The sequence below is a fragment of the Acomys russatus genome, chromosome 4 (assembly GCF_903995435.1).
Source record: "Acomys russatus chromosome 4, mAcoRus1.1, whole genome shotgun sequence".
Taxonomy (NCBI): Eukaryota; Metazoa; Chordata; class Mammalia; order Rodentia; family Muridae; genus Acomys; species Acomys russatus.
In genome coordinates, this window is record NC_067140.1 from 48,130,897 (window position 1) to 48,202,985 (window position 72,089).

General features: G+C 36.0%; 5 protein-coding genes across 5 annotated transcripts in view; 4 read left to right on the plus strand and 1 right to left on the minus strand.

Moving 5' to 3' along the window:
* Positions 1 to 8,566: 8,566 nt before the first annotated feature.
* Positions 8,567 to 9,502, plus strand: LOC127188415 (olfactory receptor 4F21-like). Its single transcript, XM_051144881.1, has one exon. The coding sequence runs from the start codon at positions 8,567 to 8,569 to the stop codon at positions 9,500 to 9,502; it is 936 nt and encodes a 311-aa protein (XP_051000838.1).
* A 31,052-nt stretch (positions 9,503 to 40,554) lies between these two features.
* On the plus strand, positions 40,555 to 41,493 carry LOC127188586 (olfactory receptor 4F17-like). The gene has a single exon (XM_051145015.1). It carries the CDS (start codon positions 40,555 to 40,557, stop codon positions 41,491 to 41,493), a length of 939 nt encoding a protein of 312 aa, XP_051000972.1.
* Positions 41,494 to 42,649: 1,156 nt separating this feature from the next.
* LOC127188416 (olfactory receptor 4F4-like) lies at positions 42,650 to 53,631 on the plus strand. The gene is made up of 4 exons (XM_051144882.1): positions 42,650 to 42,728; positions 43,360 to 43,400; positions 45,327 to 46,261; positions 53,565 to 53,631. The coding sequence occupies exons 1-4, from the start codon at positions 42,650 to 42,652 to the stop codon at positions 53,629 to 53,631; spliced, it is 1,122 nt and encodes a 373-aa protein (XP_051000839.1).
* Positions 53,632 to 55,601: 1,970 nt separating this feature from the next.
* LOC127188587 (olfactory receptor 4K3-like) lies at positions 55,602 to 56,639 on the minus strand. The gene has a single exon (XM_051145016.1). It carries the CDS (start codon positions 56,634 to 56,636, stop codon positions 55,698 to 55,700), a length of 939 nt encoding a protein of 312 aa, XP_051000973.1. The 5' UTR covers positions 56,637 to 56,639; the 3' UTR covers positions 55,602 to 55,697.
* A 14,577-nt stretch (positions 56,640 to 71,216) lies between these two features.
* The window catches only part of LOC127188417 (olfactory receptor 4F4-like), a 4,357-nt gene continuing 3,484 nt past the window's right edge, over positions 71,217 to 72,089 (plus strand). The window contains exon 1 of the mRNA XM_051144883.1: positions 71,217 to 72,089. This exon is cut by the window's right edge and continues 125 nt beyond it. Coding sequence (XP_051000840.1) covers positions 71,217 to 72,089 — 873 coding nt within the window.

Sequence of the window (72,089 nt, forward strand, 5' to 3'; positions counted from 1 at the left end):
CATGTGTTTAGAATTAGCTTGAAGTAATACATTATGACCACACTTACACACACACACACACACACACACACACACACACACAAACACACACACACAGGAAACATGTGCTACTTGTTTACCTTTTCGAGACTTTCTCTTGAAGTTTTACTCTTCTATACAAGCCAACTGCATACACGAAGATTGTTATTCTCAAATCCTTATATTTCTCTTATTGTGCATTCCACTTAATTTCAGCTTTATAACAAGATAGCCATCAATATATTTCTTAGTTAAAAAAAGTTTTGCTCTTTGAGCCAAAGGGATATGATACACCAAATATCACTGGTTTTAGTTTTAAATTTAGAATTTCCATTGTTTCCTCATACAAGAATAGACTACCTCTTCACATAAGGATCACAATCAATAATTTCTCCTGTGGTGGCAGTCAAACCATCAAAGAAGCCAAGATAAAAATTTGGAGGACTGTGAAAACACACATAGATATGCATTAAATGAACTGATAAGGGTACATTACATGAGGACTTTCAAGATGTCAGCAACCATGGTGTACTCTGGCAGAAGACCAGAGACTGAGGTTATGATAAGTAACCTAACAGCTGACACCAAAACACTGACGTTGGTTTTTCTCAAACAGGAGGGGACATCCAAGAAGCTGGGCACCACAGTTCCACAGCTGTTTCTGGGGTCCAGGAGTGCCACAAGATCCCCTGGCACCCTATGCGACCTGCCTATATGAGTGATGGGTTCTCAATCCCATAAATACTCTGCTCTAACAACCAAACCTCAGATTCCTCTGGGCTCCGGGAGGGCAGCAAATGAATACTGGTCTGGGTGTCACACAGAATTCTGTTCTCATAGAAAGTCCTGGATCCATAGCTCCAGTGACACTCTGCCTTTACAAACACAGGTCCTTGTTCCAGTGATTAGATCTCAGATTCCTCATGCTTCCTTGACTGGAACCCCTTAGATGCCTGCAGTCAACATCCAATACCAACCCAGGGCTTTACTGGTACCTGGCAAGATCAGCAATAGAAACATACAGGGGGTGGGGCCATGGTAGTGGAATTCAACCTGGAGAATATCACCTGCCTGGCCTCCAAACTACTGCTGCTAAATCCACTTTCCATAAAACCAGGCATTGTTCCATGCCCCTGGTGACTTAGCCTCAAAGGCCACTTGCTATCTCCCTGAGCTACCCTTCCTTCCTGGCACATAGCCAGAAGAGAGGTGAGCTTTGGGAAAACCCAACCCCCATTTTCCACCATTCCAAGGAGGCTAGTGGAGGGCCCAACCAACATTCAGCTTAGAGCACTTTCCCGGCTGACTCTTGACTCCATACCTGCCTGTATTACCTGCGTCAAGGCCAGCAGAAGTGAAGTACTCTGGATTTGTCCCACATCTGCCAACACAAGGAGCCCTGTGGTGGCCCAAGAAACATTCAGCTTAGTATTCTCTTTGCCCCCTCCCAAACTGCCTGCATATCAGAGCCCACTAGGCCTGCTATCACCAGAGACAACCAGATGACTAGAAGTCAGCATAAGCACACAAGGAACAAATCCCTTGATCAAATGTCAACACTCAAGAACAGCTATCCTACCACAGCAAGCCCTGGAGATGCTAACACACCTGAAGCTCAGGAAAATGTTCTTAAATCTGAGGTTATGAAAATAATAGAGTAGGTAAAGGAGGAAAATGAAGTCCTCAAATCTATGTGTATATAATCAAACGAATGAGGGAATTGAATAATGCTTTAAAAATTACAGGAAAATAAATCAAATGAGAGAAGGAAGTGAATAAAATTGTTAAGGATCTAAAAATGGAATTAGAAGCAGTAAAGGAACACACTGTAAGGTGATCCTGGAGATGAAAAACCAAGGGAAGGGAACAGGAACTGCAGACACAAATATCACCAACAGAATAGAAGAGATGAAATATAGATCTCAAGTGTAAAAGATACAGTTGATGTAATTGATACATCAAAGAAAATGTTAAAATCAAAAAGTCCCTGATACTATGAAAATACCAAACCAAAGAATAGTAGGAATAGAAAAAAAAAAAAAAAAAAAAAAAAAGACTTCCAGCTCCAATGCCCAGGAAAATATTTTCAACAAAATCATAGAAGAAAACTTCCCCAATCTAAATAAAGAGATACCTATAAATATACAAGAAGATTACAAAGGACAAATAGATTGGACCAGAAAAGAAAATCATCCATACACACAATAATCAAAACAACAAATGTACAGGACAAAGAAATAAATGATGCTGGCCTAAGTGGATGTGAACATGTATAAAAATGAAAATTGGTCAGTATTTCTCAACCTGCCCAAAACTAAAGTTGAAGTGGATTAAAGATCTCAACATAAACCAGACACACTAATTCTGTTAAAAGATAAATTGTGGAAGAGCCTTGAACTCATTGGCACATTAGACAACTTCCTGAACAGAACACCTACAGCTCAGGTTCTAAGATAAAAATTTAAATGGGACCTCATGAAACTGAAAGGCTTCTCTGTAAAGCACAGGACACTGTTAATGGAAAGAATGCAGCCAATGGGCTGGGAAAATACCTTGAATAATGCTACATCCAACAGAAAGCTAATATCCAAAAGACATAAGGAACTCAAGAAACTAAATATCAACAAACCAAATCATCTAATTAAAAAATGGGTTACAGAGCTAAACAAAGAATTCTAAACATATGAATATCAAATGACCAGTAAATACATAAAGAAATGCTCAATGTCCTTAGTCATTGAGGAAATGTAAATCCAAGACTCTGAGATTCTTTCCAACACCTGTCAGAATGGTTAAGATAAAAAATTCAAGTGACAGCATATGCTAGTAAGGATGTCGAAAAGGGGGAACATTCTTCCATTGTTCGTAGGAGTGCAAAATTGTACAAACACTTTGCAAATCAATCTAGCATTTTCTCAAAAAATAGAAATGACTTTACATCAGTATCTAGCTATACCTTCCAGGGCATATACAGAAAAATGCTGCACTGTACAAGAACATTTGCTCAAGTATGTTGATAGCAGCTTTATTTGAAATAGCCAGAATCCGGAAACAACCAAGATGTCCCTCAACCAAAGAATGGACAGAGAAATTGTGGTATATTTATGCAGTGGAATACTACTCAGCTATTGAAAAAAAGGAAATCATGAACTTTGTAGGAAAATGGATGGAACTAGAAATGATCATGCTGAGTGAGGTAACCCAGACCCACAAAGACACACATGGGATGCATTCACTTATGGGTGGATTTTAGCCATATAGTACAGGATATGGATAGTACACTGCACAGACTCAAAGAAGACAAGTAACAAGGAAGATGCAAGGGATGATGCACAAATCTCACTCAGAATGGGAAATAACTAGACAGAGGTAGTGGTTGAAGAGAGGGAACAAAGTAAGAGAGCAAACACTGAGAGATAGGAAGGTGGAGATCAGACCTGAGCACATTCAGGGGCAGGACAAAGGGCCTGGATAGAAACAAAAACTGGGTGGGGACAGCTCTGTGACAAACTTAAGACCTATATCAGGATATGCTCCTAGTGGGATATGATTGGCACTCTTGCAGAGACTCCTAGTAGCAGGGGCCATAGAGACAAGTCTTCTTGGAGGGATGGGAACACCAAGCCACCCACAAAAATGACTACTCAAAGTTCGCCCTGCCTAAAAGATGTGCAAGGATAAATATTACAATTGAGCTGTAATGTAAATAAATTATAATTAAAATATGTGTTAAACGATATAACAGATAGAGCAGAGAGTGAGGAAAATTTCATTGCCTGGCCCTACCCAAGACCCATCCCATGGGAGAAAACCAACCCTTGACTCTATTAATGACATTCTTCTATGTTTGCAGACAGGAGTCAAGCAGAGTTGTCTTCTGAGAGGTTCCACTCAGCCTCTAAACAGATGCTGAGACTCAGAGCCAAACATTTGGCGAGGTATAGGGAGCCTTGTGGAACAGTGCAGGAAAGGAGAAAGGGATGCAGATGTTACAGGATCTTCACAAGAAAAGCAAATGAGCCAACTAACCATGGCCTAGAGGAGCCTTCTGAGACTGAAGCACTAACCAAGGACCTTGCGTGGACTGGACCTAGGCTCCCTACAAAGATGTAGCTGATGGACAGCTCTGGATTCATGTTGGTCCCCTGGTAAAGGGGATTGAGGGCCCTTTCTCTGTCATGGACTCCCTTGCCAGCCTTTTCATTACTTTTCCCTGTTGGGACTGCCTTACCAGGCCACAGGGGAACAGGGCAAGCTCAACCCTGTCAGGACTTGATGAGCTGGAGTGGATGAGAAGTGGGGCACACCTTTTCTGAGGAATAGGGTAGGGTATGAAGGGAGGGAGGGAGGGTGGCACTGGGAGGTGAGGTGGGATAGGGTTATGATTAGGAGGTAAAGTGAATGAATGAATGAATGAATGATGAGTGAATGATGGAATAAGAGTACACTGTATTACTTGTTTTTTTGTTTATTTCTAAATGTTTTTCTTAACATTGGTTATGAACATAATTTATAGAATCCAGACAGGCATTTCCAATGATTTTAATAAGTCAATAATTCAATGTACATCAAACCTCAAGGTTAAGAAATTATCATAGCCACATAGTGACTCCTCATCAAATAGAACAGTCGATTTGCCAATAACCAGTTCTGCCTCTATTAATAGTTTACTCTTGAGATTACAATATTTATGAAAGGCATTGTTCCTATAGAAAGCCAAAAGTGATATTGGTATTGAACTTTATTCCTAGTCATTTTAATTGGTTGTATTCTTGCTGTTAAATACCTGTGTACCTTTAGCTGTAATGGGGAGTGATTAATTAGAAAAAATAAATCTCTCTGTGTTTCTCATCCCTAGAAGACCCAGAGTCTTTGCCTGCAGAGGTAGGTAGAGCACCATTCTCTAACCTTCTAGTTTCAGGTTGTACAACCCTTCCCTTGTTGGGCGTTTTTGTCTTTCATGATTGACATAGTTTTCATCTTTATGTTTCATCTTTATGTTTCCACCTCAGCTCAGCTCATCCAAATTCATTTGTTACCTTTGATTTCTTTCTCTATAGTGGAAACTGAGTTGAAAGGAACCCAAATATTCCTCAAAGCATAATATTTTAAGGTAGTATGTGTGATATTTAGACTCTTCTTTCTATTTTCTAAAGAATAAAATAGTAAAAAGGCAAATCTGTATATTGACTATCTAATTGCAATCCAACTATTCTTTCCAATCTGAAAAGCTATTGGATAGTTTCCTATATTGTCAAATTTTTATAATTAATAAAATGTATTTAGTACTTAAATCATAATATTATATTGTGATAGATATTGGTAATCTCCTATCCTCTTGCTCTCTCACACATACACACACACACACACACACACACACACACACACACACACACACACACACCATATATTCCTCTTTTCTATTTATTAACTTGGTTACATTTTTATGTTTTTTTTCCCTTGAGATATGTTTTCTCTGTTTTAGGTTAAGAGTCCAAAGTCTTATCTACTGAGCTATCCAGGCCTTCCAGCTACTTTGTGTAGCACTGGCTGTCCTACGCTCACTTTCTAGACCAGGCTGGCCTTGAACCTACAGTGATCCACCTGCCTCTGCCTCTAGGGTGTGGGGATTACAGGCATATTCTACAGTGCCTGGTACATTTTTTATTTAAAAAGTTCTATATTTAAGATAGAACAACTGATATTGGTAAGAATAAATTGAAATATATATTTAATCCTAATCACCAGAAGCTAGTAAGATTTTTCAGTGGATAATGGGGTTCCCATAAATTAGGCTTCTGGGTTTGTATATGATTTAAAATATGTTTGGAAAAACAGCCAATTTGTACTTCTTTGCATTTTGATAGAATCTTCATTGCTGAAATATAACAGGTTTGTGGCATATTTTAAACCATTACAAAATAGTATTCTATTTTCTGCCCTAGCAATCATTATTTATTTCTCCAAATTTCATGTTTTCCATTTTGTGTTAATCCATCATATATCACTACATTTCAGGAATTATGAGGTTAATCCATAGATTAATCCTCTCGGAATTGATAGTTTCAAAATTCTGAACTTGTTTTATTATATTCTTATAATATTATTTCTAATTTTAACAGATTTTCAAATGTATCAAAAACTATTTTAATAGAATTTATATGCTGCTATGCTCTCTTTTATGTCTTTTTCTGTATAAACAACATATTACTGACTTACATTTGTTTAAATTCTTTTTTGCACCTAATATTCCTTCTTTATATTAATTTTAGAGGCAGTTGCACAATTTGGCAATTGATTACTGCAATTTTGCTTCTTTCTTTCAAATAGCATTCCCTGAATTATATTCTTGTCTGCTTCACAGCATACTGTTAATATAGAGCTGTAACAGGGTTTTCTTCACTCTTTTAGCTTTAATATTTCATTTACAATCAGAAGTTGACAATTTAAAATTTCTGTTCAAATCTTGAATAAATTATATCTAAATGATTAATTTTATTATTTTATAAACCTATAAATCAGTTTAAAATTAGTAATTCATGTTCTATATTCATTTACTATAATAAATGTGTTAAGATTCTGTGAAATATCCTGCTGTTTCATCAAATTTTTATACAATATGCTACAGAACCTCAAAAGATATGTAAACAAACTATACAAGAATTAAGTTGAAAAATAACATTGACAGCTTAATTTTCAGATAGACAGTTCCACAAACATCCTGTAGATTGATTTAAACAGAAAAAAAGAAAACAGTATTATTCATTGTGGACAAGATAAAGAAACAAAAATTGACAATGGTAATCAAGAGGAAGGAATTCATTTAAGAATTATTTGAAAATAAATATATGAAATGCACAGCAACAGTTTAGGAAAATTCTGGTTCTAATATAAAATAAAGGTTGTTTTGCTTAAAATTAACACCCTTGTGCTCACATTCAGAGAAAACAGAATTTTTATTCATGCAAAATGAAAAGGCACATAGGTGACAGATGTCAGAAAGTCAATGGTAGCAATGTATAGAAATAAGACCATGATTGAGAACAGAACCTTCTGCAATAATGGCAAGAAAACTAAGATTAATATGATTGTTGCAAAGCATATTAAGTTATAATTATTTTCTCTAAAACAATCTAAAGAAAATAAAGTATACCCAAAGAATGAACAAAATCAGTAAATCCTTCAAAAAGAGACGATGGGGAGAATGGACAACTTAGTGCACAGCACTTGAGAGGCTGTGTGTTCACGTGTTTGTTTACTTGCTTTGCGTTTTGACATTATGACCACCATAGCCAACGCTGGCCTCAAACTCAACTATCTATCCCTGCATTACCTTGAACTTATGATTTTCTGATGTTGCCCACTCCCAGGTGCAACCACACTCAGTAAATATATGTATGTATATATATATATATATATATATATATATATATATATATATATATATATATATATATATCACTATGTCAGTAGTTTAAGAAAAATTAAAACTGAATAAAATTTAGTCAATTGATTATGTGCCTGAGGAAGACCCACAGCATATAATTAAAGGATCCACCCTTGAAGAACACAGCTTGATAATTAAGAGCATGGCTTATTATGTCCTTTAGTTATGGGTACAAGTCCTAACTGACACTTCGTCCCTCTAAAATTAATTTATCCATCCATAAAATGGATCTAATAAAACAGCACTGAAAATTGTGTGAAATTTAGTGAAATAACGTTCTGAAGATGGAGCCTTTTGCAGAGTAATTGTTTAATAAAATGTATATATAAATGTTACCACTGATTATCATATTTTATTTCAATATGTATAGTCAATCTTTGCAGGGAATAAATCACTCCATGCCTATATTATTCTGATTAAATATCTAAATATTGTGAATGACCTTAATCTGTGTATGTGACCTCCACAGTAACTTATTCATGCAAAAACAAAACACATGCCAGGTACACCAGGCTAAAGGTTCAGTTTGTCAAGAAAATAATGATGTCCATATAGAAGTAAGAAATACAGCCAAGAATACTCTACAAGTTCCTGCCAAAGCATTAATGTGAAAACAACAAAGTTATTGTCACCTGAGTGAGGACTCACAGCGAAGGAGGCATTGGCAGCAGATGATGACTTTGAGAGTCAAAGCAAAGCAAAACAAAACACAACATACCTGGCTCTGAAGAAGACAAGAAAAACAGCCCGTTTGTATCCATTTATTATGCTAGAAAAATCTTTTCTTTGCATATTTAATAATTACTATAATTATATGAAGCATGTTGTAGCCCAGGAGCCTTGTACCTTTGATTCTCCTGCCTCAACAAAATACACACTGCAACTAAAGAAATAAGCTGCCTAGTTCCCATCTCCTCCTGTGGGATCTCCTCATCACAGCACTCCCCTTTCCTCCTGTTATTCATTTATCTCTGACTCTAATAACTAAAGTCAGCAGAACAAAAACTTATAATCAGTGGAGATACTCTCTACTACCAATGATGACAACTTTATCATTTTCTATCAACAGGTGCACTCAGAACCTCTCTTCTACTTCAGTGAATGGATCAAATAAATGACACTGTAGTTTTTGAGTTTGTGTTGTTGGGACTCTCCAGTTCTTGGAAAACTACAATTTTTCTTATGTCCACCTTCTCTTTGCTCTACTTAGGCATCATCCTAGGAAATCTTTTCATCGTCTTTTTGGTAATTACTAACTCCCATTTGCAGTCCCCTATGTACTTTCTTCTGGCCAACCTATCCCTCATTGATGTTGGACTTTCCTCTACCACGGTGCCTAAGATGATCTCAGACCTTCTGAGAGAACACAAAGTCATTTCTTTCCACAGCTGCATGACTCAGATATGCTCCATCCACATCATGGGAGGAGTGGAGATGGTGCTGCTCATAGCCATGGCATTTGACAGGTACACGGCCATCTGTAAGCCTCTGCGCTACTTGAGCATCTTGAGCCCTAGAATATGCATTTCATTTGTAGCTGCTGGCTGGGTCACTGGGGTTATCCACTCCCTGTCCCAGCTCTCTTTTGTCGTAAACTTGCCTTTCTGTGGTCCTAACAAAGTGGACAGCTTTTACTGTGACTTCCCTCGAATCATACAACTCGCATGCACAGATGGAGATAAGTTTGAGTTTGTCATTGCTGCCAACAGTGGCTTCATGAGCATGGGGACCTTCTTCCTGCTTCTCCTCTCCTATGTCTTCATTTTGGTCACAGTCTGGAAACGGTCTTCAGGGGACTTGTCCAAGGCGCTTGTCACTCTGTCAGCTCATATCACTGTGGTCCTTCTCTTTTTTACTCCATGCATGTTTCTCTATGTTTGGCCATTCCCCACTTCATCAATTGACAAATACCTTTTCATCATTGACTTTGCTGTCACCCCAGCCCTTAATCCTGTCATCTATACATTAAGAAACAGAGATATGAAGGAAGCCATAAAAAAGCTGAACAAGCAGAGATGTTACTTCAGAATTTGCTGACCATATCTGTCATTAGAGTTTATGACTACAAAAAAAATCTGTATTTTCCTAATTATTGGACATCTTCACTTAATGTGTTGTCCAGGCCAGACTCAATATTAAATTTACCTCACTGAACAAATATGTTTCTTTTCCAGACTGCTTACTAATAGATTTACTACTGTGGGAAACAGGAAACTTATCACAGTCTTAGATGTTATAAAACATAGTATCACTATTGAAGAATAATATTTTATACTTTAGATCATAATCATTTCGACATAAGAAATAAGAAAATGGCATTCCTCATGTTTCCTATGTAATTTACAAAATAAGAACCTGTTCCTCTATTTTGGCAAATGAAACATCAAACTGTTAGATACGCGTGAAGCGGTAGCTTAGTTATTTCTTTCAAAGGCCCCTAAACGAAAACCTAAGACAAAATCTGGTTACACATAATTTGTTTGAAAACTGAACTTTAGAAGTATTAATTAAAAAACAGAGATAAGAACAGAGAAGTGAAAGATTCTGCTAAGACATACACATAACTGCATATCAAACATAAGGCAGTAAAGAAAACAGAACACTACTATTAGTAGGAAAACATTATGGAGATTGCTCAATGATTTTTAAACAATTGTCCAAATGATGATTCAGAAACTCCATTATTTGGAGTATGTTGGGTGTGTGGTGATTGTGTGTGTGTGTGTGTGTGTGTGTGTGTGTGTGTGTGTGTGTGTGTATAATCAATATATCAAATAGGTATCTATACACATGTTTATTGCATTATTATTCACAATAGCTAAGAAACTGATACAACCTAAGTATCCATGAAGTAATGAGCAGATATAGAAAATGTGATCACATGCAAAATGGAATTTTACCAACTTAAAAAATAATGAAAATCTCCTAATTGTGTAAAAGCAAATAAAACTGAAGATTGCATGTAGAATAAACAAATGGGAAAACATGTTTTCCATGATCTTATGCATATGTGATATCAGAGAAATTGAAGGCAAAATGGTAGTTACTAGAGGCTGAGGTGAGTGGTGGTGGAAGGAGATACCAAAGTTACATGTGAACAGAATAATAAGTTCCATTTTGCTTTTTCACATTGGACCTTACAGAAAAAGGGTCTGTACTTTATATTTCAAAAATCCATTAGCAAAGATTGTAAACAATTTACCAAAAATAATCATAAATATTTGAAGAGATAAACATGTTTGATACAAATATACAGTTACTAAATTTGTATGTTATCCCATAAATATTTATAATTTCTTGGTCTTTGCGTGTTGCATAAAATATCCAAGAAAACGTCAAAGAAACTATTGCCTCTAAATTAGAATGGTGTTAAATTCCAAATCTGGCTTGAAGAAATCTAATGTGGTGGATAAATGACTTTATAAAGTTGACTTAAGTAGGACTGAATATGCGTCATCTGAATAACTATGCAGCGCCAAGGAGATTCCAGAAACAAATGCAGAGCAACCATAGGTTGGGTGCACACAATTCTTACTTTTATTAGAAAATCTGAAATCTTAGTGGAAGTCCAGAATACTGTGGTAAGGAAGGCTTTGCTTCACTGTAGTCTGGTGCATAGAATAAATGCACAGAACTGGAAAAAATGTAATAGCCTATTGGAAAATATTGTCACCACTGATGAGACATGTATTATGTACATCCATTAAAATTTAATGGAAAACAATGATTGAAAATCCTATAAATAAAATAAAGGCAAACTGTTGATGAACATATTAAAGTTGTGTATTCCCACCAGTAATCAAAAATGTAAAGTTTAGAAGAGGTAATCACCATCTTCTTTATGTAAGACTGTGAAAGGCTAAAATAATATGCCATAGGTGAGGATTTGAGAAACAAATCACTTTATATTCAGCAGGATAATAATTATGTGATGCCTGTGTAAGGATAGTATAAGACATATAGCTATGAAATGATTACATATATAAGGTATAGTATAAATGAGCTGTGTAGTTATATGTATATCATATATATATATTATATTAGATACATATAATCTCACTGGTCAGAAAAATTTTAAAATATTACCTTGTGTTCATAACTCAGGCAGTTCAAACTATTCAATATACTGTTTTACTCATGTGTGAAGATAAAATGCATTTCATAAAAAGTTCTTTGACAATTTTAATGTTTTATTATTTTCCCTTTTATTACACAGATTATATTTTCATATATAATATATAAATAAAGTTTCTTCTCCTTCTACTCCTCTATGTTCCGCCCTAACTCCTCTTTTCCCATCTAGATCCACTCTCCTTCTGTCTCTATTACAAAAACACAAGGATCTAAAAAATAACAAAAAAAAAAAATAAGAAAATAAAATATGAAACAAAAACCATAGTATTGCAGTTGGAAAACAGAAACCAAAAGAAAAATAAAAAAGCCTCAATAATAGGCACAATCAGAGAGAAACTCGTTCCCACATTTAAGAGTCCCATAAATACTGAAAGCTATCCTGAAAGCTATAATATATACGCAGGGGTCCTGGTGTAGATCCTTGTCCGCCCTGTGATTACTGCATCAGTCTCTGTGAGTTCATATGAGTTTTGCTCAATAGATTTAGAGGGCTGGGATCCTCCATACCCTCCATCTACCTAACTCCTCTCTCTTCTTTCTGGGGTTCCCTGAGAGGTGAGGGGAGGGATTTGATGGAGACATCTCAATTATGGCTGTGTGTTCCAAGGTTTCTCTGTGGATGTAATGTCTGGAAGTTGTTCTCTGTAATTTTCCCCATCTGTGAAAACAGAAACCTTCTCTGATGACAGCTTGATAAAACCATTGATCTATGAATGTAGCAGAATATCTTTAAGAGTCATTTTATACTTACTTTGCCCAGCACTATGTTTCTTCAAATGCCATTAAGATTCAGCTGTCTCATTCCAATACCTCAATTCCCTTCCTCAATCCCAGCTCCTCTACACTGCCCACCTGATCCTCTTGATCTCATCCCTTTCCACACCCTGGATGCATTCCACCCAAAAATTCTGCTCTATTACTTTTCAAAAGGAAATCTATACACCCACAGTCCCATACTCTGTCCTTATTTTCTTTGCATCTACAGATCATAGCTTGGTTATTATTTACTTAATGACTAATATCCAGATATAAACAAATACCTACTGTATTATCTTTCTGGATCTGTATCAGTACTATATTTATCTTTCAGCATCTGGACTACCTCACTCTGAAAGATTTTTCTAGTACCATCTATTTGCCTGCAATTTATATGATCTCTTTTTTTTTTTTTTAACAAATGAGTAATACTCCACTGTGTAAAATAACACCTTTTCTTTCTCCATTCTTCTGTTGAGGGACATTTAGCTTGTTTCCAATTTTTGGTAATTATGAGGAAAGCAGAAATGAAAATGGTTAATCGAGTGTCCTTGTGGCATGGTGAAGATATATCCTTTGTGAATACACCCAGGAGTAGCACAGCTGCATCTTGAGCTAGATCAACTATCATACTTCTGAAGAACCTCATATAGATTTCCATATCGGCCATACAATCTCGCTCACTTACCATCAATGGACGAGGGTTTCTCTTGCTCCGATTTGTTGCCAATATGAGCTGTCACTTGTATTATTGATCTTAAACATCCTTGTGTATAGAGAATGAAATCTCAAAGTAGTTTTGATTTTTATTTCCTTGATGGATAAGGATGTGGAACCTTTTTTTTTTTTAAATTCATTCTGAGGGTAAACTTATATTATTTCCTATTTTTATTATACTTCTTATTTTACATATACATTTATATTATTACACATAAATAAAATAAACTACATACAGCAAGATGAACCAGGAAACAACCAGGAATTATATAAATGTTACATTCATATTGTTTTACCTATGTGAATTTGGCAACCTTAAAGAAAACATCTTTCCTATCTTGGTGAGTCTAAAATTCTGAATTCAATGACTTGCTGTTCAATGGCTCCCCTCTCTCACAGGGTGCCCTTACCATGCCACAGAGCAAGAGGAGTAGGCAGTCCTGCTGAAACTTGATGTGCTGGGGTCAGTTGGTAGAGGAGGAGGGTTCCTAATTTCTGAGGACTAAGGCAATGGGATACGGGAAAAGGGAAAGAGGGTGAGACCAGAAGGACACAAGGCAGGGTGCTACTATTGGGATGTAAAATGAATAAATTTTAAAAATAAATTTAATTTTAAAAAGAGGTTATTCTGGGCTTTTTGTTTCTCCATATTAAGTTGAGAATTGATCTTTTAATGTCTTCAAAATATTTTGTAGGTATTTTGATAGCGATTGTATTGCATCTGTAAATCGCTTTTACTATGTTAATTCTCCCGATCCACGAGCAAGGGAGATCCCTCCATCTTCTGATGTCATCTTCGATCTCTTTCTTCAGAGATTTAAATTTTTTTCCAAACAAGTCCTCCACTTGCTTAGTTAGAGTTAATCCTGGATATTTTATATTGCTTGTGGCTATCATGAAGGGTATAGTTTTCCTAATTTCTTCTCCGGATGTTTGTCATTTATATATAGGAAAGCTATTGACTTTTTTGAGTTAATTTTGTATCCAGCCAATTTGCTGAAGGTGTTTATCAGCTGTAGGAGTTCCCTGTTGGAATTTTGTGGGTCACTTATGTACACTATCATATCATCTGTAAATAAGGATAATTTGACTTCTTTTCCCATTTGGATCCCCTTGATCTCTTTTTGATATCTTATTGTTCTGGCTAGAACTTCAAGAACTATTTTGAAGAGATATGGAGAAAGTGAGGTTATGAATTTTAAGTTGCCTTGGAGACCCAAAGGTGTTAGAGATGCCAGACCTGTGGGAGCCATGCAAAGGAATGCTGCTAACAGGGAATGGAACCAGCCCAAGAGAAATAATAGTGTTGTAGTCAACAAAGCTGAAAGGAATTGGACATCAGACATGAGAATGCAGAGTTTGGAGCTTGCCCAGTTATTTTATTTTATTTAGTTTGTTTGTTTTGTTTTGTTTTGCTTTTTGATTTTGATTTTGTTTTTGTTGTTGTTGTTTTTTGGTTCGGTTTTTTTTTTTTTGTTTTGTTTTGTTTTGTTTTGGTCAAGTACTTCCCCACTATGACATTTTGGAATGGTAATGTATATACTGTGGTGCTGGAAGTATGTTATCTGCTTTTTGATTTTTTTGATTACAGTTATGAAATTGCATGATTCTCAGAAGAGACTTTGAACTTTTGACATTTAAATATTCTTGAGCCTATGATAGACTATAAAGACCTTTTTTTGCTTTGTTTGCTTGTTTGTGTTTTTTGTTTTGTTTTTTATTTGTTTTTGTTTTTGAAACAGGGTTTCTCTGTGTAGTGTTGACTGCACTGGCCTTGTGTTGTAGACCCGGTTGACCCCAAACTCACATAGATCAGCCTGTCACTGCCTTCCTGCTGGGATTGAAGGCATGCTTTACTGTGCACACTTGACTATACAGTCTTTTGAATAGGACTAAAAGCATTTTGCACTATGTTATGGCTTCAAGCCTTTGAGGGCCAGGGAGTGGAAGTGGCAGATGGAGTAGGTTTGCCCTCCATAGACTCATGTGTTTGAATGGCTCACAGTTAGGCACTATCAGGAGTTGTGTTCTAGTTGGAGTAGATGTGGCCTTGTTGGAGGAAGTATGTTATGGTGGGGAGGGTGTGCTTTGAGGTTTCCTATTATTAAGCTCCTGTGGAATTCTAGTCCCCTCCTGGCTTCCTCCTGATCAAGATGTAGAACTCTAGACTCCTCCAGCACCATGTCTGCCTGCAAGCTGCCAATCTTCACACAGTGATGATAATGGACTAATCCCCTGAAACTCTACGCCACCTGCAATTAAATGCTGACCTTTATAAGAGTTTCTTAGGTCAGGGTGTCTACTCACAACAATGGGAAGCCTAAGACTATGGAGTCAGAGAGGAAAGGGAGACCAAAAAAAGGTTTTCTGCTACACAGCTAGGGATGACATTGGGGTTGAGGGTTGGAGCTAGAACAGCAGGAGTGGTGTAATTCCTCCAATTCCTGCTGGGTTTGGAGGCTGGGACAAAGCAATATGTGGGAGGTTATAAGGGGGAACGTCTGTGGGCTATGCAGGACAGAAATGGGGACAGAGGAGGCAGGGAAGATGCCCTCAAGTGTTCTGCTGCAGAGCTGGGGTTGAGACTGTAGGGTGGATCTATGTGAACAGAGGGAGAGAAGAAAATCTGCAGTCAGTCTACCTGATTTCCTGGCACTGTGTACTGTGTACTATGTGATATCATGTGATGTCTATTAGAGTTGGGGGCTATGATGATGCTGTTACTGGGGGGAGGTTACGAGAGTATGGTCTGTGTGAAAACGCACAGGAGATTTAGGCAGAGGGAGGAGTGGAGACTACTGCGGGTATTCCATTGCAAAGCTAAGGATGACATGAGAGTTGCCTTTTGAGGGGAGAAGAGAGTGTTCAAAGCCTTCTGTTGATTTACCTGTTTCCCTGAGTGCTCAGTACGTATATATCCAGTGAATACCTGCTGGTGTTGGAATCTGGGAAAATGAAATTAGTTGGAGGAAGGAAGATTGGAAGAGAAGATCGTGTGATTTATTTGGGGGATGGTGTCAGAGAGGAAAGGGAGGTCACAGCCTTCCTTGGTTTCTAATGCCATAGAGGAGATGTAATGTTTCAAAGAAATGAAAATCGGTTTCTGTAGGTCAGCAAATGGGTCTTCTGCCTCCAGGTAGTTTCACCATAATGGTCCCATAGGGGATCTTCTGGTTTTTTTTTTCTTCTTCTTCTTCTATTCTGGTTTTTAAAAGGTTGGGTGAATGACTGGACAATTGTAAAACTTGCAAGTGGATATGGAGGGATCTGAGAAACTAAAATTGAATTAAATAGGAAAATTGGAAAAGTCACTCAATTCTTTTTTTTTTTAATTTTTTATTTTTTTATTAATTTATTCTTGTTACATCTCAATGGTTATCTCATCCCTTGTATCCTCCATTCTTCCCTCCCTCCCCCCATTTTCCCTTTATTCCCCTCCCCTATGACTGTTCCTGAGGGGTATTACTTCCCCCTGTATATGCTTACAGGGTATCAAGTCTCTTCTTGGTAACCTGCTGTCCTTCCTCTGAGTGCCACCAGGTCGCCCCCTCAAGGGGACATGGTCAAATGTGAGGCACCAGAGCACGTGAGAAAGTCATATCACACTCTCCACTCAACTGTGGAGAATGTTCTGACCATTGGCTAGATCTGGGTAGGGGCTTAAAGTTTACCGCCTGTATTGTCCTTGGCTGGTGCCTTAGTTTGAGTGGGACCCCTGGGCCCAAATCTGCCTATCATAATGTTCTACTTGTAGGTTTCTAGGACCCTCTGGATCCTTCTACTTTGCTATTCTCCCATGCTTCTCTCATTTAGAGTCCCAATAGGATGTTCTCCCCTCTGTCCCAGTTTCTTGGTAAGTGAAGGCTTTCGTGGGACATGCCCCTTGGGCTAGTATGCAGATATAAGTGAGTATATACCATTTGAGTCTTTCTGCTTCTGGGTTAACTCACTCATTATGATCATTTCTAGCTCAATCCATTTATCCACAAATTTCGGGAATTCCTTGTTTTTAATAGCTGAGCAGTATTCCATAGTGTAAATGTACCACAGTTTCTTTATCCACTCTTCTACTGATGGACACTTAGGCCGTTTCCATGTTCTGGCTATTATGAATAAGGCTGCTATGAACATGGTTGAGCAAATTTTCTTGTTGTGTGCTGGAGCATCCTCTGGGTATATTCCAAGGAGTGGAATAGCTGGGTCTTGAGGAAGCCCTATTCCCATTTTTCTGAGATAGCACCAGATAGATTTCCAAAGTGGCTGTACTAGTTTGCATTCCTACCAGCAATGAAGGAGTGTTGCTCTCTCCCGACCTCCTCGCCAGCATGTGGTGTCACTTGAATTTTTGATCTTAGCCATTCTGATGGGTGTAAGATGGAATCTCAGAGTTGTTTTGATTTGCATTTCCCTAATGACTAAGGAGATTGAACATTTCTTTAAGTGTTTCTCAGCCATTTGATATTCCTCTGTTGAGAATTCTCTGTTTAGTTCCAAGCCCCATTTCTTAATTGGGTCATTTGGTGTGGTGGTGTTTAATTTCTTGAGTTCTTTATGTATTTTGGATATTAGATCTTTGTCAGATATAGGGTTGGTGAAGATCTTTTCCCAGTCTGTAGGCTGTCACTTTGTTCTCTTGACAGTGTCTCCTGCCTTACAGAAGCTTCTCAATTCTTTTGTTTTGGAAAGGGTTGAGGAATTGGCTGTGCCACAGGAAGAGTTCGCAGGGTAGGGTTGAAGCTCTTGGAAAGCAAATAGTGCTGCTGGTGAAGGCAAAGGGTTCACACCTGGTAAGTAAGAGACAGTTTCCTTCTCTTGTCACCATGTGGGGTTTTTTTGGGGCAATGCCAACATCAGTCCTCCGAGAAATGCCGTACTTTGTCTCACACAAACAAGCAGTTTCTAACTGCAATGGAATGTCCAGGCTTCACAAATTTTGTAGATGCTGTAGCTAAAGAGATCATGTGACTAGTGACATCAGGTCTAAGAGGTAAAACAACAAGGTAGGTTCTTACCAATGGGAAACTAACTGAGGGGCCTGTCAGCTCAAATCCCTGTAGGAGAAAAAAGTCTTTTTCTTTGATCAATCAAGAGGTCACAAGTGACAGGAAAATTACAACTAAGTGTTGTTGATCTCATGCACACTGCTGAAGGTACTGCTGTTTTGGATCTGGCCACAGATAAACCTCTTACTCTATCCACAAAGTTTAATGTAACAAAATAACCACTGCTATTTATGGTCTTTTGATTTCAGGGACAGTAGGAATGATTATGGGGAAAAGGTAGATTAACTTCTCAAGGATTTATTGTGCATCCATGAATTATAGATGAGGATTTCAAAGAAGAAATTAAAACCATGGCATATATAAAAGGGGAGACGCAAATTAATCCTGAGGATAGAATTGCTCAGCTATTACTGTATAGCATACTGTATAGTAATGCTATTACTATTTCTTTATGGGCAAAGCCACTACAGTAGAAAGAACAGATGTATTTGGGAGTACTGGAAAACATATGTTCTGGCAAACAATGGTAAATGATCAGAGACTCAATAAATATTACAAGTGAATGGTGTTAAAATAGAAGTTTTGGTAGATACAGGAGCTAATGTCATTATCCTTTCCCAAAAGTCTTGGAATCCACAATGGCCACTTCAGAAGATTTATGCACAGTTTATAGGCATTAGTAAGTTGGCTTAAATAAACAAAGTGTACTATGGACTAAATATGTGTGACCAGAAAGGCAAACAGCAAAGTTGAGACCCTCTGTGGCTGACATACCCATAAATTTATGATGAAGGGAACTTTTGCAACAATGTTATATTCAAATTATTATTTCTGCAATCCCACAGACTGCCAATGATGAAAATACTGGTGAAATAGTAGATGATCTTGAGGAATGTATTTAGATATGTAATCAAGGCCAGTCACAAGCTGTGCCCATTGCCAAACATTGGATATCACAGGGGTTAAGTTTCCAAATTTATAATAGGGGCCACTGCTGAAATACCAAGAGCCATACTCCTAAAATGAACATCAGACAGACATGTGTGGCAAGAGCAGTGGCCCATAAAAAAGGGGAAAATGCAGGTACTTGAACAACTGGTACATAACAGGTACTTGAACAACTGGTACATAAAAGATTCTATCAGCACATGTGGTTATTGGGAAAAAACAGGAAATTTGAGGATGACAAAAGACATAAGAACAGTGAATACAGTAAAGTCTGTATTTAAAGTCTGGAATTTCTTTATCTTCTTTGTTACCTGGATGATGGCCTATAATAACATCTGATTTTTAAAACATTGCTTTTTTACAATCCCCTTGCATTAGCAGGATAGGGAAAGGTTTGTTTTCTCAATACCTACTTTTAATAGTCTAATAAAGAGATACCATTGGAAAGATTTTACCACATGGAATGTTAAATATCTAACTTTAGATCAATGTTTTGTGGTACAATGCTAGAAATAACTTGTAGCAATTTCCTCAATATAATATTTATCATTACGTGGATGATATTTTGTTGCCTGATTCTGTCGAAGATACTTTAAAGAAAGTGTTCTAGGAAACACAAAGAATTCTGCTTTGCTGGGAGTTACAGATTGCTCCAGAAAAAAAAATACATAAAGGAGATTCAATTAGTTATTTGGGTTATAAAACAAGTCAACAAAAATTCTACCACAAAAGACACAGATCCATAGTGATTATCCAATATTAACAGGAGTTATTAACTGGCTGAGTCCTGCAATTGGATAAAGTACTTATGAGTTAAGTAATTTGTTTCAAACATTACAAGGTGCGTCAGATTTAACTAGTCCAAGATGTTTAACAGCTGAAGCAGAAAAAGAGTTAACCCAAGTAAAACAACCCTGCAAGATGCCTATTGATCGAATTGATCCTTATCGTAATTATATTTTGATTATTTTGCCTTCAATTCATTCTCCTACTAGGATCATTATGCAAAGGGAAGATAGTATTATGGAATGGTTTTCCTCACACATAAACAAAATAAAAATTTGAAGACATACATATAAAATGTTTCTGAAGTAATTATAAAAGGTACAATAAGGCCATGTCAATTGTCACTAACAGACCCAGACAAAATTGTAGTGCCTGTTACTAATGCTGAAATTATATAATTGTGGGTTTCAACGAAGATTGGCAAAGAGCTTCTCGTTACTACTTGGGAGAAATTAATAACAAATATCCTAGAAGTAAAATTTTACATTATAAAAAGAACTAATTGGATTCTTCCATGTATTGTAAAGGGAATACCAATTCCTGAAGGACCCACATTCTATACTGATGCAAACAAGATTGGAATAGTAGGTTATAAATCAGACAAAATTAGCAAAATGATCCAAAGTCTATATTCTTCAGTTCAAAAATCAGAAATGTATGTAACCCCTATGGTATTTTTATATTTCTTGAATCTCTTACTATAATTACTGACTCTTAATATGCTGAAAGTTGTTTTACATATAGAAACTTCTGAATTTATTCCAGATAACTCAGAATTAACTTTCTTATTTGTTCAATTGTAGCAGGCCATCAGAAGTAGAAACCATATATATTATATTATTCATATTTGGTCTCATACAGTTTTGTCAAGTCCATTGGCAAATGCAAACAAGGAAATTGACTAATTACTAGTAGGAAATGTGTGATGAACCTTAAAATTTAATGAAAAAAACCACTATGTTAACAGCCAAGGTTTATAAAAATGTTCTATCACTTGAAAATAAGCCATAGGAAAAAAATTTTAAATGTCCTACATATTCTTTTTATAACCAAATTCCATTACCTGCTTGGTAGTAATACTAGGAATATCAAGAAGAATGAAATATGGCAGATGGATGTGTTTCATTTTGCAGAATTTGGAAAACAAAGGTATAATATATATATATATATATATATATATATATATATATATATATATATATATATATATCATACCATTGATACATTTTCAAGGTTTCTATGGGCAACTGATTTAAATTCTTAAAAGGCTAATTATATAATTACAATTTGTTGAAAGTAGTGGCAATTACAGAGATAGTTGCACAAATTAAGATGAATAATGCCCCCACATATGAATCCAATGAGATAAAGCAATTATTTGTATATTTATAAAATTAAGCAAATTGCTAGTATACTGCACAATCCCACAATGCTATCAGTTGTGGAAAGAGCTATTCATATTTTAAAAGAGATTATAATTAAACAAAAAGGAAGAGTAAACACCCTGAGGTAAAGTTTTTTGTTTTTTGTTTTTTTTTAACTCTAAATTTTCTTAATGTTAGTGAAAAAGGAACAACAGCATCTGAGATACACTGGGTTATAGAAAAAAATTGTGGAACTAGGTCAACCCATGTACTATAAGGATGTGTAGACATTAGATTAGAACCCTGCAATGGTTTTGAGATGGGGGCATTTTTTTTAATGTATCTACAGGGAATTAAAAAATAAAGTTAAAAAAAACTTTGAAAGATTATATTTGACCAGGGAAGACTTCTTACTAGTTAAGACATGAATTTCTTCACATGGTAATTGAATCTTATTGGCTGTCTGGTCCTCATGGCATTGCATCCTTTCAGATAGCATGGATGGAGATTTATATTGCAGTCCAAGTAGACTTATAAAGTTGACAGATGTCTTTCACCTGCTCAAACATAGAGCAGAAAAATATCTTTGGCTCATTTGCACACCTTGCATATTCCATATGTATTAATACAAAAAGTACCTATCTTATTACATTTAAAAGTTTGTTTATATTCATAGCAAAAGATGAAATAACAATGAAGACAAAACAAGTAGCTTAGGTGATTGAACCTCATAGACTGCCTTAGTTATTCTTTCCTCAAGAATTTGCATCCAAGTAAATTCAAAAAAAACAAAAAACACCAACAACAACAACAAAAAAAAAAAACTCCACTAGCCCAGATTATTGATCCCACAGAGATTGAACAGAAAAAGATACATCTATCTCTTTCAACACTTGGCCAATATCACAATTTTCTTAGGATAGCCCAAAAATGTTTTATATCTTGTCAGCAAGAAGTAATTTTAAGAACACAGCACCCCCATTCCCAAAAGGCAGGGTGAGTGTTTTTGGTTTTTTTGTTTGTTGTTTGTTTGTTTGTTTTTTTGGTTTTTTGGGTTTTTTTTTTTTTTTTTTTTTTTTTTTTTTTTTTTTTTTTTTTTTTTGGTGAGTTATGGACATCTGTTGTCCTCTAGGGTGGTTGGTTACATGTTGTTAGTGGTCATGGTGAGGGAGGAAACAAAGTCGAGATTAAAATCAGTGATCTCTTTCTTTCTCCACTATATCCCTTTTCTCTTTTCTCTCATTTCTAGTGTTAAGGAAAAGAAAATAAAAGGGGAATGATTTTTTACCAGTGGCAGGGGGGATATAGGATGAAAGTTAGATTATGAATCTATTAGTCTTAGATATTAGTTCAGTTAATTACAGAAATAGGCTTTATTTAGTCTCTTGTATGTATTTTCAGGGGTAGGCAGAGAGTACATAACTAGAAACAAGTAATGTTTGTCTATTTAGATATACTGGATAGGTAATCTTCAAACACTTCAGAGATCTACTGAATATGGCAATTAAAGATGTTTTAATTACAAAAGGCTTTTCTGACAGAGAGACACATTTGTTCCTGGAAGTACCCTAATATACTTCAAAAAAGATGATGGCCATCAAAGAAACAAATGTGACAAAAGAGCCACTAGACAAAAATAAAAAATAAAAAAATAAAAATACTGTTCTTACTTCAACTGTGGACAGCAGGCTGTCTAAACTATTGACAAGCCGGACACTAGGAAATTGACTACACAGCTTTGTAGAGTCAAAGTAGGCCAGTCATTCAAAATTCCTGCTTCACAGAAACATCTGTCAGATATTCTGGGTCAGTAGGTTGACGACTGGATTCCTCAATGACACAAAAAAATTTCTGGTGTCTGTCCAGGCAATCAGATATCTCTGTCACTTCTATAGTTCTGGAAGTTGCTTGCTGTAGACTTGCTACATATTTATGTATATTATTTCCTTCTCAAGTTTCTGATGATGTTAAAGACTGGATAGTTATATTATTGCTACGATTAACTTTAGTTGTTAAAGGAACTAAGACAATGTTTTAGGTCTAAAATGATGATTCTAGGTTAATAAATGTAAGTTACCTGAAATTGATTTAGGTACAGAACTTTGGACTCACAAGGATAAGATAGATAGTGGAGTGCTTTTCCAAAGTTGCCAAATAAAAATAGACTGAACATTGTAAATGCAATTCTTACCTGATAATTCTAATAATTATTCTTATTGTAGATATCTTATCCATGTTAGAGAAAAGGCCATTTAAAAAACAAAGGACGTGATATGTACTGGAAATTTTGGTTTCTTTAAAAACTCAGTTATGTTATGTAAACAGGTTTTCTATTTTATTCCCAAGTGTTGTATATGGAATTGTTTGTAGTTTGTCCATAGCCCCTTTTGCTGCTCAGAGAGGGGCATGGTCTTTGTCAGCTGCTTTAAAAAATACAGTATGTGTACAAATAAATTCATTTGGTCATTGATGCAACATATTTTCAAAATGCTAGGATAAATTTAGGAATATACTTTCTTTAAACATTGTACTATAAGACAGGTAGAATAAGCATTTTTTATTATATACAACTAATTGTTTGTATTAAAGCACATTTTTCTCACTAATTTCCACTCAATGAATGCTGCATCTTCAGAGACTTGTAGTTTATTTCATGCTCCACTCCTCATAATGTAAGTGGGCTTATACCTCAAATTTTCTACAATACACATAATTCTATCTCAGCATAATTACACCATCTCCCTACACACAGAAAATATTTTATACTTTATTAACTTCACATTATCAAGTAATTGCTCTAACATTTTTTCTAAAAAAAGAAGTGAAACCTGATAGAGATTTAATGAAGGTCTGAGTAATACAGATTTTGAAGTTACCTAGGAGTGCAGGAGTTGGTTTGCTCTGCCAATTAAATAATTAAAAGGCAACAAAAGTGGAAATATTTCATGTTATCAACTTTACAGCACTAAAATTGCTAAGCCCTAAAACTAAAATTTAAATTTGTAAAACAAAAACAAGTAAGCAGACACAAAATAATTAGACAGCAACATACAATATAAACTCAGACTAATATCAATTTAAAAAACGCAATGAAACAAAAAGTTGGTTCTTCAAGAAAATGAATAAGATTGATAAACCCTTGTCCAAATTAACTAAAAGATGGGAAAGAATATCCAAATTGACTAAATTAGAAGTAAAAAAGACACAAACAACAGACACTGAAGAATTCTGGAGAATCATAAGAAAATACTTTAAAACCAGGAATTCCACCAAGTTGGAAATTTATAAGTGGATAATTTTTCTTGATATAAACTACTTTCAAAGTTAAATCAAGATCAGATATTTAGTTTCAATAGACCTACAGCCCCTGGTGGAATAAAAGCATTCACCAATACCTGCCCCTAAAAACTCCTACTGCAAGATAGTTTTAGTACAGAATTCTATCAGACTTTCAAGGAGTTATTGCCAATACTCCTAAAATTAGTCCACATAATAAAAGCATTGTCTAATTCATTCTATGACCCCACAATTACCCTGATACCCAAACCACACAAAGTCCCAACAAATAAAAAAAGTATAGATCAATTTCCCTAATGACTATAGAAACAAACAAAAAAGTACTCAATAAAGTATTTGCCAGCAGAATCAAAGAACACATCAAAAAAGATTATTCAGCATGATCAATTAGGCTTCATTTCAGAGATTCAGGGATAGTTTAACATGCACGAATTAAAAATATAACATAAATTTTCATAATTAACTATAAAACACGACAAAATGAAATACGGTAGTAGAAGCACATCTGAGGAGTTAGAGACAGGTTAGGCATGGAATGACATAATGTAACTCTATTTAATTTAAAAAAATAAATGAAAAAAGCACAGTAATGAGTGGGGAAAGAAAAGACAGGTTTTTAAAGAAAGAAAGGGGGAAGGATTAATGTAAATTTTTCTGGATCCTGAGAACTTGGAGGGTGGTAGCTACAGCTGCAGTAGGGTAGTCAGGAAAACTTGGAGACTTTTCATTTAGCAAGCTACATTGTGAAGTACTGAGCTTATATTTAACATGTATCCAATATCTTTCATAGTTATCTTCACTTAGGTAATTTCCTTCCTTTACATACTAGGGACCTCTGCTGGCCACATTTAACTTTGTATTCTGTGAACTAGATCATTTCAAAATTTCCCAGATTGCACATTTGAAAGAGCTAACACTCTGTTTGGGGAGTGTCTCCTAAGTTCATTGTAATGTGGTAAGCAATCATAGCACTGAAATCTGTTCAAAAAAGGGCTTGGCGTCAACCTTTCATGCCCTACCAAACACTGATCACTTTATTGGGGAAATACACTTCAGAATTTTCTGGTTCTATTTCAGGACATCACACAGAGGCTACAGATGTTGATCCATGTGCTAACCTCAGGGTGAGGGCTATCAGTTTCTTGTTCTATCAACAGCTGACCATGCCCATGGACTATTAGCCACAGAGTGGGCCTATGTATATCACTGCCTGAGTAAAAACCTGTTGTGCCCACACTTTTTACTACAGCAGCTTATCAATTTCTGAAGCTGCTGACTTCCTGTTCGGGATGCCTCTAATTCTGGGCATTAGTAGATTAAATTCAGGATCCCTGACTTGTAGTTGTACTCTGTTCCATGTTGTTCCCCAGGGGAGCTCCATTTTGAACAAATCTCTAAAGAAACCATGGGCCTTTTTTGTTGCAAATCTATTTGTGAGACCTAGCACAAAAGAATATGGACCTTTTTTGTTGCAAATCTATTTGTGAGACCTAGCACGAAAGACTATAAAGAATGAGACAGACAGAGCTGATTTAGCTGATAAAGTTTAACACAGAACTAGCTCATTTATAGCAAAGCCAAAAAAAGATAGATGGCGGGCGAGCAAGGGACACCTATTATAAAATACATCACAGAAATATGCAACACAGAATCATTACAAATATTTAACTATGTGCCATTTCTGTGCCAACAAGAATAAACATTTCTATGGATGATCCTTGTTTAGTATTTCAGTCTCCACTAGCCCCTCTGGGCCCTGGTTAATTCGCTCTGTTGGTCTTATTGTGGTGCTCCTGTCATCTCCAGGTCTTTCTATCCTTCCTCCCACTTTTCCATAAGACTCCTTCTACTTCTCCCAATGTTTGGATGTGAATTTCAGCATCTGTTTTGATCTGCTGCTGGGTGAAGCCTCTCAAGGAACAGCTGTACTAGGCTCCTGCCTGTGAGCATAACAGAATATCTTTACTAGTATCTAGGGTTGGCTCTGTCCAATACGGTGGGTCTTAGGTTAGGCAAGGCATGAACTAGTCCTAGGCTTTCTAAACAGATGTAACTGGTAGGCAGCTCAGGCTTCATGTGTGTCTCCTAGTAAGGAGATGATCGGCTGTCTCTGATATGGACTCTTTTGCCTGCCTTTAGATCACTCCCTCTGGATGGGTTACCTTGACAGGTTACAGACGATGCTCAGTTCTGGTGTTAACTTGTTGAGCTGGAGTAGATAGGTAATGGAACTCTCCTTTTCTGAATAATAGGGGGTATGGGGAAGAGGGAAGGAGGATGGGACTAGAAAGAAAGGAGGGACAGGGCAACAATTGGGATATAAAATGAATAAATAAATTAATTAAAACATGCCTTACAAATTGAATTTAAATATTTAACGTAAATGGCACAAAACCATATCCAAGAACAAACCTAGGAGCACAATACATTTCCTTAGAGCCTCTTTTTCAGCTCCCTGAGGCATTGTTTGTCTCATATCATTATCTGACCACATTCAGACATGAACCATAAGAAAAACCATGGCCCACATAAAGTATAAAATAATTGAATAATTTTTATCTCTTATTAAACTATGGTGAAAAAAAAACAGAAGTCAATGTCTAGAGAAGCTACAGGAATTTTATAGGCAATGGAGATTGAATTATACATTCTTGAATGATTAGTGAGTCAATGCAAAAAACAAAGAATAAATCTTACAATTCAAGTAATAAAATTAAAATAAGCTGCAAAGAAGATTGTAGCTGAGCATCTATGCCAAATAGCAAAGAATTTTAAATAACCTCATGATGTACCTCCAAATATTGAAAAGACCAGAAAAATCATAACACTAAATTGAACAAGGGTGAACTTAAATAAAACAGAAATTAAAGGAATGAACAAAAAAGTGTTAGTTTTTTAAAAATATAAACTAAGATCAACAATAAATGAAATCTTATGAAACTCAAAAGCTTTTGTAAAGCAAAAGACACTGTCAACAGAGCAAAATAGAAGCCTATAAACTGGGAAAAGATTGATGCCACCCCTATATATGATAAAAGGATAATTCCAAATATATATATATATATATATATATATATATATATATACCACACACACACACACACATTCAAGAAATAAAACACCAACAAACCAAATAATCAAATTAAAAGATGGGGTACAGGCTAAACAGAGAATTCTCAACAGAAGAATATTGAATGGCCAAGACACACTTAAGGAAATGTTTATTGTCCTTAGTCACCAGGGAAATGCAAATAAAAATGACTCTGAAATTCCATCTTACACCTATCAGAATGACTAAGAACATAAACTCAGGTGACAGCACATGCTGATGAGGAGAATGGAAGACACTCCTTCATTGCTGATGGGAGTGCAAACTTGTATAACCACTTTTGAAATCAATCTGGTGCTTTCTCAGAAAACTGGAAATAACTTTACCTCAGTACCCAGCTATACCACTCCTGGGAATATTTCCAAAAATGTTCCACCATAAAACAAGGACATTTGCTCCACTATGTTTATGGCAGCTTTATTCATATTAGCCAGAAACAACCTAGATATCCTTCAATCCAAGAATGGGTACAGTAATTGTGGTACATTTACATAATGGACTACTACTCGGTTATTAAAAACCAAGTAATCATGATATTTGCAGGCCAATGGATGGAACTAGAAAATATCATGCTGAGTGAGGTAACCCAGACCCAGAAAGACACATGGGTATGGTACATACTCACTTAAAGGTGGATATTAGCCATATAATACAGGATAACCATACTACAATCCACAGACCGAAGGTAACAAGGAGGACCCTAGGTAGGATGCTTGATTAGCATTCAGACAGGCAAATAGAATAGACACTAGGGGCAATTGAAGAGAGGGAGCTCAACATAGATATCCTCTGAAAGACTTAACTTCCCTCAACCTCTCCCAATCCCACCTACTCCCTTGTCAGCTCCTGATCCCATCCTCTCCCTCATCCCCTTTCCCTCCCTGCCTTAGTCCTTAGAAAGGGGAACCCTCCTGCCATAACATCTGACCTTAACTTATCTAGTGTTCCCTGTATGACTTATGACCTCTTCCTCTGTGGCCTGATAGAGCCACCCTACACTCTCAGCACTCTATTCGGTGTCTAGCTTTGAGTCTCTGAATCTGTCCCTATCCCCTGCTAGGTGGTCTCTCAGAGGACATCTATGTTGAGCTAAAATCCACATATAAGTGAGTATATGCCATGTGTGTCTTTTGGGGTGTGGGTTATCTCACTTAGTATGATCATTTCTAATTCGATCCATTGGCCTGCAATATTCAAAATTCCCTTCTTTTTAATAGCTGAGTAGTCTTCCATTGTGTAGATGTCCAAAAGTTTCTTTATCCATTCTTCAGTTGAGGGATATCTCACTTGTTTCCAGGTTCTGGATATTATGAATAAGGCTGCTGTGAACCCAGTTGAGCCAATGTCCTTGTATGGTGGAACATCTTTAGGATATATGCCCAGGAGTGGCATAGCTGGGACTTAGGGTAGAACTATTCCCACTTTTCTACGAAAGTGCCATATTGCTTTCCAGAGTGGTTTTGCAAGTTTGCATTCCCACCAGCAGTGGAGGAGTACTCCTTTTTCTCCACATCCTCACCACATTGTGTTGTCATTCAAGTTATTGATCTTCACCATTCAGATAGGTATAAGATGGAATCTCAAAGTTGTTTTGATTTGCATTTACCTGATGACTAGGAATGTTGATCATTTCTTTAAGTGTTGCTCAGTCATTCAATATTCCTCTATAGAGAATTCTCTGTTTAGATCTGTTCCCCATTTTTAATTGGATTTTTTGTTTTGGTGGTATTTAGTTTCTTGAGTTCTTTAAATATTTTACATATTAGCCCTTTATCAGATGTAGGGTTGGTTAAGATCTTTTCCCAATATGTGGGTTGTCACGTTCTTCTGTTGACAGTGTCTTCTGCCTTAAAGAAGCTGTTCAACCTCATGAGGTCCCATTTATTAATTACTGATGTTGGTGTTCTTTTCAGGAAGTTGTGTCCTATGCCAATGAGTTCTAGGCTTTTACCACTCCTCTTCTAACAGATTTAGTGTGTATGGTTTTATGTTGAGGTCTTTAATCCACTTGGACTTTAGTTTCATACAGGGTGATAAATATGGATCTATTTGCATTTTTTTACATGTAGACATCCAGTTGGACCAGCACCATTTGTTGAAGATGCTGTCTTTTTTCCATTGTATGGTTTTGGCTTCTTTGTCAAAAATCAAATGACCATATGTGTATAGATGTATATCTGGGTGTTCAATTTGATTCCATTGGTCAACTGGCCTATTTCTATGCCGGTGCCATGCTGGTTTTATTACTGTTGCTCTATAGTACAGCTTGAAATCAGGCATGGAAATTCCTCTGGCACATCTTTTATTATATAGAATTGTTTTAGCTATCCTGGGTTTTTTGTTTTTCCGTATAAAATTGAGAATTGATCTTTCCAGTTCTGTAAAATATTTTTTGGTATTTTGATATGGATTGCATTGAATCTGTACATTGCTTTTGGTAGGATGGCCATTTTTACTATGTTGATTCTCCCAATCCATGAGCATGGGAGATATTTCCATTTTCTGATATCCTCTTCAATTTCCTTCTTCAGAGACTTGAAATGTTTTCCATATAGGCTTTTCGGTTGCATGGTTAGATTTACACCAAGATACTTTATATTGTTTGAGGATATTTAGAACCGAGTAGTTTCCCTAATTTCTTTCTCTGCCCTTTTGTCATCTGTATACTGGAGGGCTACTGACTTTTTCATGTTAATTTTGTATCCTGACACTTTGCTGAAGTTGTTTATCAGTTGTACGAGTTCTTGGTAAAATTTTGAGAAATGTTAATTTATACTATTATATCCTCTGCAAATAGTGAATCTTTAACTTCTTCCTTTCCTGTATGTATCCCCTTGATCTCCTTTAGCTTTCTTATTGCTCTAGCTAGGATTTCAAGTACTATATTGAAGAGAAATGGAGAGAGTGGGCAGCCTTGTCGTGTCCCTGATTTCAATGGGATTGATTTAAGTTTCTCTCCATTAAGCTTGAAGTTGGCTATAGGTTTGCTGTATACCACCTTCACTATATTTAGGTATGTGCCTTGTATCCATGATCTCTCTAAGACTTTAAACTTGAAAGGGTGTTGGATTTTGTTGAATGCTTTTTCTGCATTTAAAAAGAGATGATCATGTGGCTTTTTTTCCTTCAGTTTGCTTATATGGCTGATTACATTGATGGATTTCCATCTATTGAACCACCCCTGCATGCCTGGTGTGAAGCCTACCTGGTCATGATGGGTAAGATTATTTATGTGATCTTAGATTTGGCTTGCCAGAATTTTATTGAGTATTTTTGCATCTATGTTCATAAAGGAGACTGGTCTAAAATTCTCTTTCTTTGGTGGGTCTTTGTGTGGCTTAGGTATTAAGGTCACTATGGCTTTATAGAATGAGTTTGGTAGTGTTCCTTCTGCTTCTATTTTGTGGAAAAATTGAGGAGTATTTGAGTTAGTTGTTCTTTGAGGTCTGGTAGAATTCTGCACTAAATCCATCTTGCCTAGGGCTCTTCTTGGTTGGGAAACTTTTGATGACTGCTTCTATTTACTGAGGGGATATAGGACTGTTTAATTTGTTTGCCTGGTCATGATTCAACTGTAGAAAGTGGAATTTATCAAGGAAATTGTCCATATCCTTTAGATTTTTAAAGTTTGTGGCATATAGGCTTTTTAAGTAAGACCTAATGATTCTTTGGATTTCCTCAGTATCCTTTGTTATGTCTCCCTTTTTATTTCTGATTTTGTTAATTTGGGTACTCTCCTTTTGTCTTTTAGTTAGTTTGGCTAAGGGTTTGTCTATCTTGCTGATTTTCTCAAAGAACCAGCACTTGGTTTCTTTGATTCTTTGAATTGTTTTCTTTGTTTCTAATTTACTGATTTCAGTCCTGAGTTTGATTATTTCCAGCCATATACTCCTCTTGGGTATGTTGCTTTTTTTTCCCTAGGGTTTTTAGGTATGCCATTAAGTTGCTTATATGCAAAGTTTCCAATTTCTTTATGTAAGCACCTAATACTATGAACTTTCCTCTTAACACTGATTTCATTGTGTCCCAAAGGTTTGGATATGTTGTGCCTTCATTTTCACTGAATTCTAGGAAGTCTTTAATTTCTTTCTTTATTTCACCCCTGACCCAGTTGTCATTGAATAGAACATTGTTGAGTTTCCATGTGTTTATAGGCTTTTTGTTAATTCTATTGTTGTTGATGCTCAGCTTTAGGTCTTGGTGGTCTGATAAGATTCAAGGGATTATTTGAATATTTTGTATCTACTGAAGTTTGTTTTGTGACCAATTGTATGCTCTATTTTGGAGAAGGTTCTGTGTGGTGCATAAAAGAAGGTATATTCTTTTCTGTTTGGATAAGAAGTTCTGTGGATGTCTGTTAGGTCCATTTGATTCATAAGCTCTGTTAACTTGATTATTTCTCTATTTAATTTCCGCCTTGAGGATCTGGTCATTGGTGAGAGTGGCTTGTTGAGGTCTCCCACTACTATTGTGTGGGATCAATGAGTGATTTGTACTGTAAAAGTATTTCTTTTACAAATGCAGGTGCCCTAATATTTGGTGCATAGATATTCAGGAGAGTAATGTCCTCTTGGAGGATTTTTCCTTTGGTTAGAACAAAGTGTCCTTCTCAATCTTTCTTGATAAATTTTAATTGAAAGTCTACTTTATCAGATATTAGAATGGTTACTCCTGCTTGCTTCCCGGGTCCGTTTGCTTGGAAAATCTTTTTCCAGCCCTTTACTCTTAGGTAATATCTGTCTTTGTTGTTGAGATATGTTTCTTGAATGCAGCAGAATGATGGATCCTGTTTTTGCATCCGTTTTGTTAGCCTGTGTCTTTTTACTGTGGAGTTGAGGCCATTGATGTCGAAATATTTTAGTGACCAATTGTTATTTGATCCCTTTATTGTGGAGTTAGTGGTGATTGTGTGTGGCAGTGTCTGTTTTGCTTTGCTGATGTGAGATTATCTGTATACTGTATTTTTTTGGTGTAGTTGACCTTGTTGCAGAGAAGTTTTCCTTCTGCTATTTTCTCTAGATCTGGGTTGGTGTTTAAATTAGGTATTGTTATAGAATATCTTGGTTTTTCTCTCTCTATGGTGATTTAAAGTTTTGCTGGATACAGTAGTCGGGGTTGGCATCTGTGGTCTCTTAGTGTCTTGGTGGCCTCAGCCTTGGCCTTTCTGGCTTTCATGGTCTCTGTTGAAAAGTCAGGTGTAATTCTGATGGGTCTGCCTTTATATGTTATTTGGCATTTTTCCCTTGCTACCTTTAATTTCTTTACTCTGCAGATTTAGTGCTTTGATTATTATGTGGCAGGAGGAACTTCTTTTCTGGTCTAGCATATTTGGCATTCTGTAGGCTTTTTGTATGTTCAAGGGTATCTCTTTAGGTTGGAAAATTTTTTTTCCATGATTTCTTAAAGACATTTTCTGGTCTTTGGGACTTTGCATCCTCCTTTTCATCTACTCCAGTAATTCTGAGGTTATGTCTTCTCATGGTGTCCTTGAATTATTGGATGCTTTGTGTCACCAATTTTTCTGTTTTAGTATTTTCTTTGAGAGATGTATCAAGTCTATTGTATCTATAGCACCTGAGATTCTCTCCTCCATATGTAGGATTCTCTTGGTTATGTTTGTCAGTTGGATTCCTCCTTCCATCTTTATTTGTTCCATTTCATGGTTTTTCTCAATTTGAGATTTTTAAATATTGTCTAATTCTGTTTTCATGTCTTGGACTGTTCTATTTATTTCTTTCACCTGCTTGCTTGTGGTTTCTTATTTCTCCTGGATGGCCTCTATTTGTTTGTTTGTATTTTTCTGGAATCCATGAAAGGATCTATTAATTTCCTCTTTATAATTCTGAAATAACTGTGTAAGTATAGCTTTGAGTTCATTTTCCTATGATTCTGCTGTATTAGCATATCTGTTGGTATCTGGGCTTTCTGGTGGAGCCATATTGTCCTGTTTTTTTTGTTTGTTTGTTTGTTTGTTTGTTTTTGGTTTTTTTTTTTTTTTTTTTTTTTTTTTTTTTTTTTTTTTTACCTCTTATTCGTTCCTTTAAGCATTTGCTGAGAGGGCTTGGACTTTCTAAGGTGATAGTCACAGGGATGAGTTCCTTTGGAAGACAGTTGCTTCTTATATTGGCTTGGCAGACTCTGTCTTCCTGTATTTATATTCGTCTAAGCTCTGCCACCTAGGATCCGGTGATTTTGTAGGGTTTCTCTGGCTACTTATTTGCTTCTGAGGAGTCAGCCACACAGTAGACCAGTTTCTTGGATGCCAGATGCTGTGTGCCATACACTGTGTTAATCCTTTGTTCTGCAGGGGACCACAATGTTCTAGTTCTCTAAAGAGTGCAGGGGAGGCCTGGTGACACTCAAATAAAGAATAAGCAGGCTACCAAAATGAGACTTGATAGCCTATGACCAAATAGTTGGGGAGGAGTTCCCCCTCAGTCATAGACCAAGGGGAGAAAATAGGGTGAGCACAGGAGGGAGGGAGGAATGGGAGGATACAAGTGATGGCATAACAACTGAGTTGTAATCTGAATACAGTAAATTTTTTAAAAAAAAAAGAGTGCAGTATGCTCAGAGCTTGTGATTCCCAACCCTGTGAGAAGACCAGCCAAGTTGGGGAGATGAGGTTGGTGTTTGTTTTTGTCTTCTTTATTTGCTTAGACTGAGGAAGCCCCAATTCTGTTTTGGAAAGTGGCCTGTTTAGACTTATTTGTTTAGACTGGGGAACCTCAAAGTCTGTTTTGGAAAGTCACCTGTTTTGTTGTGTGCTGAGTCACCACACTGTTAGCCATTGCTCTCTGTCCACTGCTCCCTGCTGTTAGCAGCCTGCTGCTGAGCCAGTCTCTCCTCTCTACCACTCCCCTCTATTTGTAGGCCACTGCTGGTCTGCAGATCATGGCTACCTGCAGCTCACTGCCAATCCCCAACAGCATATTCTTAAATAAACACACTTGTAAACAAATGCACAGCTTTCATTCTTTCAATGAAACCTCAATCAGATTCTGACTCTACTTAAATGACAAACACCAGCTTCTCTGACAAGATCCACTAAGATTGCCCTCAAGGCTTTATTCCTATGCTGTTGAATGATGATCTATACTCAAACAATTCAAAACAACTACATATATCTTCCAAAACCTCAGAACAAATTGACCCAATGACTTGCCAATTTTACTTATAATCGATGAACTCAAATTATAAAAGTCAAAAAAAATTTTAATTGACCATTATTGTCTGCTTTTGCAGCAATTTAAGCTTTCTTGGGCAAACATTTGTCCAAATAAAATAGTAAAAACATATATTCTTCCTTTAAAATAGAGGAAGTATGTTTGCAGATAAAGAGTTTTAGATTATTTTCAATTTGATATATTAATCGAGAGTACAGGTACAGCTATCCACATTTGGAATATTTTTTACTCCCTTTCAAGCAATTCATGCAGTAAGATTATCAATCCTATAAGGAGGAATTTTTTACAATAGCTCAGAATCTTATTTTCCCTTTTAGATAACCAAACAATTCTTTTGATATTTCTTTCTTGGGAAAACCAATTACTCAAAATCCAATTCCCAATAGAAACTATAATGAGCTGGGTATTGGCTGCCTCCACAGCATCAATAGGTCACTCTCCTGAGCAACTAATTAGTTTCTTTGCTACTATAAATACTATACATACACCTTAGTTGTCAGGGGCATTGCTTATAGAGATAAAGAATAATCTACCTAAATTTTCCTTCTCTTAAGTGTGTATTGCCATTATTTGATCTAAGGTAAGGGAAATGTTATATTTAAAACCTGCCCATCACATTTGCTTTCACCTCTCTATTCTTCTAAACTCTCATCTGTAAAAATAATTATGTCAGACATGTCATCTTTCAAAAGGCTTTTTGTCCTTTTATTTCACATTATCACTTCATATTTTGAGATTTCGCTTAACTATATTGTCTTATATAATTAATACCATGCTCACAGCCTTTTGCTATCTTTCAATTTTCTTTCTTGTGGTGGATATTTTTCAAAGTACATGTGTTTCTGCTTTTTGTAGCCCTGGGTTAGTTGTAAATTTCATGTTCATCTGTACCAAGCAGATTTTTTGTATCAGCTATTTCTTGCATATATAAAGGTCAGATTATATTGTAAAGCAGAGAATACAGACTTGACTTTCAATGGTCTGGAGTACTACCACTTTTTTTAGCATTTCAATGCTCTAGGCAATGCATAGACTGAGGGACTATGCCCAGCCTTAGAAATATTCTTGCTTAGGGTAAGGGTTTGTACAAAAATGCAATAGATATAAGTTCTTCTTTGTGGCAACTGTTTAAGTACTGGCCCACATGTTTGAGAAAATAAAAGGAGATTTTGGAAGAAGAAATAAAAGGAAATTTTGGAAGAGCTCACCAAAGCGATAAGGTAGGAAGAGAATTATTCTTGTAGGAAATGGTATATAGTTTTATGTCAAGCCAATTCCTTCCAATAGAGTAAATTTACTCTTTCAAGTATATATTATTCTCAGATTTTATAGCCATATCTCCTAATCATTTGTGGAGTATTATTGAAGGAGACCAAGATAATGGCATTTAGGACATCTGGCCTCTGATCTGGACTTTTGAATGTTTTGCTGTTGATGGGTTGTTAACCATTCTGGGCTGTTTCATATGGAATCAAGTAGTTAAATGAGTTCCCTCACAGTTCTTGCCCATTTTTATAAATCCTTGATTCTATTAGTATTATTTGCTTAATGTGTCTGTATTTCTTATTTGAAGAGGGACATATCCCTAGACTCCCAGGGATTTACAAATTGTAAATCGCCACCACAAGAAAAACCATAAAGCACTATGGAGACCTGGCTCCTGATGACTTATAGGAGCTTTATGCTATCATCAGCAGTTCTAAGGAAAGAGAAATAAAGCACTATTTTTTTGCTTTTGTTTTGATTAGAGTCTTGTGGGATAAAACTTGGAAGTTGTATTGTTACATATTTACTATTTTAGAAAACATGTTACCTGGAAATATCTGGATATAATAATAATAATAAATAATAATAATAAAATCCAAGATATTTTAAAAGAGTAAGACCTTCTTTATTTATGTAATACTCATGTTTTATAATTAGCACCTAACTAGGAAACAGAAAGTATAAGAATGTATAAAACTCAATTCCCCTGTACTTTTTGAGGAACTATAATTTTGCTTATCATTTGAACAATTTGGTAGCATCTGTATAAATATTTTTGTAAAATATTTTGTTGAAGCTTTATGTGTTCCAGACATGGTTCTATGTAGGTATTACTGTGTTGGAAAGATAGAACCAGTTTTTTGGGACTTTTGAGCTTTAATTTACCCTCATAAAAAACTATAAATATTAGAACCAGGCTAAACAAAACTCTGCTTGAAAGATAAAGTCTTATTTTTTCATCAATAACTTCTTAATTACTAGAAGGTAACTCATCTGTAACAATTAAAACACCCAGTCCATCCTTTCATTTTTTACTGTGGCATCCATTCATGCACATTTTTAATCTCTCATATTCCCTTGACACAAGTAGTTATTTCCTTTACAGTTACTCTACCGCTTTCCATCCTTGCAGTAAACACATGGAGGAACAATGAATGGATGTCCAGACATCCACTCAGTGGGGAGTTCATAAAGCACGACATATCCTGCTTTAAAACTTAATGGGCAACTAAAAGTTGTTCAGGCTATCTCCTCATCATCACTTTATTCTCCTTATTTCTGTTAGAATTCTCTCTCTTTTCATTTGTCACTGCTTTTCTTTATCTTTCCAACCCATCTTTATTCTCCTTTTGTGTGTCTCCTCTTCTGCCTGCTCTTCAAAACATTCTATCATCTCTGTCACCACCACATTCTTTATATATCAAGTAGCTCCATTTTTCAATATAAGAATCACATTTTAAAAATATTAGATATTATTAGCAAAGAAACACATGCTATAAATGAACAAAACTGTATCCTGAAACAAATAAGTTTTGTATAGATGAGAGTATTGTTCTTAAAAAAAAAAAATCAATCTCATCTACCCTTGGAGACAAATACCAATTCAACAGCATTAAATTAAAAGTAATATGATTTCTAAATCTGAAAATATAATTCAGAAATTAATTCTCAAATAGTTATATTTGAATTTATAAGCTGAAATGTGGAATATAGTTTATTCTACTTTTAAAATACAAAATATTTCACCATAAACACTACAAATGACTCTTCCAGGTCATAATTTTCAGTGGAATGGTTGAGCTTGGCAGGTCAAAAAAAAAAAAACCAGTTTTTACAGCATACTACAGAACACTTACCAAGAAAGCTTCTAAGAATGATCATATTATTTCTCTGTATAATATGCCTCAGGTTTGATTACCCTCCTCAAATATTTCCCCTCCTGGGAAAATCTCACCCTGGCACTGGGTGATCAGAATATGCATTAGAAGTCTGTTTTGTTGTTGTTGTTGTTTCGGTTTGTTTTGTTTTGTTTTTTGAGACAGAGTCTCCCTGTGTTAGCCTTGGCTGTCCTGGACTTGCTTTGCAGACCAGGCTGGCCTCAGACTCACAGCAATCTGCCTGCCTCTGCCTCCCAAGTGCTGGTATTAAAGGCGTACACCACCACGGTCTAGAAACAAAAGTATGAATGCACTAACATGGCAAAAAAATAAAAAATGGTTTTCAATGCATGTGGTACATAAACAAAAGACTTGAATGAATATCAGAAAAAATTTTATGGGCTAATGTAGAAGACAATGTATAAATTAAGAGTTCAACCAAAATAGTAGCAAACTGTAGAAATTGGAGAGGAATGCAAAGTTTGTCTCCAGATTCTTACCAAAGTATTTTCTCTTCTTGTCCCATCGCATTGTGCTTCTCTTTATTTTCAAATTAATTGCATATTTTCTTTAAAATTATTTTTATGAATTATTGAACAAGGAAAATATCAATAGGCATGCTAACATGGACAGGAAAAAAAAGCCTTAACACTACACAAAGAATTACAGATAAGTAAGGAATTCTAAGAGTGAAGGAAATAGCCTTTCCCAGGGAAAGAGCACACCAATTGGTTATCCAATACCGAATGCTCATCCCTGAAATCATACATACAAGTCGTGTTATAGAGACGAAGCACATTGTAATTTTCTGAGGATGCCATATCATATCACTACTCCTGCTCATGCTGACCCCGATGAAGTCACCAGAACATCCATTTTCCTTGTGGCTATTTTATTATTACCACAATTCATTCATAATGTCCACCCCTGATCGACACAGGGCAGGGAACATGCTTTGTCCCTTCCAGAGTGGAGTTCCTGAGAAAGTGTCCACCTTACGAAAGTATTACAACAAGCCCAAGAAATTTAAACAGAGCCCTTTACTGAATTAACTGTAACTTCTCCCTAGATAGCATCATTTGTGACGTAAAAATGTGCAATAGAATCATGACCATTCTTTACTTCGTCAGCTATTAGCCAATCCTGGTTTTCAAACAGATTTCAGAAACCTGCCATTTTTTAAATGCCTAGACCTATTTGATGCTTGAGGGGGGAAAAGAGATATGAGTATATTATATATACTGAAAGATACCTTAAGTCTAACTATAGAAGCTCTGAAAAGTGAAAAGTATCATTGTAATTGGAAATTATGGGCTATACTAATCTTACCCTGGATATTTCAAAGAGAAATCTTACTGTTATAAATTCCATTATTATTTTTTATTATTATAGTCCAACATATATATGAGATAAACTTATACCTAAGGGCTCTCATTTAAGTTTCCTTATAACTCTCAATAAAGTGTGATGAGTAGTTGTGGCTGAAAGTATCATCTGTACAAGTCCAATTCTGGAAGAAGCATTTCTCTAAAAGGTATGGAGATAAAATTCTTGACATATACTTCAGATATTTACCTTAAAGGTTAAAATATCTTCTCTTTTTTAATGTATAAATAAAATTGTTTCACTGAGCTTTGGCTCATTGCTTTGTGTGGACCAATGTGTGCCACTCTGAATGATTTGGTAGTAATAATAAATTTCGCTAATTATAATTGAAAATTTTCTAATTTAACAAGAAATTAAATATTTTATCAGTTTTCATTAATTTCTAGCAATACACACACAGATGTGTACAGTTAGTTTCTCAGTTCTATATGCCATTGTGCACTTTGCCTGCTGGCCTCTCGGTGTCAGTCCTGAATGGCTTAATCATCTTAATAATCTAAAGATTTCAGTTTTATCTTATCTAGAGTACGGAAATTCAAGTAGAAGATAAATCATGTGTTAGTGACAAGCATTTGTAGGAAAAAATATTTGATTTCTTTCTTTTTGCTTTCTTCTTTCTTTCTTTCTCTCCTTATTTTGGTATAGAGAATCAAACCACACACTTACTAGGAAAACACCCTATCATTTGATCATTTTTTAGCAGGCACAAGTAATAAATTAGTTGTTTAAGTGTCTTGGCTCACATTCCATTCCTATGCCTTATATTCACTTAATTTTATTATTTTAGATTACAGTTTTAAAATATTCTTTTTAACTTTTGAAAACCATGTTAATATTCTTGCAGTTTTTTAAAAATTCTCTGGAATATTATAATCATTTATGATTGATCTCAGTATTCTGTTTTATTTCACCTGAATTTTTATTTTGTTTAATACATTTCATATAGCTCCACAAATTGTCTCATAAGCTTATATTTTAATAATATAATTTGATGTAGTGCATCATACTGAGTGGAGCTCCTTTCAACCTACATAATTCTCTTGTATTCCATGTTCCTTATATATTGTAAATAATCTATACCAACCAAAAGATATTTGTTTCTAATAGAAAGTGTTTGCTAAGCAACTGGACTACTGTTAACCTATACCTCGGCAGAATGATAGATTTTAATTACTATCATTTAATCCTACTTTTGATGCCTTAAAATAATTCATCTTGTCTTTCAGGATTTTTCAGTACCTTCTCTACTTTCTGATCCAATGGACCAAGTGAATATTTCTATGGTACCTGATTTTGTTTTGCTGGACCTCGCACAGTCATTTGGAATGCAGATTTTCTTTTGCTTCTTCTTCTCCTTATTTTATGTGGGGATTATTTTTGGAAATCTCTCCATTGTACTCATAGTGATATTTGATTCTCACTTACACTCCCCCATGTACATTCTCCTGGCCAACCTTTCGCTCATTGACTTGGGCCTTTCATCTACAACAGTTCCTAGGGCAATATCTGACCTCTTTACTGGCTGTAAAGTCATTTCCTTCCAGAGCTGCATGATACAAATGTTCTTCATCCATATTATGGGTGGAGTTGAGATGGTGCTTCTCGTAGCCATGGCGTATGACAGGTATACGGCAATCTGCAAGCCTCTTCACTATCTGACAATTATGAATCCCAAAAAGTGTATGATTTTGGTAACAGCTGCTTGGGTCATAGGCATGATCCATGCCATGTCTCAGTTTATTTTTGTCATAAATTTACCTTTCTGTGGTCCCAACAATGTAGGAAGCTTTTATTGTGATTTTCCAAGGGTCATTAAACTTGCATGCGTAGATACTTATAGACTGGAATTTGTGGTCACGGCCAACAGTGGCTTCATATCCATGTGTACCTTCTTTTTCTTGATTGTATCTTACATTTTTATCCTGATCACTGTCAGACAACATTCATCAGCTGATTTATCCAAAGCATTCTTCACTTTATCAGCTCATATGACTGTAGTGGTTTTGTTTTTCACACCGTGCATGTTTCTCTATGTGTGGCCTTTCCCAACTAAGTCATTAGATAATTTCTTTGCTATTGTTGACTTTGTTGTCACTCCTGTCTTAAATCCTACTATCTATACTCTAAGGAATAAAGATATGAAGTTGGCCATCAGAAGGCTAAGTAGACAAGTTTTAAGTTCTAGGGAAATCACTTAGTAAAGTTTATTAATAAAAATCACAAAATAATGTGATACACTATTAATATTAGCACTATAGAATAAAACATTATATTATTGTTTTTGGAAACGTAGGGTGTGTACTTACCAAAGAATTCCAATTGAGATGAGGTTACAAAAACATATGCTGGTTACAAAATAAAAGTGTTATATATGTTTTTCCGATCAACATAATGAAATGTTTTATTTTAGATGTTTATTGCATTGAAGTATTTGTATGATATATAAGTTTTATAATCAGCAATTATTGCACAAAATTTCAAGTAATATTGTTGTTCTATGATAAATTCACATACAGGTGTGCAATGTACCTTTATCAGCATCTTTATAAAGATAAAACAACACTGACTATTAACAGATATTTCTTCTGGAAATTATGTGGATCCAATGGATAAAATATGTGTTTAAGTAAACCAACAATTATGGTTAAAGAAAGATAAGTAGGATAATCAGCAATATTAAAATTTATGTGGTTTTCCTGCTTTTCAATGATAATGTATAATATCATTTTAGATATAGACTATAGTACTTTGAATCATGTAATATCTATGTATATCCCTCTTTTGTAATAGCATAACTTTGTTGCTCTGGTAGTCTTCCTCAAAGAAATTTATGATTTACAGAAAAAGACATGTGCAATTTGAAATATTTCAGAAGACTTATTTTCTAATGCTGTACCAGCAAGATCTAAAAAGCTTATTTAATGTCACGGCCCTCCAGCTGTAGTGCTTGGGAAGAAGAAAATGCCTGAACTTTTAGCAAAAACTAGAAACTCATGGAGGTCAAGAAGGACAACTTGAGACATAGTTTGAAAGTGTTTCTCCGATGCAATTTAAATACTTAGCTGTTATCTCAAATCTTTTATGTCTTAGTGGTTATTAAAGCTTAAAATAAAAGAACTCCTGAACTGAGATTTTTCACATTAGTCGTGGAATTTTTGATATGTTCTTCCATAATGGCCATATATGTCTTAATTTATTCTCTCTTTAGGAAATTAATATTTTATCATTCACTGCCCAATTAATCTGTATTCATTTTAATTTTGTAATTTGACTTTGTTTTACCATGTGATTTTGTTTGCAATCATGCATAGACTGATATGGTAAAATTATCCAGCCATCCAAGAAACTGCAACAATGGCCCTCATCTGTGGAATAGACCATGTTTTCTCCAAAGGCCAGGGGAAAACTGTGACAGTATGCATCAGTCTGCCAAGTAAGCCTCAGGCTGCTCTGGCTCCTCCACGGCCTCTGATTACTTCATGAATGCTTATCATTATTAGCCAATTGGTTTGCTCAGGAAGACAATTCACATAAAAGCCAATCTCCCTGAAGTGTTGATGCTTTGACAGTATGTATAAGACAAATGCTGTAGTACTCTATCTCTTGCGATTACTACTGTCTCTTCAAGTTATGAAAGAGGTAAGCAGAATAACGAAGTTGACATGCATCACTAGAAACAAATACGGGTTAGTATTCTACAGATAGGCCAGTGCTTCTAACAATAGGAACTGATTCTGCAGAAATCAAGTATGTCTTTTTTTTTTTTTTTCAGAAAAATAAATAGAAAATTCTGGAGGGATTATTTACTTAGCAGAGTTAACATGAGTAGCATTAAAAAGGATAAGCCCTGATATCTGTTTCTAGTGGCAATAATTATTGACTCATACACATAATTTTATTGATTTAACATATCTTATCCTCTCTGTGATATGGTGATATACAGATCTTCTTTTTTAAAGGAACTAGTATTTTCTTGTCCTATGTCTTTTTAAAAATTAATTCCTAATTGAGTTGTAATCTGAATAAATTAATTTTAAAAACAGAAAAAAATTAAATAAAATTAATTCCAGGGAAACCTGGCTTTGAACATTTCTACCATATGGAAGTTACACACTATACTGTTACAAGTATGGGAATTCTTAAGATTATATCATTTGAAAGCAAAAAACAAAGGTACAGGAATTTTCCTTAGTACATCCAGGATCAAGCAGTTCATCTGAGCTTAAACCCAAAGCCCTAATTTACAACCTTATGAGTACAAAAATGTTTACTAAAAAAAATTTAAGGTAGAACATGATCATGAAAATGATATTATAATTATTCAAATTAAAATTAATATGAATAAAATATTTTCTCTTTCATCATGCATGGCCCCATGGTTGTTATAATAAAAATCAGTGCACACACACTTAATATGAGGGGATGTGCCTAGTCTCATTGCAACATGATATGCCATGTTTGGGAAACAGAGGAGGAATGGATCTGGGCGGGGAAGAGGGGCTGAGAGGAAGGAGGAAGGAACTGCGTTCAGGATATAATATGTGATAGAAGAATACATTTTTATAAGAACGCAGGAGAACTCCTTGAATTTGAATTAAAATTATTTAATAATAGAATCATTGCGTTCCACTAAACCTTCCTAAGTCTTCTTTAGAGTCTCAAATGAACTTTGAAGACTTTGTGCTGGTAAAAGACCTTTAAAGAGGATCCCATCTTATGACCCTTTTTTAACAACATAGCTCTGAGGTGTGACCCACGGGGAACTACAGAATTCCTTTATATCTGAAAATTAGATTTTTAAATTCTTATGTTCTAATATTTTCACCAGATGAGAACCCTTGGACAATCTTCATCCTTGACATATTTTTCATGGAGATATAACCTGGAATTTTTCCTTCACTATTCTCTTCTCAACTTTCAAAATGTTTTTTTTTTTTTTTTTTTGGTTTTTTTTTTTTTTTTTTTTTTTTTTTTTGGTTTTTCGAGACAGGGTTTCTCTGTGTAGCCTTGGCCATCCTGGACTCACTTTGTAGACCAGGCTGGCCTCGAACTCACAGCGATCCACCTGCTTCTGCCTCCCGAGTGCTGGGATTAAAGGCGTGCGCCACCACGCCCGGCTTTGATACTTTGAAACACTCAAAACAGTTTTAATTTCCGTAAAATGATCTAAAGAAAAGCTTTTATGAACTAATCATACTACAATGTTTCTTATGATAATAATCCTGCCCTTAGGTATTGTCACTGTTGGGGTGATTATATTATTTTTCTGGGTTAAAAAGGCACAAACCAAAAGAAGCTTTGTGAATCATTTTATGATTAGATCTGTCTTTATTTTGGAAAAAATAGAATCAGGAAGTTTTTATAGGACTTTGCACACAGGAATATGAAATTTAGCAGGCCATGTTAAAAGAAACATATGTGGGATATGGAGGAGATAATTAAAATTTCTAAACACAATAAATAAATCACCAAATAACAAATATCAGCATTCCTCTAAGAAATGACTCATCATATCTATCTCTGTATTTTATACTATACATATCTGCTATGTGCTGAGGTTCTGCGACCATCTCAAAGTGGAGCGATGGCTATGTGACCTGGTCATTTTAAATCCTATATTTTCACTTGCTTTACTCGTGTTCATTATTCACTCATTAATTTTGATAAATTTCTTTTTCTCCTAAGGACTTTAGCATAAAATAATGTAGGAAATGCTATATAATTCATAGTTTTTTTTTTCTTTTACATTCACAGCTAAATAGAGTAAGTCTAGGATGAGAGTAATGGTAGAGTTAGGAGCAGAGACAATAACATTGTGTTATAGAGTTATGCACTCTAGAACCACGAGATGTAGAAGTCTTGGCTATTTGAAGAATAAGATGAGCAAGGAGGCAGGGTAGTGTAAAATGTGAGTTTTTATTTCTAGATTGGGAGCTGTTATGCAATAGATCATAGCAAGTCCTTAATGAATAAGCAGAGGTTAGAATTTGCATGTAACAATTCTGACTTCCTCTTCATTGTCCTCTCCAAGGCAAGTGCAGAGACTCACTTCTGGAATGAATCAACAAGGGAAACAAATCACTCTGTGGTGACTGAATTTATTTTTATTGGACTCTCTGATTCTCAAGAACTTCAGATCTTTCTGTTTGCATTCTTCTTTGTTTTCTATGTAGGTATTGTGTTTGGGAACCTTCTTATTGTCATAACTGTGACTTCTGATTCCCACCTCCACTCCCCTATGTACTTCCTGCTGGCCAACCTTTCATTCATCGATTTATGTCTGTCCTCTGTCACAGCTCCAAAGATGATTGCTGACTTTTTCTGCAAATACAAAGTCATCTCTGTCAAGGGCTGTTTTGCACAGATCTTTCTTCTTCACTTCTTTGGGGGAAGTGAGATGGTGACCCTCATTGCCATGGCCTTTGACAGATATGTAGCAATTTGTAAGCCTCTACGCTACATGACTATTATGTGTGGCAATGTATGCATTGGCATTGTGGCCACTGCATGGGGAATTGGCTTCCTACATTCAGTGAGCCAATTGGCCTTTGCAGTGAACTTACCCTTTTGTGGTCCCAATAAGGTTGACAGTTTTTACTGTGACCTTCCTAGAGTACTTAAACTTGCCTGTGCAGACACATATAAGTTAGACCTCATGGTCATTGCCAACAGTGGTATACTCACTCTGTGTTCTTTTGTTCTCCTAATCATCTCCTACAGTATCATTCTAATGACCATCCAGCGCCGCCCTTCTGACAGATCATCTAAAGCTCTGTCTACACTGACTGCTCATATCACAGTAGTTCTTTTGTTCTTTGGACCTTGCATCTTCATTTATGCTTGGCCGTTCCCCATCAAGTCATTAGATAAATTCCTTGCTGTGTTTTATTCCGTGGTCACTCCTCTCTTGAACCCTATTATATACACACTGAGGAACACAGAGATGAAAACTGCAATGAGACGTCTAAGACAATGGAATTTAAAGTTTTGGGCAAAGTCTTAGGTCTTCTGTAGCCATGACAATGATATAATGAGAAACAGAAGTTAATAAATTATTTAGCAGAGTTTTTATCAATTGTAAAATACCATTTTTCACACTTAGTAATTGTTAAAGAAGGCTCTAATAGTGCTCAATTTATTCTATGTGATCTTAGCTTATAGTTTTGATATAATTTCAAAATTAATGTCACTTTTTCAAAATAAAATTTTTAATAATTTTAGAACAATTAAAGTTACTATTATCTGTACTTTCTAGAATCTGTGACTTTCTAGAGACTTTTATTTCAGATAATAAAAGATATCAGATAGAATAATTTACATTAAAGAAATTTCTATTTGATTCATTTTCCACATACTCAAAAATAAGTTTATATGTCAACTACTGAGATTCATAAATAATATTCCTATCTCCTATCCATGTATGATATATCTTCTACTTCTATAACATATAAGTGTATTGCCAGGTATGATACGACTGAAATTTCCACATGATTTAATTTCAAGGTGCTTTTCATCCTGTGGTACAGCAATTGATTGTAAAACAGTAAATAGAATTAAGAGTGTTCCAATCTCTTACTATGTTGACACAATGTGTGACTAACATACACCAATCACTTTCCATTATCAGAATATTAAAGTTAAAATTTGGGGGTTTAATTCTAATTGAACTTTACAAATTATGATATGGGTGCTCATTTTTCTTTTTAAGGTTTGGTTCCCACATGGATAGAAAGAAAATCATAGTGTGAATTACATATGGTTATTAGAGAAGCAGTTAAATTGGAGAGATATGTAAGATAACATAAACATGTGGCATACCACTCAATGAATATTATACAGTATTATAATACTCATGCTAATCCTCTACTATAACACAGTCCAAAGTTTTATCCTTTGGTATTTCACAATTTACTTCAGGGTCATAACATATTTCATTTGTGCCATTGTAATTACTATTTAAAATGTGTTAATTTATATGGATATTTGTATGTTTGCATGTGCACATACTATGCCATCAGAGTAAAGAATTCTAAATGTCAAGAAAGAAGTAAAGGAGTTACTCTGGTAACTTTTAATCTTTCCAACGGTTGTCTGAGAAGCAGGGTACAGTTTAACATCACAACTCTGTACAATCAACATAACTGAACAATTATAATATGAGCAAATGAATATAAGTGAAACTCCATATAAAATTACAAGATAGAATTATGCCTATTTAAGAGGAAAGTAGAACAAAAATAATCAAGGATAATAAAACAAATGAAAAGGCAGCATCTGTAATTAGTGGTAAAATAAAAGAGCTATTAATAAAGCAATAGAGTCAACAAGAATTTGGAAAAGAAGGGCTTTCTTCTATTTGTCATACCACAGAATAATTGAAATGAAGAGCTGAATGTGTTTAAAAACTGTACAAATATTTTTAAAGATCCTTTTAATGATCCTAATATCCTTATAATTTATAAATGTAGGAAATGTTTTAATAAAGATTACATAAAATTAATGTTACTGTTATCTTAGACTATGTAAAAAGAAGACAAAGATGAGAATCAATAACACTCAAGGAGTAATACTTTAAACCTTAAATAAAAAGTTATTGTAAATACGTTAATAATCTTTCATGAACTAAACAACCTAATAGAAAATTAGCAAAAGTTTTAAATGTACAGTGTGTGTGTGTGTGTGTATACATATATATATAGTGAAAATCATATTTGCAATAAATATTTTAAAACTGTTCATGGTAAAATATATGTAAGCTAAAATTTCATTTAAATGTCATCTCTAGCCTATAAAGTATTGATGTCAGTATTTAATAATACAGCAAAAGAATGAATCTGTAAGAAAGAAACCATGCGCAGCTCTAAAATTCCTTTTCATTTCACACTTAAAGATGCCTAAATAATTTATATTATGATGAAACTAAGAGGGAAAAAAAACACAGAAAAAAGTGGAACAGTCTGCAAATAACAAGAAATGGACCATATGAGGATCAGTGACATGGTTCAGTGATAAGGATGAATATAAGGAGTTGGAAGCATAAGTACGTAGAAGCATCCATGAAGTGATCATTAAAACAAAAATGACACATTTTTTTTCTTTGAATTAATGTAGTAAGCTAAAATGGTAGGTAAGCATTTTGCCATAAAATTTACAAGAGATAGGTAAGTAGACAATTTGAAAACACAGATGATTCATATCATGTGGGGAAAATAAAGCATAAATTAAGCAATAATGAGCTCAATAAAAATTATCTGCCTAATGACATTTTATGATAAGGGACAAGACAGAAATGTGCAAAAATGTCCCATAGATTTAACAAAATAAAAATCAAAGTATGGAACAGTTAATTGGACATATTATATAGAATATTCATCAGATTCAGGGAATGGAAAAGTGAGTGTGAAGACCTGGGACAGACTGAAAGCCTGAAAAGATGACAACAAGGGCAACAACGAGTTTTGTCCTTATCCTAACTTACGCAAGCCAATTTTCATCAAGTTTTCAGTCAATCAACAAAATTTGAGGAACAAGCAAGTGTGTGTTTATGCCAAATATGGACAGACATAGATAGCAGCAGATAAACGATAGAGAGGAGAGGTGGGTAGGAGAGAGAGGAAAAAAAAAGATAGGAAGAGAAGATACAGAGAGAGAAGGGAATCTGTGAACCAGGACTACACAGAAAAAGAAATGCTCGTTGAGGTTTGAAGAGATGGCTCAGATGTTAAGAACACTCACTGTTCCTCCTCCAAAGGTCCTGAGTTAAATTCCCAGCAACTAGATAGTGGCTCACAACCGTCTATTGTGTGATCTGGTGCCCTCTTCTGGTGTGTAGGGAATGCAGGCAAAATACTGTATAAATAATAAATAAATAATTTTTTTAAAAGAAATTTTCATTATCATTATATCTTGCTTAAACTTTTATCTTATAAATTCTTTTTTTAAAAATTATTTAACTTTATATCCTAGTTATAGCCCCATCCCTCACCACCCAATCCTATATTCCCTCCCTCTCCAACATACCCATCCCCTATTTCTAAGAAGAGCAGAACCCCCCTTCCTTTCCTAGCCACCTCTGCTCATCAAATCTTATCAGGACTGTGTGTGTCCTCTTCTCCTGTGGCCTAGCAAGAGTTTCCTGACAAGGGGAAGTAATTGAAAAGCTTGCAAGAAAGTCCATGTCAGAAGGAGCCTCCACTTATTAAGAGACCAATATGAATCATGAGCTGCCCATCAGCTATGTCTTTGTAGGGGGAATAGGTCCAGTCCATGCCAGATCCTTGGTTGGTGCTTCAGTCTCAGCAGGCACCTCTTGGCCCTGGTTTGTTGGCTTTTCTTGTTTTCTTTTCACCTCCTGGTCCTTTTCTCAGCCCCCCACCACCACCATTTTTCCACAAGGCTCCCAACACATCACCAAATGTTTGGCTTTGAGTCACAGCATCTATTTCAAGGCATGGCTTGGTGGAACCTCTCAGAAGACAACTCTGCTTGATACCTGTCTGCAAGCATAGCAGAGTATCATTAATAAGTACAGGTGTTGGTTCTCTCCCACGGTGTGGGTCTTGGGTTGGGCAGGGCATTGGTTGGACCTTCCTTCAATCTCTGCTCTGTTTGTTCTATCTTTCTCTGCATATCTTGTAAGGAGAGTGAATTTTGAGTCAAAGTTTTGTGGGTGGGTGGGTGGGTGTTCCCCTCTTTCTACTAGACTTGTTTAGTTAGAAGGTGTCCTTCTCAGTTTCAGTTTCTATGGACCCTGCTACTAGTAGTCTTTGCTAGAGTCCCTTCCATATCCCCCTGGAACCCTAGCCTGACTTAGGTCTCTGGCTTGTCACAGAGATGCCCCTGCTCAGAGTTTCTTTTTTCTCTACAGGCCTTTTGTCCTCCGATGTCCCCACCCTGACCCCAACTCCTACTCTCCCCAGGTCTGATCTCCCCCCCCCCACTCATATCTCTGTGTTTATTCTCTTACTTTGCTCCCTGTCTTAAGACACTACTTCTGTCTATTCTATTTCTTTTTCCAAGTGAGTTTTAATCATTCTCCCTTGGATCCTCCTTGTTACTTATCTTCTTGGGGTCTGTGCACTGTAGTGTGCTTATCCTGTACTATATAGTTAAAATCCACTTATAAGTGAGTACATACCATGTGTGTCTTTCTAAGTTTCATTTACCTCACCCAAGATGATCTCTTCTTGTTCCAATCATTTGCCGGCACATTTCATTATTTCTTTGTTTTTAATAGCTGAATCATATTCCACTTGATTTTGACAAAGGAGCTAAAGCCATACAATGGGAAAAAAAAAACACAGCATCTTCAACAAATGGTGCTTGTTTAACTGGATGTCTATCTATAGAAAAATGCAAATAAATCCACATTTATCACCCTGCACTAAACTCAAGTCTAGTTAGATCGAAGATCTCAATATAGCACCAGGTACACTAAATCTATTAGAAGAGAAAGTAGGAAAGAACCCTGAACTCGTTGGTAAAGGGGACAACTTCCAGAACAGAACGACAACAGCTCAGGCTCTAAGATCAACAATTAATAAGTGGGACTTCATGAAGCTTCTGTAAAGCAAAAGACACTGTCAATAGAATGAAGAGGCAGCCTACAGCCTGGGAAAAGATCTTCTAACCAAGGGCTAATATCCAAAGCACATAGAGAACTCAAGAAACAAACACCAACAAACAAAATAACCCAATTAAAAATGGGGTGCAAGCTAAACAGAATTTTCAACACAGGACTATTGAATGGCCAAGAAACACTTAAAAGAAATGCTCAACCTCCTTAGTTATTGGGGAAATGCAAATCAAAACCACCCTGAAATTTCATCTTACATCCATCAAAATTGCTAAGATCAAAATCTCAAGTGACAACACATGCTGGCGAGGTTTGTGGAGAAAGAGAAACACTCCACCTTTTTGGGAGGATAAACATGAACAACCACTTGGGAAATCAATCTGGTCCTTTCTCAGACAACTTGGAATAGATCTACCTTGAGACTCAGCTATACCACTCCTGGGTACATACCTAAAAGATGCTCCACCATACAACAAGGACACTTGCTCAACTTTGTTCATAGCAGCTTTATTCTTAATAGCTAAAAGCTGGAAACAACCTAGATGTCCCTCAATGGAAGAATGCATAAAGAAACTGTGGTGCATTCATAGATAAATTCTTTAATTTGTTTATTTACATCCAGATTGTAGCCCCCCCATTGGCTCCTGGTCCTACCCTCCCTCATCTACCCTTCACCCTCCCTTAGTCCTCAGAAAGGGGGAGCCCTCCTCCCCTAGCATCTGTCCTCAACCTATCAAGTCTCATCTGGACTGCTTGTATCTTCTTTCTCTGTGGCCTGGCAAGGCTGCTCCACAAGGGAGAAGTGATCAAAGAGTAGGCACCAGAGTCCATATCAGAGGTAGCTCCTACTCCCCATATTATTGGACCATCAAAGAGACTGTGCTGCCTACGTAGTACATCTGAGCAGAGGGTCGAGGCCCTCACCATGCATAGTTGTTGGTTGGTGCATCAGTCTCTGCAGCACACACGCACCCCAACACAAACTATGATACACAGACATAAAGAAGCTACATAACAAGGAGGACCCTAGGGAGAACACTTAATTCTCATTCAGACATAAATAGAATAGATACCGGAAGTAGCTGAAGAGAAGAAACCAGATGGGAACCTACCATAGAGATCCTCTGAAAGACTCCACCCAGCTAGGGACCAAGCAGATGCTGAGAATCCCAGCCAAACTTCATGGTGTAGCACAGAGAGTCTTATGGAAGTGTTGGTGTATGGAAGGATCAGGAGGGGACAGAGGCTCTACAAGGAAACCAATGGAGCCCACACAGATAAATTCTTAGTGGAATCTAAGGCTGAAAAGCCAGGCACAGAGAAGCTCCAAAATGACAAAACTTGGCATCAGACCAACACACTACGACCCAGAGAGTGCACAAGCAAGGACATGAAGAATAATGACTTCTAACTCAAACTTTAACTATTTCCTGAACATGATAATACACAAAGTTGTATTTTTATTATATGTTCCTTACTTTTCTCAGTGAAATTATGCAATGGCACTGTTTTATTAAAGATGATCATGAGTTCTTGATATTATAAACATAATTAAACATTTCATGTCTGTAAATCTGGTTGTTTTCATTTTCAGTTGTATGTGATGTAGCTTATACAAAGATAATTTTCATTCTGTTAACTGAATATCACTCTGTAATAACAAAAGGAATAGTAATGTGGCTATTTTATTGACATTCTGAATGCTTCTAAGTAAATACATTTCTTTATTTAAAAAAAACATGATATATCCTTGTCTAATTATTTGATTATAGTTTATTTTATTGCCAGACGAATTGATATGTTATCAAATCCATTCAAAATTGAATCAAAAACACTTTACTTTTACTTAATAGTAATCATTAATTTTATGTGTAGATATTGTTAACCCAAATAATGTGCTTTTTGCCCAATTTAGCATAGATGTGAATTTTTATGTCAGCATATTTTTGACAAAATGAATTATCATCTATAGTTGAAGGTCTTTAACTTGAGATTATCAAAAGAAAACAGGACATTCTCCACAATTAAGTGAAAAGGGGCGACTGACTTTCACACAAACTCTGGTGCCCCATATTTGACCACATCTCCTAGATGGGGAGGCCAGGTGGCACTCAGAGGAAGGATAGCAGGCTAACAAGAAGAGACTTGATACCCTAGGATCATATACAGGGAGAGGAGATCCCCCTCAGTCACAGTCACAGGGGAGGGAAATAGGGTGAAAGCGGGAGGGAGGAGGAATAGGAGGGTACAAGGAATGGGATAATAATTGAGATGTAATATGAATATTATCAATAAAAAATAAAAAGAGAAAAAGAAAACCAGGTAAAATTATACCTCTTGATATCCTTGGAACTTATTAAATTCAAATATCAACTATAACAGTTATTCCCTACATAATCTGCTTAATTTGTGATTAATAACATTAATATATGTCCTTTTGGGCCATTTTTTAAGATAAAAAATATACACAAATATTTATGTCTCTGCTCTAATACATTAATCACCTATTGTCTATTTTTTTATTGTCTATTTTTTATTTCATTGCTTTATGACCTTATTTAATTAGAATTCATTCCATTTGCTTATTTGAATTTTTATTTCTTCTATCTCATTTATCACTTTATTAAAGTATAATTATCAAATTAATAAAATAAGGAATAATCTGTTAATACATATGTTCTATGAAAAAATCTCCATAATCAAGATAATGAACATCTCTAATTTTTTCATGTTATCAATCAGATATTTTGTGTTCACTTAGGTAGTGCAAACACCTCAGACCTCTCTTGTAAGCAATTTTGGAAGGTACAATATTGTTAAATACACTGGAAATTGATATCTTTAAAAGGTAGTTATCAGTAACATACTCTGTCAGGCCCCAACTAACATGGCCAGAGACATAGGAGACCTGGCTCTTTTGGTTCTTCAATTTTAACCCAATACACTCTAATCTAGGAACCCTGCCCCCACCCAAGACCTTGTAAGAGATCTGGCTGTGCCATTTCCCAGCCCACCCTGCTCCAGAATCCTCTCTGCCAATACATGAGCAAAAATGACAGAATCTGGTTGAGAACTGCCTCTTCTATTATTCCACCCTCTAGCTCAAGGAATGTCAGAAAACTAACAGCCCATTGTCCTTCACTGGGATGCCAGACAAATGAGCTTACAATTAAAATTTTAAAATATTAGCAACAACCTAACTGCTGAAGAACCCTTCACAGAACTACAAACTTTATTAGAATACCACCTCTGAAGAAATCACCAGGCACATCACCATATCCCCAATAAAAACATATTGGAAGCACAAAGATAGTCAAAACAATCCTGAACCAAAATATAAATGCTGATTAGATTATTATTTCTCATCTCAAGTGATATTACATAGCCATGGTTATCAAAGGAGTACGGTACTGGCATACTTGCATACCTATAGGTAAATGAATTAAATATAGTAGAAGGATTTACTTGCTTCTACACAATTAGAGTAACACTATTTCCACCAAACACGCCCAAACTGCATCCTGGAGAAAGAACAGAATCTCCAAAAAGTGATGGGAAAATGAGATGCCTATATTAGGAAGAATGAACTTAAACATTTTTTTCATCCAATAAATAAATAAATGAATAAATAAATAAATAAAACAAAAAACCCTCCAAATTGGAAAAAAAAACACCTTTAATGAAAGATCTGAAACCGACAATATAGTATTCTGCTTGTGCAAAAGGCATCCAATTTTTGTTTGTTTGTTACCCTCTCAAAGTAATGTCATTATTACAGTAGTGGATATATTTTGCTATATTGTCTTTTATTTTCCCATGCAAGATCTATAGAAGGGTAAGACCACTGAAGTCCTTTCTAATTCAGTACCCTGAGCACCTTTAAACAATACGAATGGTATCCGGTGGGAATAAGTTCCCTAGTCAATTTGAGATTGAGTTCTCTATGTCCTGAAATAACAGCATGTTATGTTTTCATTAACAGGGTCACTCCAGATGGCTATGGTGGGCAAAGACAAAGTCAGTAGTCTCTATTGTTTAACACATATCTGCAGTCTTGCAGACCAACATACCTCATGTGTACTTACAAATATGTTGGTTAAATGTCTCAGTTGTATTAACTGCTTAATTAAGTACAATAATTAGTAATTAGTCAATTTATAGAAACAGACCTCACAGAGATTATATTTCAGGGTATTATACAATACTAAATAATAATTTAAAGAACAAATTTTAGTATTGAATTGAAATAACTAGAAATCTCATAAAACTCTAGTTGTCCATCTTATTATGATAATTTATTCATCCAACTGTAAAAACGCAAAGTATAATCCATCGCTGTGTTGTGAAGTATTTAACTTTTGTTTGATTTTCTGTTAAGTCTTTCTGCCCACTGCCTTGGTGTTTTGATAGACAACTGTGATCAGGCAAAAGTGATGATGTTGGCCAGTTGGCAAAGAAATGTAAAACTTTGGGCATGGGTTGGTGTTCAGAATTATATTTAGGTAAAATTTAATAAGATCTTATTTACAAAGATAAACATATAAGTTTTCTCAATAAATTTCAGGATAAACTTTATTAAAAACATGAGGAAAAGTTTAATGACATCCTTGTGTAGAAAGATCATTCAATTTAGACTGAAGTAGAAAGTTCCACAGTGCTTTGAAGGTTGGTCAGTAAATGTCATATTCTCTTTCAAATGTTAAGTTTTATCTACATTGGTATAGGATACTGGTGTGAATTTTGAATATAAACTATATTTTCAGAATTAAAATCAATTTCAAACAGTGGGTTTCACAATGTGAAGTAATTAGTACAGGTTTCTGGATATTAGAAATTTACTTTGGGATTCAGGTAGTTGTTTACAAATCTTTTCATAGCATTTTTCATCTCTTTATTTCTTAATGTATAAATAGCTGGATTTAGGAGAGGTGTAAAAACAGAGTAAAATACAGCAAGAAATTTATCCAACCAGGTGATATTGAGAGGCCACACATAAATAAAGATGCAAGGTGCAAAAAAGATCATCACCACTGTGATGTGGGCAGTGCACGTGGACAGGGCCTTAGAGGCACCAGCTCCAGAGCTCTGGCGAACAGTGACAAGGACGTATGTGTAAGAAATAAGCAACAGAATAAAGCAGGTTACAGCCACAACCCCACAGTCAGCATTCATTAGAACATCCAAATCACCGGAATCCATGCAAGCTAGCTTGATTACCAATGGCATGTCACAGAAAAAACTATCTATTTCCTTAGGTCCACAAAAGGGCAGCTGGACAATGACCACCAGGTGGCTCATGGCATGTACAAATCCAGTCGTCCATGAAGTCAATACCAACCCAGTGCATCTTTTCAGGTTCATGATGGTAAAGTAGTGGAGTGGTTTGCAGATGGCCACGTAGCGGTCATAAGCCATTACCACCAACAGCACCATCTCTCCTGCAGCAATGCAATGGGCAAAGAAGACTTGAGACATGCAGCCTGCAAAGGAAATGGTCTTGTTTTCCCTGAGAAAGTCTGTGATCATCTTAGGAGTGGTAACTGAGGAAAGCCACATATCAACAAAGGACAAGTTGGCCAACAAGAAGTACATAGGAGAATGGAGATTAGGATCAGTGGTTATTAAGATCAGGATGATAATATTTCCAGAAACAATGAGAAGATAAAGCATTGAAAACATCACAAAGAGTAAGACCTGAATATTCTTTGAGTTGGTAAGTCCCCAGAGTATAAATTCTGACACAACAGACTGATTGCCTCCATCCATTTTACTCAGAATGTCCTCAAGAGTAGCCTGGAAAAAAAAGAAAGATTATAAACTACAAGTATGATGCAGGTTTCTCCCTTACTATTATTAGACATTCACATTGAAACTTGCCTAAATAGAAATGCATAAATTAAAGAGAAATCTAAGACAAATATGAGTGACATTGCTACCCAAGCTGAAAGCTACTGAGTCAAGAGCAACTCCCCAAGAAAAGAAACGTCAGGCATGAATGTTATTCACATGTTCTATCAGAAAATTCCTTTTACATGACATTAATGAAGAAAGCAAAACAGCAATGTAAAAACCTAAAAATGTATGTTGTTTCTTTGAAAAAAATCTAATTTTTTACTAGCAATCATGACATTCTATGACAAAAATGGGGATTAAACTTGGAAACTGATGGCAAATTGCATCGAATTTCATTACAAATGGTATTATAAGATCTTACTATTTTGTCAGAATGTATATTGACTTCTTTGAGCATCAGTAGAATATCTGTGTCATCTCTGGAATGGGAGAGGCTGCCAAGAGTCTATGGTGCTGAACCTTAGACTCCTAGCAGCAAGGGATATGGAGCCTGGAGCGGCAACCTTCTGTAGCCAGGTAGGACTCCCAGTAGAAAGAGTGGGACATCAACCCACGCACAAACCCTTTAACCCAGCCACCCATTGGCTTGCCCAACTCGAGTCCCACACCATGAGAAAGAGCCCACTCCTAACACTATTAATAACATTCTGTTATGCATACAGGAGACTAGCATAACTGTCATCTGAGAGGCTTTTCCCAGCCGCTCATGAAAACAGATAGAAACCCACAGCCAAACATTATGTGGAGCTTGGGAAATACTGTGGAAGAAGGAGAGGAAAGGTTGAAAGAGCCAGAAAGGTCAATGACACAACAAGAAACCCATAAAGGATCACAGAGACTGAAGCAACAAAAAGAGAGCATCCATGGGACTGATGTAGGCCCCTTACACATAATGTAACAGCTTGGTCCTTATGTGAGAACTCTAACGGCAGGATCAAGGGCTGTCTTTGACTCTGTTTCCTGCCTTTGGACCTCTTTCCCCTAACTGGATGGCCTTGTCTAGCCTCAATAAAATATGTGCTCAGTCCTACTATAACTTGATATGCAAGGGTGAATTGATATCCTTGGCAGGTCTCCTGTTCTCTGAGTAGAAAGGGAGGGAGCATAGGGGAAGGAGAGAGGAAAGACAGGGACAAGGAAGAAAGGAGGGAGGGGAAGTGATATAAAGATAATTAATTAATTAATTAAAAATTTAAAATGATAAGATTTAAAATTTTAGCTTAAAGCTCTAAAGCACATTTTAGACAAACTTTAGCTGGGAAGCATACAGAGTACCCTATAAGACATACACAGGCATGAGACTGAAATGCAAAAATCAGGTCAATAATTATTCATTAATAAACATATATCATAGAATTTGTTTATTCAAGTACACTGATTGGCAAATACTGTAAAAATTAACTGTGGAAATGGACTGACCAGAGGACAAGGCAAATCACATTAGACCTGAACTCTGAAAGTCACATCTACTTCAATCTCAACAGTAGAAATTATTTATCTTAAATCACATAAACTAACATTGAGAGCACTTAAGATTTTGAAATACTGTAGTTTCCCTGCATGAATAATATGCTACCTATCATCATCCTGTCAGCCTTGGATGAGTTTGAAGTTATACTTTCAGTGAGCAGCAATTATTCACCTCAAAGAACAAGCAGCATGCTTATGCTGATATAATGAACAATACAGAAGCCAGATGGTGAAAAGTCATTGCCCATTTTCTTCTCTCTTCAGAATTCTCCTGGAACATCTAAATGTATGGGTCTTATTTTATTCCAGAACAAATAAACAATAAAATCATGATGTCATCATCACAATTATTTTATGTTTCTGTTTTCTGTTGTCTCAGAAGTATGGAGTAGGGATAAAAAACAAGAAACTTATGAAGACATGAGGGACCACATTTATCTGCTAGAGAAGCCTGATGGAGATGAGGAAACACATGTGTTTGTGGAGATTTACCAAATGTCTAAGGAAAATACACTGCTTACACAATGAAGAGTTCATGTTCCTTGAATTTTTTCCACATGACATAAAGTTTCAGGTCAATCTGAACCTTTTTTTATATTAAATATTTTAATTTTTATGATTATAGTTACATCATTTCTCCCTTTCACTTCTCCCCTCCAGATTCTCCACGTACTGTTCTGAAATCAACCTATTAAGAGAGAAGAAGCAAGCACAGCGCCCACAGGGGTCTTCACCAAGTCCTCAGCATATAATCCATTGATTTCATTATAGTAATTTTATGAGACTCCTGAACAGCATGAGTCTCTGATTATTGTGCCTTCTCTTGGGGGTCTTTGATTTTCTTTTTCAGTTGGCTTGTCTTGTCCAACTTGATATGATGGGTTCTGTTTTATTTTAGTATTTTTTATTTTGTTATGTTTTGTTTTGATCTCTTAGAATTCTGTTATTTTATAGTGATAGACACAAAGGGAGTGGGTCCAAATGAAAGATGAGGTGAGAAAGAACTCAGAGGAATAAAAGAAGGAAAAACTGTATTCAGACTACATTGTATGAGAAAATAAACTGGAATAAATAGGAGAAAAAAGAAAATCACAGCCTTCTCTTTCATTAAATTTTATACGTACAAATTATTCAGTATAACATTACTTGTACATGTTTTCAAGGCTGACTGTTTGGTACTGGATATACAATTGGTGTGCTCTTCCCTGACACACACTACTTCTTACACTTTCAAGAATCGTTAGGTGGTTGTGACTTTTTTGCATAGGGTTCAGGACTCCTGGGTTTTCCCCCTTCTACTGTGGCACGTCTATTGGTGTTAGGTTTATTGAGCTCAATTTTGGCAGTCATGATAGAACTATGCCACTACAAAAAGAAATTACTAAGAGAGTGCATTCATTTATAGAATACTGTCAAACTGTCTTTTGGGACCTCTGTTGGAAAGTAGAACCAAGTCTCAAGTAAAGCCTTTTAAATTATCTCAGCTGCGTGCTGTGACATACTCCTGTAATCACAGCACTCAGGGAGGTAGATGCAGGATTTAACTTATTAGAAAATTTCCTTTAAAATGTTAGTTTTTTTTATAGTAATACATATAAAAAATTAATGAAAAAAATAAGTTGAACTATCTTTTTAAGAGCCTAAAGCCAAACTATACTGTATGTATATGAAATATACAGCTGAAGATACACATTTGATATGGAAATTGTTTTCAGGAACATAAAAACCACTACATTCTCTATTCTCTCACTCAGGAGCTATCAATACCATCCAAGTATTGATGAAATACAGTCAATTAAAGCATCTCTGTAATTTTTACACTTAACTCAATAAAAATTCTCCTAGAATATGTAATGTTGCTTTTACTTTAATAAATACAAAAACACTGATTAAAGCAAACTAAATGAATTATCTTTTTAAGACTCTACAAGCAAATTGTCCATTTTCTTCTATTTTTTGATGCATATTCTGTGATGACTGCTCTTTTATCAAAGTGTGAAATTTTGTAATAGTCTCAGTAATCATATTTCTGTGCAGTCGCAATTACACAACTATATATATATGTACCATGTGATAGACACGGATAGCTGAAAGGCAGTATTCTAGTAGTTTCTAATAGCTTATTTTGCTGGCAGATTGATTGTCATTGTGTCATGTTTTGTTTTGTTTTGTTTGTATGTATATTTTCATTTTTATATGTGGTTTTAATTGGAGTAGAATTACATTCTTTTCCCTTTCATTTTGTTACCTTTCGTTCCTAATACCCCTCTGAAACATCACCCCCTCATACTGTTCTCATGCAACTCCTCAGTGGCATAGCCTCCTTTTCCTTATTTCTTAGTGTTACATGTATGGGTGTAGGCATGTATGTGTATGTACAAGTGCATATAAATTCAACCTTTTTAATCCATTTTTTAGCTGTGTATCATTTCTGGACTGATCACTCTACATTTAACAATAATGCATGGGGCTCATGCATGGGAGATTCTAATTCTTCCAGCAGAAAATAGTTGGCAGACTTTTTTGAGCTGATTTCCATGATAACTACTTAACATGCTTTCGTTTTTACTCCCAATTTTATGTGGAAAGTTGTCTTATCTACTGTGATGTCTTGGATTTAAATCCAAAAATATTTTGTCTGGTTAAACTGAAGTGAGTATTTGAAAAATGTTAACTGGACACTAATTTTATGGATTACCTGATAAAAAACAATTAACTTCTGATGTAGACATGAGTACAGGAGAGGAGAAAAAAACACATTAGTTGGACTTAAATTGATGAAAGTAAAAAAAAAATACATTCTCAACTTCACATATAATGTTTATTGGTAATAAGGGATGGCTATAATATTTTATTAACTACCTAACAGAAAAATATTAGAGAGATGACTTACCAAAATCTCAACTTTCTCTTTGGGCAGATTTTATTTCACATCTGATGTGAGCTTATGAAGATATTCATGTTGTGAAGAGATAGTTTTGCCCTTAGCCTGACCTATCTTCACTTCCTGAAATAGTCCCCTGTGGGTTCCATGTTACCTATTCTGTGTTCTGAACAAAATGAGAACCTTGGAAATAATTATCTTGGACATCACTTAGGGATTTCTCTGTTAATAGTGATATTGAGTGCTACATGTTTGTGAAAATAGAGTGACAAGTAAAGTCCCCTGTTAGTCATTCCAGCATTAATAATATTAGCCAAGTTTTCTAAATTACTCACTTCATCAATAAGGAAGTTTGCTGCTGTTGCCTGATCTGTTATTTTAACAACATAATCTAAGTAACTAAAAAATTTTGGTTATTAGATCACATGCTAAAAGTGAGAGATATGACAAGGACAAAAATCTATGCTGTGAACATAATTCTCCAATGTATATCATATCTGTGTCAAATACTGGCCATATGACTAATGAAGTCATTTTTATAAAACAATGTTTCTTTCACTTAGCTTATTTCTTAACTCACTATCACACAAATAATTGAGACTCTTTTATAATACAAGGCCTCATAACACAATCTGAGCAGTTTTAAGTCTTTTCTTGACACTTTCTGCTATTTTGTCTTACTCCCAGCGAACATCCCAGCAATACTTGCACTTTTGTTGATTTCCTTGGCTCCAGTTCCACCGTCTTCTTTCTTGGATCTCTCCTCCTGGACCTGGCTTCTCCCCCTGACTCCTCCTCCCCTGGCTGGCAGGCAGTCCAGCCCTATTTTCTTTCCTGCTTATTGATTGGCTGTACTGCTTTAATGACATAACAGGGGGACAACTGGGGAGCAGAGTTTACACAACATTTAGACAGGAAATCAGAATTTAAACTATACAATAACTTTATGCCTATGTCTCTACCTTTTAATCTAATAAAAGGCTCATTTTCTAACAATAACAAACTATATGTAATATAACAACTATTAAAATTATTAGGTAAGACTTACATTTGTATAAACTATTTTACTATCTACCAATTACTATCATCCTAAACAATTTAATTGTGAGACTATAAATATCTAGTCTTCAACCCCATCAGAGAGTCAAAAAGGAATAAATATTACCTAAGTATATAGGAAGTGCAGAAAAGCAGCTTCCAAAAGTATAGAAATGACAGATTTTTGGCTGCCTGGAGAGTCCCTCAATATTTGGCCATAATAATGGAGCATCATCTTCAGCCTTCTGGCCCAGAATATTTCACAGACTTTTCTGTGAAGCAATAATTATAAAGGATTTGCCTACCTTGTCCTTGTAAAGCTCAGCAGTCAGTTCTCCTACAGCTAGTTTGTCCTGTTTAGACAGTATTCTATTCTATCTGTCATCGACACAGAGGCATTTTTTAACTCATTGGCTAGCTTGCCACATATGAAGAAGCCTTTGATACTCTCTGAAATAGAGTGGAGTGCTGCCAGGAGCAGACCTGTCTCATATCAAAGAAACCTTAAATTAGTACAGTCTTTAAATGCCATATTCTAAAGATCTCTGAGGTTTTTGAAGACCAGATACCTACCTATCTTATCTGAATTGCTTGGTTCTAGCTATTTTTTATCGGATAATCTAGGAAACATGTTTTTTTATTAACTAAATTAGTATCTCACATGACTATTAGTTTGATTGTCTGACTAATATACATTTCTTACTTATCCTAAACAGCTCATAATAGTAGCTTTCAAAATGGCTAGAACTTAACATTGCAGTTTGAAGAATTACATAGGTCCAATTACAGCATGTCGTAACAAAATATGATACAAAGGCCTACATCGATGCAAGAGTTTTGGCTTCCAAATGTTCTTTGGTCTAAAAGTAGATTCAATAATCTACCTTTTTACTTCTCATTCCCACAACCAACTCTTTAAATAATAACAACAAAAAAAAATACCTATTACCCATAGAATAACCAAAAAACCATCCTTCATGGCACGTTGTCTCAGTTTGGCCAGGAGGGGGGGTGGGGGGCGGTCAAGAAAACTGGGATATTGTCTAGTCTTAAAACTGTCTCTAAAAAAACCAACAGCAAAAAAAACAAAAAACAAAAAACAACACTAGCTGAAACAGTTGCTGTCCAGTCTTTGAATACTGTGATAGTTCAGAGCTTAACTGAATTCCTAACTGGAACAGTCTGTGATGCTGGATGACATAGCTAGCCAGCTTGAAACTGTCCCAGAAAACACTGTCATTGAGGCCATCTGCGAGGAAGGATCACCTAGGCTACTTGTCTTATCTTTCTTGGTGTCTGGTCCTTTGGTGTCTGGTCCTCTTACTCTGTAAAACATGTAATCTTTCAAAGGGTGTTATATATTTTTGTATTAGTATATGCATGGGCTGTGCACTGAGCACAGTTCAGTTAAAAATTACTCTTTGTAAAACATTTTTTTTTGTTTTTTGTTTTTTTTTGCTACGCCATTTCAAAGAATGGCATGATAGGTTCTGAGAAATTTATAGCCAAAGAGCTGTAGGCCATTCACCGTTTAAGTCCTGGCTGGAGACATTTTCATGTCCCAGTAAGTTATAGAGCTGTTCCCATGTGGAGGAGTCAGCAAATTATGCTTGTTCTACAGTTTGAAGTCATATAAGTATATACAGATATCATTTAGCAGTTTCCTTTTTACCGAGGTCTGTTTTATTTTTGACCTCTCTCAAAGGGGATGAATAGTACCATTATCATGTTGAAATCAGAGCAAGGTTGAATAAATATCCTCTTGTGGGCTCCCTAGCACTTGTTGTATTATGCCAAGCCACTACCTGTCTTCCATAAGAAGGCCTCAAGTTCAAAGAGACAAGTTGGTTGCCATGAGCAATAGAAAATGCATGTGTTTTAAATAAACCTTATATAAACTCTTTTTTTTAATTTCAGAGTTTAAGCATACCCTAGGCATCTTGTAGATTTGTTGCAGCTATTTTTTGTCCCATCCCTTTTCTCTGTATGGGATGGACAGTTCCTCCTTTTAAACATCTGTGTTGGGGGATTGTCTGATGTATTCTGATACTAATTACTGCTTGTTGTCTCTGTGGCAGGGCAAAGGAGATAGGTAAGGCTTGGAGAGAGAGAGAGAGAGAAGACAGAGAGAGAGAGAGAGACAGACAGACAGACAGACAGACAGACAGCATCCTGGAGAGAAGAATAAAAGGAAGGCCAAGAGGAGGAAGGAGAGAGACCTGAAGGGAAGAGAAAAAAGCTGCCATGGGTTAGATGGAGGAGAAGCACATGGCTGGTGTGGATGGAGAATCTGACCCAGATGAAGAACATTAGCAAGTATTTGGGATTATGGACGGGAGGTAGCTTGATAAAAGTTATTGGAAGCAGATGGCATGGGATTGAGGCAGGGATCCCATGCCTGTCCCACTATGGGAGGTAATTTAGAGGCTTGATATCTGCCCTGCCCCAGGTTAACTAAGGCTATTTTAAAATATAACAAGTGTCTGTGTTTGAATTGATTGCTAGCCAGGCCTACAGATAATAGGGATAATTTTTAAAAATACAGATGAATTATAGCCTTTGAGTTTTGGGGAACTAACTAGGCTGGCATCTACTTTGCCACCTGTATAGTCCCCTGTGTCTCTTTCCATCAGGCATGAGTTCCACCTGTCCCCTGTGAAAATGTCTCACTTTTATAAGGATAAGCCAGCTGCCACAGTGTGACTCTTCAACTCAGTCAGCATACAAATGCTTTTCGACTTGGGAGGCATGTAGTGTCTATGTTTGTCTCCCAGTCTAACTTTGGGTCCTTGCATTCACCAACAGAACTTATCTCTCAGGCCAAAATGCCCTTTGATACCAGTTCTCCCATGGGAGACCCACTTTCTAAGAATATTGGCTGGCCTCTTTAGAGCAGTGTGACATCATTTCTCCTTTGATGTGTACTCATCTTCTAGATCAGATCCACTATTAAGAAAAAGATACTTACATAGTAACTTTAAGGACAAATTTGTCATTTTGAAAGTAGACTGTCTCTGCAAGTGGCTTTTCAGCAGGGAACTCCCACCCAGGCATCTTTAAACTGACCACTTTTTTCCTGCAGCAGGGGCTGCAAAAAGCAGCTTTCTCATATCAGCAGGGGTTCCCCACCCCCCCCCCCCCCGCCCGACTTTATTGTGTAAGTCAGGCTGATGCAGAACTCAGAGATCTGCTTCTCAAGTGTATATCACTGTAATTCAAACCATCAGACAAAAATCAAACAAAAGATTTGGGTCAGTTGTGCTGAAAGACCCCGGAAGGCAGACCCTCACTCAAGCCTCGGGATGGCACGCACCCAAAGACACACAAATGACGGTCTTGCTGTAAACGCACGAGGTAGTTTATTGGCGGAGCTCCAGGTCGTCACATATCTCACACAGAAGACAGAGTGGTCAACCCAGAAGCTCAGGGGTTTGGGGTTTATATGGACAAAGGTCGGGGGGAGCAGGAAGTTTTGGCACAGCCACACACAATTGGTTGTTTCAAACATTTGAACATCAGCAAATTGCGTAGGCAGATCTGGGGTAAGGTCAGACTTAATCACACGGAACATTCCTTGGTTCCTGTTCTTCTCGGAACCCGAGGGTAGATGTTTATCTTAGCTAACAACACATCTGGTTAAACTCAAACCTGGAACATTGTGTGCAGGCCTCAAGGGGGGGATTAAGCAAACACCATAAGATTGGATGAGGAGGTCTTGGCTCATTACTCCCTCGATCATGTCCGGTACGTGTTTCTCTCAGGAATTTGTCCTTGTGTACCCTCCCTATCTTTTATGGCCAGCAGGTCCCTGGAACACTCAATAGGTCTTTGTTTCCTAGCTTTGTGACTTATCATCTGGGGCCTTGGGCTAGCAAACCTGCTGACCTGCATCTCAACTATTTGGGCTTATGAGTTAGAAAGCTCTGCTGTTCTGGTTGCTTCAATGCTAATTAAAAAATTTCCCTTTCAGTGCCAATATAGGCTGCAACAAGAGAAGTCCTGCTCATCATTTTTTTGATATTTAATTGTTAAAACGTATAGTTGGACCCTTTTCAGAAATAGCTGACAAGCACCTTGTAGCTAGCGAGCCTGGAGATCCATCTGCTATCAACTTTACATTCTCCATTGGGAAGAATTCTGATGGGTTGTCTTGATTTCTTTCTTCCTTCTTCACGTCTGTCTTATTCTGATTTTTCACAAAGAGAATATACAAAACTGCAATTGTCGATGAAAAAAATATGTGTGTGCTAAGATAAACAAACTCAAATGAATACAGAAGCACTGCATTACTGTGTCTTCCATCTTTTTCAACACACACAAACATACACACACACAACTCTTTAATCTCAAAACCCCTTCCTAAAAGACTTTTAACTTTCTTAGACCCAGCTTCCATTCTTGCTTTCAAAGTTCAGTGGCTTGAGGCTTTCTCTCAGTCTCTAGTCCCAGGTTCCAGGAGAGGCCTGGGTTTGGCCTCATTCACTGGATCCTGACTCCTCCCACCTCTGGGAAATTATTCAGTCCACAAGTATTTGCTCTTCTGGCTTGCAGGAGTGAGGCCAGCAAGAACCCCTTCTTAAATGTGTTTTTCTGCCTTGCCTAGGAAAGTGTGGCTTTGAAATGCTTGCTTGTTTTAAAGAGCCACTTTTTCTTTTTCTTTGCCTCTCTGGGATTTGTATATAAGGCCCTGCTGCTCTGCTGGGGGTCTGTCTAGTCAGGAAGCTTTGAGCTCCTGGCTTAGAAACTGGTTCCTCTTTTCAACATAACTAAGAAAGGGCTCTGTAGGTGGTTTTGTTGTTTGTTTTTGTTTTTGTTTTCTTTTCTTCTTTTTTTACATATGTTCTTGCTAGACTATTGAAATTCTGCCCCTTGTTGGACACCAATTGTTGAAGTTATTTTTGTAAAACTGTTTGTTTCTCTTAGCTTATTTTTTAACTTGGCTATCACACAAATAATTGAGATTCTTTTATAATACAAGCCTTCACAGCACAATCTGTGTGGGAAAGATTAAGTTTTGTCACAGGTGGAAGCAGTCTTGGTAGGCTTTACCCTTGGGGCACCCCATGAATACCTTGTGACAGACTGAGTGGAGCCATCCTGGGCCTGGAATTCAGGAAACAGACTTGGGAACCCAACCTGGGCTATTGTTTTTCTAATTGACCCTCAAGGGGAGAAGGAGCCCACCCTTCCCACATGACTCAGGCAGGTGGGGAGGAGACAACAACAAGTTCAGCCCAGGCTTGAGCACGTGTGGAGCAGCGAACAGGCTGGACCAGCACGCAGGCCAGAGAGACACCTAAGGACCCGTCCCTTGGGATGGATACCGGAAGGTTCACTCTTTTGTCCCTTTAACCTTTTTTCCTTCTTGTGTAAGCTAGTTGGGTTGTATAATAGTTTAATTATTTAGAAACAGAGCCAACAAATCTGAGCAGTTTTAAGTCTGTTCTTAACTCTTTATGCTATTTTGTCTTACTCCCAGCAAACATCCAAAGCAATACCTGCACTTTTGTAGATTTCATGGCTCCAGTTTCTTCCTCCTCTTTCTTAGATCTCTTCTCCTGGACCACTTCTTTGGCTTCTCCTCCTGACTCCTCCTCCCTTGGCTGGCAGGAAGTCCAGCCCTATTCTCTCCCCTGCTCGTTGATTGGCTGTAAACTGCTTTATTGACATAATAGGGAGACAATTGGGGAACAGAGTTTATACAATATTTAGACAAGAAATCAGAATTTAAATTACACAACAACTTTATGCCTACAACAATGTGTGGTCTGTAACTGTATGTGATATTAGCGGGTAAGAATTGTATGCCATAACTATGAACTCTATGGAATACGAACATTGCTCTATTGATTTTAAAAAATTAAGGATTGTACCTCTCGAGCAATTTGACTTGATATGGATTTGCAATAAGTACTGCTGATCATAAAATAAAAATACTACACATGAATTTTTAATCAGCATACCTAAAATCTAATTATCAGAAATTTCTTCACAAAGTTCTATGTTATTTTGATTATAAAAAATAACACAAATGGGTGCAATGCAACTTTGTCAGCATCTATTTGCAGATGAGACAGCACTGAATATTAATAGATGTCTCTTATAGAATTTATGTGGATCCAATAGATAAAACATATGTGTGTGTGTAAAACAACAAATATGTAAATTGAAGAGAAAAATCTTCTTGTGTTCTTTGAGAAAGAAAACTACTAAAAGCAACACTATTAAAACTTGAAGTGTTCTTCCCAGCTGGGTTTACAAAGTATAATGTATATTGTTATGTAAGACACAGACTAGGGGCTGGCGAGATGGCTCAGTGGTTAAGAGCACTGACTGCTCTTCCAGAGGTCCTGAGTTCAACTCCCAGCAACCACATGGTGGCTCATAACCATTTATAATGTGATTTAATGTGTACTGTATACATAATAAATAAATCTTTAAAAAAAGACATAGACTGAATCATGTAATATTTTTGTATATCCCACAACTCCATAAAAATTATTTTGTATATTATAAAAACAAATTTTTGATGGCCAGGTAGTCTTCCTCAAAGCATTTATGATTTACAGAAAAAGACATGTAAAATTTAGAGTACTTAAGAAGACTCATTTTCTGAAGTTAGGTATAGTTTAGAAACATTATTGTTTATCCCAATTCATTTTAATGGTTCCTGATAGTTAATTTTGAAAAATAAAGCAAATTATAAGCACTGAGACTTTTAATATTAGTTGAGAAATTTTGTATATGTTGTCTACATCCTAGTCATGAATGGCTTAAGCTAGTCTATTCTTATAAAATTTAAATGTTATATTCACTTCCATATTAATATATTTAGAATTCAATTTTTCAATGTTATCTCATTTAATTTACTTTTTGACTATCATTATTGATTGAGTGAAATGATAAAATTGCCTAGTGATCCAAGAAGTTGTGGTAAGGTCCCTGATCTCAGGAATACTCCATGCTTCCTGTAAAGGCCAGTGGAAAACCTAGGACACTATATGTCGGTCTGCCAAGTAAGCCTCCAGCTGTTTCTGTATCCTCCATAGGCTCTGCTTACTTTATACATGTCTATCATTAGCTAAATGGTTTGCTTAGGAAGATGACTCATATAAAAACCAATCTCCCTGAAGTGTTAATGCTTTGAGAGTGTGTATAGGACAGACTCTGCAGGATTACTGCTGTCTCTTTAAATTATGAAAGAGGTAAGTGGAATGGCAAAGTTGATATTCATCATTAGAAGCAACTGTGAGTTAGAATTCTATTGATAGGCCAATACTTTTATCAGCAGAAACTCATTCTGCAGAACTCAAGTGTGCCTTTTTTTTTTTTTCTTCAGGAAAACAAATGATAAATACTGCAGACTTGTCTTAAGTTCTTACAACAATTAACATGAGTAGTATTGAAAGGATAACCCTTGCTAATGGTGTTCTAGTAGCAGCAAATACGGATTCTTACAGCTCATTTTCCTGAGTTGACAAAATACTTCCTTTCTGTTTGGTGGTTTTATATAATACTCATGTTTTCCAAAATCTAGCACTTTATTTTTTTGTGGTTTTTTTTAAAATAATAATTCCAGGGAAATCTAGTTTTTAACATTTCTTACACATAGAAGTTGTAGAACACTACTGATAGTGCTGTGACATTTTCCATCAGGAAAATGAAGGCCCAGGAATTTTTCTTAATACATCCAGGATAAAGCAATGGATCTGAGCTTAAACCCAAAGACCTGATTCTCCTCCCAATGAATACAAACATGTATTCTCTAAAAACAAATCGAGGCAAATGATGCTTATAAAATATCATGAAATTTTAATGATGGAGTTCAAAGTTAATGTGATGAAAATATTTTCTTCTTAGTTATGCTTGGTCCTTAGTTATTATATAAGCAATATTTTAGGTGCAGGAGAACTCCTTCAATTAATGCAAATTTAATAATAGAATCCTTTAATCCTTTTCAAACTTCCTGAGACTTTTTAACATTCCTAAATGATTTTTGATTAGACTGGCTAGTAAATGGACACTAGATGGAGATTCCATTTTATCATTCTCCTCTTAGCCACATAACTTTGCAGGTGAGATCCATAGTGAACCACAGGATTCCTTTTTTTTTTTTCTGAAAATTCTGGTCCTTAACTGCTATTTTCTACTATGGTAGATTCTTATTTTTCAGCAGTTGAAAGCCTTGAACCATCTCACCCTTGGTATATTTCTCATAGAGATATGACTTGGAATTTTTCCTTCTCTATTTTCTTTATTCTCAAATGTTTCAACATTTTTAAACAAATTAAAACTCAAAATATAGTATACATAATATGATTTCGTTTTGCATAGTATGGTTCTAAAGAAAAGTTTTAATGACAAGTCACACCATAGTATACCGGACAATAGTAATCCTATCCTTGGGTGTTGTCAGTGTTCAGATGATTACATTTTTATGGGATTAAGAAATGTTTAATTAATTATTTTATGATTAAATATGTCCTTATATTTATAAAAAAAATCAGTAAATTTTAGAGGATATTGGGCATAGCCCTTTGTTACTTAATTGGGTATGGATAAGGAAAAAAACTGGAATAATGGAAAGATAAACAGAACTTCTAAATACAATTGGGAGTAAATAAATCTTCAAACAAATAACAATTAACAGCATACTTCCAGGAAATTTAATAATATATAATTCTCTGTCTTACTCCTAAGACTTTATTTATCATACCCATTTTGTCTTTTATTTTATAAATGTCTTTCTCATGTAATTTTAATTCTATATTTTTATTTATTTTTGTCTTTTCTATTTTCTACATTTTGTTTCATTTTGGCAAAATTATTTTTCTCCTAAGCACTTTAACATTTAAAATAATGTAAGGAAGTACTAGATCTTAGTGTCTTGACATTCATGGGTAAAGAAAGTAAGTCTTTCTGTACAAGAAAAAGCAGCACAAACAATAATAGTGTTTTAGGATGGAGTCTGGAACCATGGAGATGTGGGAGGCTTGTCTATTTGAAGAAAAAAAAAAGAGCAATGAGGCAGTATAGTGTAAATTGTGAGTTTTTATTTCTAGTTTGGGAGCTGTTATGCAATAGATCATAGCAAGTCCTTAATGAATGAGCAGAGGTTAGAATTTGCATGTAACAATTCTGACTTCCTCTTCATTGTCCTCTCCAAGGCAAGTGCGGAGACTCTCTTCTGGAATGAATCAACAAGGGAAACAAATCACTCTGTGGTGACTGAATTTATTTTTATTGGACTCTCTGATTCTCGGGAACTTCAGATCTTTCTGTTTGCATTCTTTTTTGTTTTCTATGTAGGAATTGTGTTTGGGAACCTTCTTATTGTCATAACTGTGACTTCTGATTCCCACCTCCACTCCCCTATGTACTTCCTGCTGGCCAACCTTTCATTCATCGATTTGTGTCTGTCCTCTGTCACAGCTCCAAAGATGATTGCTGACTTTTTCTGCAAATACAAAGTCATCTCTGTCAAGGGCTGTTTTGCACAGATATTTCTCCTTCACTTTTTTGGTGGGAGTGAGCTGGTGATTCTCATTGCCATGGCCTTTGACAGATATGTAGCAATTTGTAAGCCTCTACGCTACATGACTATTATGTGTGGCAATGTATGCATTGGCATTGTGGCCACTGCATGGGGAATTGGCTTCCTACATTCAGTGAGCCAATTGGCCTTTGCAGTGAACTTACCCTTTTGTGGTCCCAATAAGGTTGACAGTTTTTACTGTGACCTTCCTAGAGTACTTAAACTTGCCTGTGCAGACACATATAAGTTAGACCTCATGGTCATTGCCAACAGTGGTATGCTCACTGTGTTTTCCTTTGTTCTCCTAATTATCTCCTACAGTATCATTCTAATGACCATCCAGCGCCGCCCTTCTGACAGATCATCTAAAGCTCTGTCTACACTGACTGCTCATATCACAGTAGTTCTCTTGTTCTTTGGACCTTGCATCTTCATTTAT

Excerpts from the sequence above, each read along its gene's own strand:
- LOC127188587 (XM_051145016.1), bottom strand. The coding sequence starts at position 56,636 with ATGGATGGAGGCAATCAGTCTGTTGTGTCAGAATTTATACTCTGGGGA.
- LOC127188415 (XM_051144881.1), top strand. The coding sequence starts at position 8,567 with ATGGATCAAATAAATGACACTGTAGTTTTTGAGTTTGTGTTGTTGGGA.
- LOC127188586 (XM_051145015.1), top strand. The coding sequence starts at position 40,555 with ATGGACCAAGTGAATATTTCTATGGTACCTGATTTTGTTTTGCTGGAC.
- LOC127188416 (XM_051144882.1), top strand. The coding sequence starts at position 42,650 with ATGGCCCTCATCTGTGGAATAGACCATGTTTTCTCCAAAGGCCAGGGG. Across the intron at positions 43,401-45,326 it reads AACATTTCTACCATATGGAA|GCAAGTGCAGAGACTCACTT; the intron begins GTTACACACTAT and ends GTCCTCTCCAAG. Across the intron at positions 46,262-53,564 it reads AAAACTGCAATGAGACGTCT|CATAATCAAGATAATGAACA; the intron begins AAGACAATGGAA and ends TGAAAAAATCTC.